At 37.7% G+C, this 72,089-nt stretch overlaps 3 protein-coding genes and 1 pseudogene across 9 annotated transcripts in view; 2 read left to right on the forward strand and 2 right to left on the reverse strand.

The window, feature by feature from the left end:
* The first annotated feature begins 24,144 nt into the window (after positions 1-24,144).
* LOC141697403 (inositol diphosphatase DSP1-like) lies at positions 24,145-45,262 on the forward strand. 6 transcript variants are annotated; one of them, XM_074501765.1, is made up of 8 exons: positions 24,145-24,562; positions 24,748-24,841; positions 26,456-26,513; positions 26,625-26,668; positions 26,761-26,942; positions 29,451-29,500; positions 32,865-33,205; positions 33,289-33,901. In XM_074501765.1, the coding sequence occupies exons 1-8, from the start codon at positions 24,342-24,344 to the stop codon at positions 33,802-33,804; spliced, it is 1,506 nt and encodes a 501-aa protein (XP_074357866.1). In that variant the 5' UTR covers positions 24,145-24,341; the 3' UTR covers positions 33,805-33,901. The 6 variants fall into 6 exon arrangements, 4 of the variants coding, with proteins under 4 accessions (XP_074357866.1, XP_074357869.1, XP_074357868.1 ...); XR_012564694.1 differs by lacking the exons at positions 32,865-33,205; positions 33,289-33,901 and adding exons at positions 43,731-43,812; positions 44,987-45,262 and having other exon boundaries at positions 24,151-24,562; XR_012564695.1 differs by lacking the exons at positions 32,865-33,205; positions 33,289-33,901 and adding exons at positions 43,731-43,812; positions 44,347-44,979 and having other exon boundaries at positions 24,151-24,562.
* LOC141696940 (1-aminocyclopropane-1-carboxylate oxidase 1-like) lies at positions 40,853-42,831 on the reverse strand (annotated as a pseudogene).
* Positions 45,263-46,356: 1,094 nt separating the features above from the next.
* Positions 46,357-49,560, forward strand: LOC141697402 (uncharacterized). Of its 2 annotated transcripts, none has more exons than XM_074501764.1 (2): positions 46,357-48,549; positions 49,196-49,560. In XM_074501764.1, exon 1 carries the CDS (start codon positions 46,825-46,827, stop codon positions 48,529-48,531), a length of 1,707 nt encoding a protein of 568 aa, XP_074357865.1. In that variant the 5' UTR covers positions 46,357-46,824; the 3' UTR covers positions 48,532-48,549; positions 49,196-49,560. The 2 variants fall into 2 exon arrangements, with proteins under 2 accessions (XP_074357865.1, XP_074357864.1); XM_074501763.1 differs by having other exon boundaries at positions 46,371-48,549; positions 49,166-49,560.
* Positions 49,561-71,185: 21,625 nt separating this feature from the next.
* The window catches only part of LOC141696680 (uncharacterized), a 6,266-nt gene continuing 5,362 nt past the window's right edge, over positions 71,186-72,089 (reverse strand). The window contains exons 9-10 of the mRNA XM_074500793.1: positions 71,845-71,962; positions 71,186-71,713 (exon numbers count right to left, since the gene is read on the reverse strand). Coding sequence (XP_074356894.1) covers positions 71,660-71,713; positions 71,845-71,962 — 172 coding nt within the window. The 3' untranslated portion in view covers positions 71,186-71,659. The remainder of the gene's footprint in view (positions 71,714-71,844; positions 71,963-72,089) is intronic.

The raw sequence follows: 72,089 nt of genomic DNA on the forward strand, positions 1-72,089 counted from the left end.
TAAAATTATAGAGAAATGAAATCTTACAGACAATATCGAACGACCAAAGAAGAAGATGTGAAATGAGAGCTTACAAGCGGCGGGCGGGAGCGACTACGTTTCAAATATATATAAAGCATAAATGAAAAAGGCCTAGGTTAAATATGTTAACCGAATCGAAAGTTGGACCAAAAATTATGGACTGGGCTAAATATGTAATGAGCCCATAATAATATGTCAAATAGCCGCTTGATTTGAGTTGGGCGAGGGTCAAAATTTGTTAAATTTAGACCCCTGCAATTTATATGGGCTTGTAAAAAACTAAACCAAGAAACTTTAATATTAGATGGTTCAATTCTTTCGACGAAAATAAAGGGTAGGCATCGTCGATTTTTATGGGAGGTCGAATTATGTTCATTCATAACATCAGGGTAAAGTTAAAATACGTCATTCATTCGAATTATCACAAAATTTAGAGGTGTAGTTAACTTACGTAATCATTCCAACAAATAGTCTATTTTAAAAAAATGTTGAATATTAATCATTAATCTATTAGTTAAATACAAATTTTATAATTTTTTAGCAAAAGTAACTTCTTTTATTTATCATTTTTAAAATTGACATTCTTCATGTGTATATTATAGTATACGATAATTATGAATAAAAATCGAAATAAAATAGCATTTAATATTATTTAATATGCATAAAAACTGAAAGATATTTAGGAATTACGATGTACTAATTGAGTATTATTTATTTTAGTCATAACTGAAATGGCCAGTTTATCTAGGAAAACTTATTTTCTAGAAAAATATTTTTGGTGATGTTTACATACCATGAAAATTATTGATAAAGATGATCGCTATCTAATTCAAACTGTCATGACCCGGCCCATAAATATAATCAAATAGTTAGTTAGTTACAGAAGGCGGGAAAGGGAGCTAGTATATGAGAGGATGGGGGTTGTCATTTAGGGTATATTTTGGAACAATTCAGTTGTAAGTTTGTATTTCTTCCCATTCTGTTATCTTGTCAAACTAGTATTCAGTTCATTAAACCATTTCTTTTAGTACAATTCTTGACAATTTGTATCAGAGCTCTCGATATCTCGAAATCAATTCTGTTGCAATGGCGAATAATACTAGATCGAAGCATTCTGAAGATTTATGGAGAGAATTAGAGAATCGAATTCAAGAAGTAAGTAATTATTGTAATAAGAAGATTACAGAGAGTACTTCGATGATGGAAAATCGTTTAATCGATAAGATGGAGTAATTGATGTCGTTGGTGTCTGGGTGTGATGCAAAGATTGAAGCTTACAATGTTTTAATAGAGCACATAATCAAGACTAAGATTTCTGGGGTTCTCAAAAACTCTAATTGGGAGAAGACGGTAGGGAGAGATGGTGAAATATTGGTTGAGAAAACACCTGTGTTGCAAACTCCAGATTCTGGAAGATTCAAGATTGGGGTAGAAGAAAATGCTGGAAGTAGCAAAGATAGGGCTCCAAAGACTCTCTGGGTTCATCAACCGAGGTTAGAATTACCGTATTTTCTGGGAGATGATCCAAGATCTTGGATCTGGAAGTGCAATAAGTTTTTCTTGCTTCATCAGGTTAGTGATTCTTGTAAAGTTGAAATGATTGAACTGTATCTTGATGGTAAGGCAGACACATGGTATCAAAGTTTTAAGATGGTTAGTGGTAAGGTTTCTTGGGAATTCTTTTGTGAATCTTTAATGAAACGTTTCAATAAAAATGGGGGGTTAGATGTTTAGGAGGAATTGAACAAACTAGTTCAATCTCATACTGTGTTGGAATATGTAGAAAAGTTTGAAGAACTTAAGGCCTTTGTATTGTGCAAAAATGGCAAGTTGGGAGAAGATTACTTTGTCTCTAGTTTTATTTCAGGATTAAAAACAGAACTGAAACCGATGGTGAGGTTAATGAAACCTAAATCCTTGTTAGATGCTATTGAGATAGCTCAATTCCAGGAGCAAACTATTGAGGTTTTGTTTAAGAAACAAGAGATTAAGAAGACAGGTAGTATTAATTTTAGGAAATTTGGAAATGAAAAGAATAGTGATGGTAGTAATCATATGAAAGGTAAAAAGACATATGTTAGTGGTAATTTCAAGAAAATTTCTCTTGAAGAATTTCAATACAGAAAAAACAACCATTTATGCTATAAGTGTGGAGAGAAGTATGGGCAGGGGCACATTTGTAAGAATCAGCAATATACATTCATGTTGATTGATGATTCTAAAGAGAAAGAAATGAATAAATGGGTAGAAGAGTTAGAAGAGGAAGACACTATAGAGGGTACAATATCTGATGTGTCCCTCAGTGCTTTGTCTGACAATATGACGAGGAAGACCATCACATTGGATGGTACGTTAAAGGGTAAAAAACTGAGAATTCTGGTAGACACGGGCAGTTCTATCACTGTACTAGATAAAACGGTGGCTGAGGAATTGAGAATTGAAGGGAGGGTTAAAGAGAGAATTAGTTTGAAGTTGGCAGATGGTAGAACTATAACTAGTAATTTGGTGGCTTCTAGATTAACTTGAGGGGTACAGGATTATAAATTTTGTTGTGATATGAGAATAATGGCTATCGACGGCTGGGATATGATAGCCGGAGTAGATTGGATAGAACAGTATAGTCCAATTCTTTTTTATTTCAAGAAACTATATTTGAAATTAAATGTTGATAGTGCTTCTGGGGAACAGATGTTATTACAAGGAATTGTGAAGGATGGGGCATCAATTAGGTTGGTCAGAGGTAAAGAATTGAATAGTTTTAACCAGGGAAGTATTAAACAGAAGCTACAATGTGGAGGTGAGTTGTCTGCTAGCATGTTGGTTACTACTTCTGAAATCACAAAGACAAGGGAGACGGAGTTACAACTGGATAAAGACGAGCTACCTGGTAAGATTCTTGAGTTATTAGATCAATATGGAAAGGTATTTGAGATTCCTAAAATATTGCCTCCTATCAGAAATGTAGACCATGAAATTCCCTTAATAGAGGGTGCTAAACCTTTTAAGCTCAAACCTTATAGATATCCTCATTCTCAAAAGAATGAAATAGAGAATCGAGTTCAAGAAATGCTTACTTCTGGAATAATTAGGCCTAGCAACAACCCTTATGCTTCTCCGGTGATATTAGTTAAAAAGAAGGATAATACTTGGAGGTTTTGCGTGGATTATAGGCATCTAAATAATATCACAGTAAAGGATAGATTTCCTATCCCAAACATCGATGAGTTGTTGGATGAGTTGTTTGGCGCAAAAATATTTTCCAAGTTAGATTTACGAGTTGGTTATCATCAAATTATGGTTAAACCATAGGACACAACAAAGACTGCTTTTCAGACTCATCATGGATATTTCGAGTTTGTAGTTCTTCCTTTTGGTTTAACTAACGCACCTGCTACATTTCAATCTTTAATGAATCAGGTATTTAAACCATACCTAATGAAATTCGTTTTAGTCTTCTTTGATGATATTCTTGTGTATAGTCCTGATTTGAAGGCACATGAGCATCATCTGGAGTTAGTTTTATCCTTACTGCAAGATAATCAATTGTTTGCCAAGAGGTCCAAATACAGTTTTTCCAGCTCTTCTGTGGAGTATTTGGGCCATTTAATTTCTGAAAAAGGGGTCAGTATGGATCCTACTAAGGTGGACGGAGTACTTGCTTGGCCTACACCAAAGAATGTAAAGAAGTTGAGAGGATTTTTGGGGTTGTCGGGGTATTATAGGAGATTTATTAAGAATTATGGAATTATTTCCAGACCTCTAACCAATTTACTTAAGAAGGATAATTTTCTATGTGGGGAAGAAGCTGAGATATCTTTTAAACAATTTAAGCAAGCTTTGTGTTCAGCCCCAGTGTTAGCTATTCCGGATTTCTCTCAACCACTTGTGTTGGAAACCGATGCTTGTTTAAAAGGTATGGGAGCTGTACTAATGTAAAATTCTAGGCCATTTGCTTATTTGAGTATGTTATTTAATAATAAGAATATGGGGTTTTCTGTGTATGAGAAGGAACTATTAGCTCTGGTAGGCTGTAACCAAATGGAAGAATTATTTGGTTGGGAACCATTTCATTATTAAAATAGACCATCAATCTCTCAAGTATTGTTGGAACAACAGCTACACACTTCGTTACAGTACAAGTGGATGTCCAGGTTATTGGGTTTGGACTATGAAATTCATTATAAGAAAGGTTCTGAAAATATTGCTGCGGATGCATTGTCGAGGCGTATGGAGCAAAGTTCTAGTGGTAGTCAGGAACCTGTCAATGGGGTAATGGCTGACATATCAGTGATTCAGCTAGTATGGATTCAACAAGTTATAAAGAGCTATGAAGGAGATGTAGACTGTCAAGATATCATTAGCAAAGCTCTAATTGATTCTGCTGATACTGATGAGTTTTAGTTTGTTCAAGAATTGATTAAAAAAGGTGGGAAGGTGTATATAGGCAGTAATGGAAGGGTGAGGACTCAGATTATATCCACACTTCACTGCTCAGCTTTGGGGGGTCACTCTGGGCAAACTGCATGCTTGCAGAGAATTAAATTGGCATTTTATTGGCCACAAATGAAAATTGATGTTGTTAATTTTATTAGATAGTGTGAAGTATGTCAGAAGAATAAGAATGAACATGTACAATATCCAGGGTTATTACAGCCTTTGAATATTCCTTCGGAACCATGGAGGCACATTTCCATGGATTTTGTAGAGCAATTACCAGAATCTGAAGGCATGACTGTGGTATTGGTAGTAGTAGATTGATTATCTAAGTATGGTCATGTTATCGCTCTTAAATATCCTTTTAATGCTTCTGATATTGCTGACATATTCTTGGATAACATTTTTAAACTACATGGCTTGCCTTCATCAAATGTGAGTGACAAAGACAAAGTTTTTACAAGCATATTTTGGACGACTATTTTTGAGAAACTTGGAGTGGAATTGCATTTCAGTTCGGCTTACCATCCACAATCAGATTTCCAGACTGAAAGAATTAATCAATGTATGGAATCGTATTTGAGATGTTTCTCTAGTGAAAGACCACATAGCTGGAGGAAGTGGCTTTCTATGGAGGAATACTGGTATAACACTTCTTTTCATACCAGTTTAGGACTAACTCCATATGAAGCACTCTATGGTGTTAAACCTGTACCTTTGAATTTTGGTTCCCTTCATGATATGATCATTACAGCAGCTCAAGATATGATTCAGCAAAGAGTACAAGTATTACAAGCTTTAAAGGAAAATCCAGTTAAGGCTCAACAGAGAATAAAATATTTTGCTGATTTAAAAAGAACAGATCGCGTATTGAGTGAAGGAGATTGGGTGTATCTAAAGTTACAGCCATACAAATAACAGTCAGTGGCTATCAGGAGCTCTTTGAAATTGTCTGCTAGGTTATTTGGATCTTTTCAGATTTTGCAAAGAATTGGAAATGTGGCTTATAAGTTGAAGTTGTCAGATCATTCGAAGGTGCATCCGGTATTTCATGTTTCTCTCCTTAAGAAACATGTGGGAAATATATCTATTTCTCCAGGAGACTTGCCAGAGTATAACCAAGAAGATGTCATATCATTAGAGCCAGTTGCGGTGCTGTAGAGAAGACAGATTGTAAGGAACTCAAGGAATGTGGTGCAATGGTTAATTTACTGGAAAGGAATGGAAGCAATTGAAGCTTCATGGGAAGATGCCAAATTCATTCAACAACAGTTTCCATAGTTCAAAGCTTGAGGTCAAGCTTGTTTTTTTAGTAAGGGGTATTGTCATGACCCGACCCATAAATAGAATCAAATAGTTAGTTGGTTACAAAAGGCGGGAAAGAGAGCTAGTATATGAGAGGAGGGGGGTTGCCATTTAGGGTATGTTTTGGAAAAATTCAGTTATAAGTCTATATTTGTTCCCTATCTGTTATCTTGTCAAACTAGTATTCAGTTCATTAAACCATTTATTTTAGTACAATTCTTGACAATGGTTAAGGCTCAACAGAGAATGAAATACTTTGTTGATTTGAAAAGAACAGATCGCGTATTGAGTGAAGAAGATTGGGTGTATCTAAAGTTGCGGCCATACAAACAACAGTCAGTGGCTATCAGGAGGTCTTTGAAATTGTTTGCTTGGTTCTTTGGACCTTTTCAGATTTTGCAAAGAATTGGAAATGTGGCTTATAAGTTGAAGTTCCAGATCATTCGAAGGTGCATCCGGTTTTAATGTTTCTCTCCTTAGAAAACATGTGGGAAATATACCTATTTCTCCAGGAGACTTTCCAAAGTATAACCAAGAAGATGTCATAGCATTAGAGCCAGTTGCGGTGCTGCAGAGAAGACAGATTGTAAGGAACTTAAGGAATGTGGTGCAATGGTTAATTCACTGGAAAGGAATGGAAGCAATTGAAGCTTCATGCGAAGATGCCACATTCATTCAACAACAGTTTCCACAGTCCAAAACTTGAGGTCAAGCTTGTTTTTTTAGTAAGGGGGATTGTCATGACCCGACCCATAAATAAAATCAAATAGTTAGTTAGTTAGTTAGTTAGTTATTTTTTTGTTAAAATTTATTATGGATTACATCTTTCTGGCACACTGATTCATCTTCTTTCCGAATCTCGGTGTCTGGTAATTGCAATTGCTCGTGAATAAATTTGGGCTTGTTTGAATTTTGACCTCATCACTTTAATTTATCATCTCAATCTTAAAATGGACAGTTCAAATCTTAAACAACAATGAGAAAAACCAATGACTATAGCAGGAGGCGGCTAGTATCTAATAAGATAAAATCCGGAAAAATATACCTCTTGCCTCGAAATTAAATTACATGAATTTACGAACTATTTTGGACATAATCTGCGCTCAAGAACATCACCGCCCATTCCCCCGGCTCACCGTAGCTAACGGTCGGTAGTGGAATTGAACAGAGGTAACCAAAAATAAATCTTCAATCACGTTCTTACCTAATTAAAAGTTTAAAATATAAAATCCATTCAAATTTGTGTTTAATTTATTAAGACAAAATGAATTTTTCAAAAACTGAACCCACTCGAAAATAGGTTTGATAAATTCGAACCAATACACACATGCTAGCACAAATAGCTGTAAAAGAAGCAAAATGGAGCACAAGCCCAGACTCAAATCGAAAATGATCAAGAAACGAGTTAGATATCAACAGAGAGGGAGGGATTACCGAGAGAGAGGGAGAGAGAGAGAGAGAGAGAGAGAGAGAGGAGAAGACCGAGTCAAAGAAAAAGAGAGGAAATGGAACATGGGATGAGATGATAGGTTTAATAGGGGCAGGGGTAAGTTAGAGATTTTTTTTACAATTCCCCTTTTTCCATTTTCTCAAAATATTGTTAATTCATTTGTAAATTGTAAAAGAAAACATATAAATAAATTTTATCAAAATATCTATTTCTTTATATTTTTAAAGTGACATATAGATTATTTTATACGAATTTCTCAGATAATGCTAATAAATTTGAATAAATATAATAAAATTATTTTAAAATACCAATTCAATCAAATAAATCCAGTTATTATTTTTAAAAGTCTCTCGTAGAAGGCCCACGGGTCGTGAACAAAAATTCTTATTGACCACATAATCGTATTTTCACATACATTTTCATCAAGTCATATCTCAAACACTTTTACCTTTCCATTATCACATTTAACTATTTTTCGAATATAACGATACGAACACGAGAAAATTATTAATCAACTTTCTGATTCGTTTAATGATCAATCACCATATCATATGTCGTTTAGTGACTCATCAAAGTAGAATAAATTATATTTTTTTCTCTAATTCACATAAATTACATAAAAGTAACATAATTTCACATTTATTCATAAAATATAATACACAAAATTTCCGGTATTACAAACATGCCCGCTTGTTATTCCCTAAACATCAAATTATTGAATTTGTAAAAGGAGGGGGTTGAATAAAAATTTAAATCTTTTTCTTGATGAAATAACATAAAGATACAAGTAAAAATAAATAACACACAATTAAAATTTCAGGTGTTTTATTTCGAGCTCACCACATGAGACATATATTTGAAGAAAATTCGATGTAAATTAAAATATAGTTTCACAGCTACTTTCATAGTATTTGTGATTTCAAGATTTTCTCACTACAATACTTTAAATACACTCTTGTAAACTATTTTCATGAAAATCCTAACATTGTTACACTTGGTTTATATACTACCAAGGTATATTTTACTAGACAAAAAAAAACAATACATTAATCTAGGTCCAATAATGTTGTGGAATAAAAACTAGGGTGCATTAATAATTAATGCTAGAGTTTGTGAGTTTTGAGTTTTAATGGTTGTTCTCGCGGAGGGGACTAGTTGTCCTCGCAAGATGCCTACGTATCTCCGTACTGTAGAGAATCAAGCCAAAAACGTTGTTCTAGGTTGAGGGATAGAGCCCTTTATATAAAGATGAGTCTAGGGTTAGACTTGTGTTGGGAGACTTAGTGGACAAGTCTCTTACTTACATGGAAATTGGGACTCCTGTAAGGGAAGTAATCCAGATCCTTCCTTGTAGAAATTTATGTCCATTTTGGACACAAGTCTTTGCTCTTCTAACCGTATTGGGCCTAGTCCGTGAACATCTCATGTTTGTGGACCTTGACGACCCTTATTAGTGGGCCTTGACCGCTTGGGCCGTCTCTAGTCTGTTACGAGCCTAGACCAGCCTGGTCTGTGTTGGGCTTTGCACAAGAATTCCAAGTGTAATTAATGTGACATTTAATGTGTTTTTAGTATATATTTTCTATCCATATCATTTGTCCCCAACTTTCGGGGAAAATACTCAAGTTTTCGTGGAATTTATAATAGTCTATTAGCGACTCAGGGTACTTTTCGGTCGACCCTTCATGGGTATCGGCCCTTAATGGGTATCATCGCTTTATCGTAAAGTGTGGAGCAACCTACATATTTACAACCACTTATATAGTGTGAGTTCTCACACTTAAGGCCCTTGCGCATGCTAACTGAATAATGTTCGACACTAAATGGTCCTAATCAGGACTAAAAAGAAAGCGTTTATCACCCTTTAACCTTCGTCAAGGTTAATTATGGGGCGAAAGCTGCTATCCGGCCCTAATCGGGGCTAATTGGCCTTAATCGAGGCTAATTTCCATGTATAAGCTGCTAATTAGGCTTAAAATAGCCTAATTTTGAGCTAAAATACGCTAATCGGCCTTAATCGAGGCTAACCTGCCCTAATCGGGGCTAATTCGTCTTAATCAGGATTAATTAGCATGCACGAGATACTAATTATCCCAAATCCACACTAATCATGCACGTAAATAAGTTAAACGGCCCTAATCGGGGCTAATTATATTACATGAATGACTAATTACCCTTGATTTAGGTTAATTACATGTTATATACACTAACTGGCCCTAATCGGGGCTAAATCTAACTAATCGGCCCTAATCGGCTAAGTTTAAAATCCTAAAAATTTTAAAAAAAATTGAAATTTTCCCAATTTTTGCAAAACTTTTTAAAACTTTTCGGAGAGGGTCACCGGAAAACCTACAGGACCCCCTGGACCATCCTCCCAGGAGGTCATGGTCGGCCTCACCTCCCTATATAGCCTGCTCGGCTCCTCCTGGTCAGCTGGAGTTGAGCCTCCTACTGGCTGAGAGGTGAACGTCCTGATTTTTTTGCAGAGGCTTCTACTCGGCCATATGTCCTTCATGTGGCTTGCTAGGCTTTTTGTGCTCTTGGTCGGCCATGGAGCCACCTTCATGGTTGACCTAGAGCCTCTCGTATCTTCCCTGTTTTTGTTTTCATGAACATTCTACACTCGTTCTAGTGAACGTTCTGTAATCGTTCTAGTGAATGTTTTGTACTTCACGAAACTTATTTTCGTGAACGTTCTATTCTTCACGGATCTTGTTCTCGTGGATGTTCTAACCTTCATAATATTTTTTCTCGTCGACGTTCTAGTCTTCACGAAACTTATTCTTGTTAGGCACTCAATTTTGCAAGAGTTTTCAAAAAAAATTCTAGGAGGGCCACCGAAAAACCTTCAGGAGGCCCCGGATCAACCTTATAGGAGGTCCTGGTCGGCCCTAATGCCTTCTTGTGGCCTACTCGGCCAAGCTTGCTCTTGGTCGGCCATGAAGCCAACTCCATGGTGGTCCAGGTCCGCCGGGAGGTGAACTTTCTTTGAACTTTTTTGTACTCGTTTCCATGAACGTTCTGAACTTGTTGTGGTGAACGTCCTACTCTTTTCGGGTGAACGTTCTATTCTTTTTCTAGTGAACGTTTTGCTCCTGTTCTCGTGAATGCTCTACTCTTCACGAAACTTGTTTCTCAAAACGTTCCTGTAGTCGAACCGTGGCTATAGATGGCCATTTATATTGGGTTAAGAGCTTGATCTTACTTTAACCTTCATGATTTTCACTGATCTTAGTGATTAGTGTAATTAATCACCGAGTTAAGACTAACGACTTGTACTTAGCCTCGGTCAGGCTTTTCTTAGAGGCCTGATATGATAAGCGGCGCTCTGCGTCACTTTGTTCGTTTATTATGTCATTTATTATTATTTCTTGATCGATTTTCCTACCATTCTTCGGTCTTTTTTCTAGGGTTACCTGCTAACGCGAAGCAGGTAGAGTTATGACTTGCTGTAGCAGGTATCTCTTCTCCTATAAAAGAAGATGGGAAGTGTTCATTTTCATTCACACTTTCATTTCTCAACTTCTCAAATTCTCTCAAGTTTTTAGAAGCTCTCAACTTCTTAAGTTTTTCAAGATGTCTCAAGGTCCTAGCAAACCCTACATCTCAGCCATGGAAGCCATGCACAAGAGAGCTACAATCCGATCATTGAAAGGTATAGCCTTCGTTTCTCCTTATTACCTTAATCGTTGTTCTAGCAGCTTAAAAAGTATGTTAGACGAGCGGTATGATGAGTTCCCAAGCACCATTCACTTTGATGCATTTAAGCATAAGAACATTTTTGATGAAGAGGATGTCGACGAGATTCAGTCGAGCTACCCCTGGCCTGAATGTGTAGAGGTTTGTAAGGCCAAGCCCAACGAGAGGACCTGCAATCTGAGCACCAACAGGTTGTATGTGTACAAGGCAGCTCTGAAATCCGGGCTAAGGTTTGCATTACAACCTTTCATCCCGAGACTCCTTGCCGACTTGAATGTTCACCCGTGCCAGCTCCATCCCCATGGGTGGGCTTTTATCATCATTTTTATAGTGAGGTGTAACGACTTGGGTATTCCATTCAGCGTCCTAATATTTTGAAGTATATTCATGGTGAAGGCATCTCCTTCCAATAAGCTCGGTTCGGTTCTTTGACAACACATGCCCTGTGTTCCTCACATCATGAACACGTATTCTCTTCATGACTCTATTCACCATTGGAATAAGAAGTTTGTATTCTTGGAATGGAAGGAGGGTGACTAGGGGGTACACTTCAGATACGATTTCAGTTTTCCTGTAGACATCGCTCATAACATTCTCCATCTTACAGATGCTGAGCTTTATGACCGTGATCGCCTTATTGATGATGATGGAAAACCCCCTTATTTGGAGTTCGTCACGGAGATCAAGCTCGTCGAGGCTGGAATTAGTAGCCTCTCTAGAGAGGGTATTTGTTTTTATTCTATCTTAACTTTGTTCAAAATTGGCCTTTATATTCACTTTTGTTTTGTTTTAGCTGCTGAGGCTCTGGACGCAATGACTGACAAGAGGGACAAGACTACGAGAAGGATGGCTAGGGAAGCAGCCAAGCAAGTCAACCGCATTCCAAAGGTTCCGGCGTTCCTTGAGGACTCTGGCTCTGGCAAAAAAAGGGTTAAAGACTTTGATGGAAATGTGAAGATCCCCTACGAACCTTCATGGGGCATATCTACTAACGACTCGGTGTTCGGGAGTCCGATCCTTGCCCTTAAGTGGTCCAAGAACTATAGTTCTCCCCCTGACCTTCTTCACGTCTCCTCGGGTGAGAAGTTACTAGAGGCAGAGATGTTAGGGGTGCATGCCTTGTACGAGGTACATCTTAACTCGTAAAAACTTTCATTTAAGTATACGTTTTTTAGGATTTTCACATAATTTTCACACGTGAGCCACATGATATCCTCCAGGGGGATTCGCAACAATCTTCCAGAAGGTCCTGGTCGGCGTTAGGCCCTCCATGTGGCCTACTCGGCCCTTCCTGGTCTTGGTCATCCAGGATCATTCTTTCGAGAAGGTCCTGGTTGGCCGGAACTCTATGTGTTGGTTTTGAGTCTTAGTCGATCTTAGTATCTTAGCCCTTACCTTTCATGGAGTTAGCCCTTTTATGATTTCTCTTTCTATTTTCTTTGTCAGGCCAATGCCTACTTCGCAGCCTGCTCTACCCAGAGTATCAAGATGAGGAGCGACTATGCTGCATTGCAGATCTCAATGAACAAGATGCAGATCTCCTCAAATGAATGAGAGGTCAAGGCACACCAGGCAGAAGAGAAGGTTGTTGTCTTAGAGAAAAAACACTCCAAGGAGATGAAGATGAGGAAGATGGACTGGAGAAAACTTGTGGATGTGTATCACAGATCCCGTCCAAGGGACTAACTCGTTGTAGCGTCTGGAATTTTTGTGATGTATTTAAGTGAATAAATTATAGTTTTATGCTATAATTATGAATTTATGTGAATAAATAAAAGGTTAAATGATTTTGTGGTTTGCTTGTCATTGTTGTATAATAGTAAGTGGAAATGTAAAATTACTCGTTCCAGTTTGATGAGTCAGCTAAGGGTTTAAGCTGTGTTGTCGGGCCGTCAAATTGAACGGAACCCGTTTTGTAAAAAGGATTAAGGTGTTTAAGAGTACGAATATGAAATATATTTGATGATCTTGTGTATTTGCATGTTATTTGATGTATGCGTGTTCAAATATGAGATATGTGGAATTTTAAATGTTTTTAAAAGGAATTATAAGGATTTTATTAATCTTTGAATATTTTTATAAATGATAGAAATGTGATCAAGGTGTGAGATTTGTTTTATTATTCTTAAAATAGTCCAAAGGACGCGATGATGTAGCGCCTCTCATATTGTTTCAATCTATTTTTAAGTTTTTCTTAAATTTTTATATAGTAACATACAAAAAATATTACATTAATTATTGACTAATAAATGATATAATTTTATGATATTAAATTTTTGAATAATAAGAGAGCGGCGAGAAAATGAATTTATTATATTAAATAGAAAATATTACATTAATTATTGATTAATAAATAATATATTTTATGATATTAGATTTATGAATAATGAAAGACCACCAAATTAGAGTAAACATGTTTAACGAGAGAACGGATTTATTATATTAATTTATTATTTATAATTTTAGAATGACCTAGATCTGATAAGAAATAAAAAAATAGCATATTATAACCCCTAAAATAGTATTTGAGGAGGTTATAACGTATGCAACCTTACCCTCATTCAAAAGAATGAAGAGGATGTTTACACAGAGACCCCCGACTTGTGTATGCACATATATGTTCTAGGTAAAAATTAATAGATATAATGTTACATAAAATTACTTAAAAACTTAATATAAAATAATTGGTCATATAATGTGTAAATCAAGTGAGATAATATCTTGACCCATGATTTTCATCACATGGGACTTACCTATGTTATTAAAATCTTCGTTTATTATTAGATGAGTTAAGCCCTTCTTGTCCGATTAATTTGTCGTTAAAGTCTATAAACACGCATGGCATGCTTCGTAGCCCCAAGACGATAATTAAAGATTCCGACAACAATCCTTGATCGAATCGATCAAGGTGAAATTATCGCTTTAAAATATAAATATGTATATTTTATAAAATACGTCTTGACGAAGTTAAGTGCCCCAACTAATGAATATCTTTTATAATTCTTTTACTCTGAAACTTATAAAACTGCTATATATTTAACACTTCCCTTTCTAAAATCAATAACATATTATTTTAATACTAGCATCTAACTCGTGCGATGCACGAAATATTATAATATTTTTAATTTTATTATTTATTATTATATAAAAGTAAATTATAAAAGATAATAAACAAAATATAATAAAAACATATTATTAAAATTAATGAAGTTAATATTTTATATATTATGTTATTTATGAATTCTAATTTTAGATACTTAAAATGTTAAAAAATTTCTCTACCGTTATAGGTCGCTTGACAGGGTATATTGGTGTATATGGATGATTTGATATAGATTTTTCTTAATTTGTAATTAATTTTGTTATAATAAAATTTAAATTACTAAAATTTAGTTAAATAATTAGAATAGTACATTGACTTCAAAATAAACATGCCCTTCGGTAAAGATAGTATAGAGTCCCAATAAATCTATTATATGACTAAGTAGGATACTCAATTTTTAATAGAGTTTATGTACATATTGAGTATATAATTAGTTTTTTCAATAAATAATTGTTATGGATTAAAACTACTATATATAATTGTTGTATTTAATACTAAGGAACGTGAGCTTCGAGGCTCGATTTGACTGCTCTTGTGTTTCGTGACTCAATCTGCCTTAACAAGATGCCTACGTACCTTGCTGATTGCCAAGGATCAAGTCAAAAAACGTAGTTCTGATTGGTGGGGGTGAGACCCCTTATATAGATGTGGGAGTCCTTGATTTGGACTTGGTATAGGAGACTTGGTGGACAAGCCTCTGAATTAGGATAGACTTAGGAGTCCTAGGAAGTAGGAAGCTGATCCCTTATCCTTTTAGGTCCCCTTGAGGCTAATCTATAAGGATTTATATCCTTATCGGGACTCTTCTCAATAGCTGATTTTTCCCTTATTAATTAATTACGAAATTAATTAATAATCAGGGCTTTTGGGCCTTTTTTATTCCACCAGGCCTGATCTGGTCCATCAGGCTTAACCTTTCTGGTCTGAGTTTCATATATCTTTTTATTGGGCCTAGCAGCCCACAACTTGTACAATTAATGCAGTATTTAATTATACAATCATAATTTATTTATCCCTATCATTTGCCCCCCAACTTTTGGGAAACATTGAATAGGTTTCGCAGAAGTTAAGTCTATTTGTTCCCTTACAGGGTTTCGTTTTTCCGTAAAGTGTGGAGCGACCTACACGTTTACAACGAATTTTTCCTTTTATTTAGGAATTATTTTGATTTCCAGGAATTTTTCCCTTATTTCCGGGATTTTTCCCTAATTTCTGGATTTTTCCCTAATTTTTCTGGGATTTTCCCTAATTTTTCTGGGATTTTTCCTTAATTTCTGGATTTTTCCCTTAATTTCTGGATTTTTCCCTTAATTTCTGGGATTTATCCTTAATTTCTGGAATTTTCCCTTAATTTCTGGGATTTATCCTTAATTTCTGGATTTTATTCCTTAATTTCCGGATTTTTCCCTTAATTTCTGGGATTTATCCCTAATTTTCTGGGATTTATCCTTAATTTCTGGATTTTTCCCTTAATTTCTGGGATTTATCCCTAATTTTCTAGGATTTTCCCTTAACTTCTGGGATTTATCCGTAATTTTCTGGATTTATCCGCAATTTTCTGGATTTATCCGCAATTTTCTGGATTTATCCGTAATTTCTGGTTTAAAATGCATACAAAATTGATTAGGATGCAGAAGAAATTGATCAGGATTCAGCCAAATCGATCAGAATTCCTGCTCGATTTCGATCAGGATCCTGATCGAATTAACTCAGGATCTTACACTCTGGTCGACAGGATTCCTGATCGATTTCGATCAGGGCTCTGATCGAATTGATCTTCAAAGTGACACCCTAGTCGACTGTTACACGTGCTTAATCGATCAGGATTCCTGATCGATTTCGATCAGGACTCTAATCGAATTAAGTGATTTTCTATCATTCTGATCGAATGGAATATCGATCAGGATTTTCTTCTGTGTCGATCAGGACTCTGATCGATCTTAGGGGATTTCTTCCCTCCTGTTCGAATAATATATCGACCAGGATTCTCTTTGGTATCGATCAGGACTCTGATCGATCTTAGGGGATTTCTTCCCTTCTGTTCGAATAATATATCGACCAGGATTCTCTTTTGTATCGATCAGGACTCTGATCGGATTTAGGGGATTTCTTCCCTTCTGTTCGAATAATATATCGACCAGGATTCTCTTTTGTATCGATCAGGACTCTGATCGGATTTAGGGGATTTCTTCCCTTCTGTTCGAATAATATATCGACCAGGATTCTCTTTTGTATCGATCAGGACTCTGATCGGATTTAGGGGATTTCTTCCCTTCTCTTTAATCGCACTTTTTCTTTTTTTTTTTCTGGATTTTAATGTTCCTTCTACTTTTCCTTTCAGCTTGCGAGGCCATCAATAATGTTAACAGGCCTAAGGAGGGGGAGTCAGGCCGTCAGAAAAGGGCCAAGCTAAACAGGGACCCTAGGAGCAAACCTGACGGTCCTTCTTTTCTTAAGCCCCACGTCCCGGTGGTCGAGCTGGGGGACGATGTGGATCCTCCACTTAAGGCACATTCCTTCAGGCCTAACTGGGGCTTCAGGAGGAGCGATACGGTGGTTGGATCCACCAAACACGCTAAAGATTGGTCTTATCACTCCGTCACTCCCCATGACTTTACTGACATTGTTACGGGGAGTGATATTGAGACTATTGAGCTTCTGGGTTCTCAAGCCCAAGCTGCGGTAATTTTCTTTCTCTCCTTCTTTGAATCCCAACTTTCTTGTATTCCAACGAACTTGTGCTAACTCATACATATTTCTTTGCAGAGTAATACCTACTTCCAGGCGGCCCTCCATCAGGCTAGGTCCTGGAAGGGTAACTCAGATGGGTTTGAGAAAGAGATGAAGAAATGGGAGGAGAGAGCCAAGGTCCTGGAGAAGAAGCTGGACACGAAGAAAGAGGAGCTGGCTCAGGCTCATTCCGAGCTGGTGAAACTTAGGAGCGATAAGGATAAGCTCATCGATGACTACATGGATTCTGACAAGTTTAAGAATCTCATGGAGATTCATGATGAGGGTCTTTATTCCCTACAGTTTACTCAGGGATGGGACGCGGCCGTGAAGGCGGTTTCTGAGAAGTACCCGGGCTTAGTCGACCCTAAGGACTTTATAAGTCCTGAGCAGGCTGAGTCGGAGGACAGCATAGATGCCCTCTTTAACTCCCCTCAGCCAGATGATCGCATCTTGGATCCTAACACTGCTTCTCCTCCCGCTTCTCCTGCGAAGGACGCTGAAGGCGCTGATAAGGAGAAAGAGAATGAAGGCTCCCACATGGAGGAGTAGTTTTTCTATTCTGTAATTTGATCCTTAATTTATGTCTGGACTTTTGTTTGTATCAGATCTTATTACCCTCCGGGGTTATTTTATATGCTTCTTTCCTTATTCGCATTTTTCTCCTTTATCTTTCTGATACTTTAATATGCATTCAAGCTTGAACTAATTGGCCACACCAGTGTTATCACAACTCAAACATCCATAGGTTGAAATAATTTCGATTTCTTCAGTTTGAAGTCTGGTTTTTCAAAACCTTACATAGCATGGGTTCGACCCTAATCAATAATAACTAGACAATGTAAATTCTACTGGAATATAAAATCCTATGCAAGCAAAGCTTCCAGGTGCTTTTAAGCCTACTTGTCACAATGACAAGTGAGAATCGTACTTCGCCTATCTTACACGTAGTAAACCTTCAGGTTTTGTGCGTGCCAGGTCCTCGGGACTTCAAAACCATCCATAGTCTCGAGCTTGTAAGTTCCTCTACCTTGAACACTCTTGACTCTGTACGGCCCTTCCCAATTTGGGGCAAACTTCCCTTTTTTTCCTACACCAGATGCTTCTATCTTCCTCAAGACTAGATCGCCTTGTTTAAAAAACCTTTCTTTAACCCTTAAGTTGTAGTAGAATGAAGCTTTTTTCTGATATTCTACTATCTTTGCATGTGCTTTATCTCGCACTTCATCAATTAAATCCAGGGCTAATCTCTGCCCTTCCTCATTTTCTTTCTCATCGAAAGCCTGAATCCTTGGAGAGGAATGTGATATCTCCACAGGAACTACTGCTTCCGCCCCATATGCCAACATGAAAGGACTTGCATCTGTCGTGACTCTACAGGTAGTCCTATAAGCCCATAATATGGGAAGTATCTCATCTACCCAATTATTTCTCGACTTTTCGATCCTCTTCTTTAGTCCATCCAGGATTATCCGATTTGCTACTTCCGCTTGCCCATTGGCTTGCGGGTGAGCCACAGAGGTGAATCGTAACTCAATTTCATTTTCTTCACAATACTTCTTGAATTCCTCATTGTTGAATTGCGTCCCATTGTCAGTGACGAGGATACGGGGAATTCCATATCGGCACATAATGTTTTCCCACAGGAATTGTGCAACCTGCTTAGTTGTGATTTTGGCCAAAGGTTTGGCTTCGATCCACTTGGTGAAATAATCAATGGCTACAATCAGAAACTTCCTTTGTGCTGTGGCCATAGGAAAAGGCCCTAGAATATCCATCCCCCACATAGCAAAGGGAATAGGTGAGTTGATAGAGGTCAGCATCTCGGGGGGTTGTCTGGCGACTGGTGCATGCTTCTGACAACGATCACACTTCTTTACATATTCTTTGGCATCAGCCATCATTTCTGGCCAATAGAAGCCTAAACGAGTTATCTTATGAGCCAAGGCCCTGCCCCCCAAGTGTTGCCCGCAAATGCCTTCATGCACTTCCTCAAGAGCCAAGCGTGCCTCATCGGGCCTGAGACACCTCAAGTAAGGAACCACGAAAGATCTTTTATATAGAATCCCATCTATCAAAGAGTACCTTAGTGCTCGAACAGTTAACTTCCGTGCCTCAATTGTATCGCTTGGCAACCAACCGGTCTGAATGTGAGCCTTGATGGGATCAATCCATGACGTCCCCAAGCCTACGGGAGCCACAAGCTTAACATCTATGCTTCGTGTCTTCAAAACACGGAAGTACACACTTCCTGAACTTTCTTCAATCTCAGATGAAGCAAACTTTGATAGCGCATCTGCTTTAGCATTTTCTTCCCTTGGAATGTGTTCAACATGGCATTCATTAAATTGGGTCATCACAGCCCTTACTAGGCGAACATACTTTGTCATCGTATCATCCCTTGCTTCAAATTCTCCCTTTACCTGGGATATGATCAACTTCGAGTCTCCACGGACCTTTAAGTTTTTGACTCTAAGTGTCCCAGCTAGACCAAGGCCAGCAATCAGGGCTTCATACTCTGCCTCATTGTTTGTGGTTGGGAAGTCTAGCTTCATGGCATACTCAATTAAGAATCCATCAGGGCTTTGCAAAACCAACCCTGCTCCACTGGAATTTGTTTTTGATGCTCCATCAAAATAGAGAACCCAATATTCTTTCTCCTTGTCCCCATTGTCGACTCCCTTGTCTTGAGGTGTGGTATCTTCCTGCCCCCCGACTTCTTGGTTGGGTATGGTACATTCCACCACGAAGTCAGCTAGTGCCTGGGCTTTTATGGCCATACGTGGCTTATACTTGAGATCGAACTCTCCCAACTCTATTGCCCACTTAATTAGTCTCCCACTTGCCTTGAGACTGTGAATGATATTTCTCAGTGGCTGATTTGTTAGCACTTCAATTCGGTGAGCTTGAAAATAAGGACGCAGCTTTCTTGAAGCCATCACCAAGGCTAAAGCGAATTTCTCAATGGCTGAATAATTCAACTCAGCACCATGCAAAATTTTGCTGACATAGTATACGGGTTTCTGGACTTTCAGTTCCTCCTTAACCAACACCGCGCTCAAGGCGCTTTCTGAAACAGCCAAGTACAAGAATAAAACTTCACCCAGAACTGGCTTGGCCAACAACGGGGCCTGGCCCATATACTTCTTTAACTCTTCAAATGCCTTCTGATTTTCCTCACTCCATACAAAGTCTTTAATGTTCTTTAATGACTTGAAGAATGACAAGCACTTGTCTCCTGACTTGGAGATGAATCGTCCTAGCGCAGCAACCCTTCCTGTGAGTTTCTGAACATCCTTGACAGTTTTTGGGGGTTCCATGTCCAGGATCGCCTTTATTTTATCGGGGTTAGCCTCAATTCCCCTCTTTGAGACCATCAATCCCAAGAATTTTCCAGATCCTACTCCGAAAGCACACTTCGTGGGATTCAACATCATCTTGTGGTACCTCAGGACCTCAAAAGCTTCCCTCAAATGGGTTATATGATCAGTCTTTACTAGACTCTTGACTAGCATGTCATCAACATAGACTTCCATAGTCTTCCCAATAAGATCCTTAAAAATTTTATTCACCAACCTTTGATAGGTGGCTCCTGCATTCTTGAGACCAAACGCCATAACAAGATAACAATAAACACCAAAGTCAGTGATAAATGATACCTTTGGAATGTCATCCTTATGCATTTTGATCTGGTTGTATCCACTAAACCCATCCATGAAACTCAGCATCTCATGTCCAGCGGTGGCATCAATCAAAGTATCAATTCTAGGCAGCGGAAAACAGTCTTTGGGGCATGCATCATTCAGATCGGTGAAGTCTATACACATCCTCCACTTTCCATTAGCCTTCTTCACCATTACAGGGTTTGCTAACCACTCCGGAAATTGAATCTCCTCAATGAAACCAGCCTCTAAGAGCTTTTCCACTTCCTGCTTTATAGCCTCTTGTCTTTCCGGGGCAAAATTTCTTTTCTTTTGTTTCACTGTCTTCCGACTTGGATTCACGTTTAGCTTGTGAGTAATTAACTCCGGGTCTATGCCTGGCATATCAGCTGCTGACCATGCAAACACATCACTATTTTCTTGCAAAAATTTCACTAACTTCCCTTTAAGGGGCTCCTCTAATGTGGCTCCAATGAAAGTCATCCTCTCAGGATTCTTGGGATCTAAAGGAACCGAAACCAATTCTTCTGCTGGCCTTCCTCTATTCTCATCATTTTCTCGAACATCCATATCTTCAATAGGGAGAACCTGCTCCCCGACTCCATCTGCCCTCAAAGAGGCCACATAACAGCTTCTAGCCATTTTTTGATCTCCTCTCTCTTCTCCAATCCCGTTTCGGGTGGGAAACTTCATGACTGAATGGTAGGAAGAGGGGGCTACCTTGAAGGCATGTATCCCTGTTCTCCCCATGATAGCATTATAAGTTGAACTAGCCTTTACCACTACGAAATCCAGCATCTGCGTTGCTTGCCTTGGCTCCGTACCTATGGTGGTTGGCAACTTGATTATCCCTTCCACAGGACATTCTACTCCAGCAAATCCATATATCGGCATGTCGGTTGGTGTTAACTGGGAGTCGTTATACCCCATCCTTAGAAAGGTATCGTGGAGCAAGATATCCACAGAAGCACCATTATCCACAAGGACCCTCTTAACCGGGCTATTTCCCATTATTGGTGTTATGACCAGCGGGTCGTCATGGGGAAACTTCACACCCTCTAGGTCGGAATCATCAAAAGCCAATGTTACTTCTGTCCTGGCCCTCTTCGGGGCTTCTCCAACAATATGCATAACCTCTCTAGTATATGCCTTTCTGGAATTTTTGGACAATCCAGCAGCAGTTGGACCTCCAAAGATCGTGTTTATCACAGGCCCTTGAGGTCTCGGCCCTCCATAAATGGTGTTTATAACTGGTCCTCTAGGTTGGGGATTCCGCCCCTGATCATCTTGGTCCCTCCTACGATCTTCAAAGTTCTTCCTTCCATTATTATTTCTGTCTCCTCCATCTCCAGTATACTTGTTCAATCTTCCTTTTCGAATCAAAAACTCAATTTCATCTTTCAACTGCCTACACTCATCGGTGTCATGGCCAACATCTTTGTGAAACCTGCAATACTTGCCCTTATCTAGCTTGGCGGGATCAGCCTTCAAGGGCTTAGGCCAGCGAATATCTCTGTCTTTCTCAATCTCCATCAAAATCTGACTTCTGGGAGCATTCAGCTTAGCGTATTCAGTGAACTTTTGCCCAGGTCCTCCCTTCTTGGGGGTTGAATCAGGGTTTTGTTCAGTTCTAGGATATTTATCCTTAGCGATATACTCCAAATCAGTTTTTCGTTTCTTGCCTCCAGTGGGCTCATTACTTACTACAGTCTTCCTCATACTTTCTTCAACCTTGATATACTTCCCTGCCCTCTCTTGGAGCTGCAACATGCTCTCAGGGGGTCGTTTGGCCAAAGACATCTTGAAAAACTCATCCCTAGTTCCTTGTTGCAGTGCTATCATGGCTACCTTATCATCAAGGTCTGGGACTTTTAAAGCCTCCTTTGTAAAACGATTCAGGTAATCTCTTAAGGATTCCTTAGCTCCCTGCACAAGACTCATAAGAGATGCTGAACTTTTCTCATGGACTCTTCCACTGATGAATTGCTTAATAAAAGCCTGACTTAATTCTCTGAATGATCCAATAGAATTTGGGGGTAGGCGACTGTACCATCTTTGAGCCATACCCGACAGGGTTTGAGGAAAGGCCCGACATTTTATAGCATCGTTCACGGGTTGCAGCAGCAGTGCATTAGAGAATGTCCTAACATGATTAGCGGGGTCTCCCGTGCCATCATAGGCTTTGATAGTGGGCATCTTGAATTTCCTTGAGATATGGGCATTCATTATCTCTTCTGTGAAGGGTGGAGTTGGATCATCAGGATCTCCAAGGGGAAGGAGATTGCTTGGATCAGTTCTTGGGACAGCAGCCCTTCTTCTTACCGGACCATCCAGGTCTATGATAGGAGGAGGATTTCTCCCCCTAGGAGGTATGTGGGATCTGGTGGCTTGGTGAGCCTCCAAATCACGTCTCAGCCTTTGGATTTCAGCCTCATGAGCCCTGATCTTTTCCTGCACTTCTTGGGGATTCGCCCCTGGGGTGCTTTGGGGGCGTTGCCTTCCATCGGCCATTGGCTCTTTTCCAGGACGCCTCCTTCTCGGGGCCACTTCATCATCCGAAGATTCGGAGTCTCTCTCAGTGTATGGACCAGAAAATTCCCGATCCTCAGGGATAGGATCCAAACCTCGTATATAGGGGGGCGACCGCCCTCGTGCTTCGCTTCGCCCCGCATATCCACTTCCTCCAACCTCAGGGTGAAGGGGCATCCCATAAGGGGGGTTAGTAGTAACAATAGTTGAATATTCATACCCGACGGGTCGAGAATTCACAGGTATATGTATTTGTTGAACTTGAGGATTCGTACCTTGAATAATCGGGGGAGTTGTCCCTTGTGGCTGAGGATGAGTTGCCCCTGTCTAGGCTTCCCCCTGAGTAGATGCATAAGTTGAATGGGGAGGAACCTCCACGGTTGATGAAATCACCTGGGTTGTCCCTGATGGTGTTCCCTCCTCCAGAGTGCTGGTTGTTCTCCGTGTTCTCGCCATGGTTGTTGTTACGTTTTTCCCACAGACGGCGCCAAATGTTATGGATTAAAACTACTATATATAATTGCTGTATTTAATACTAAGGAACGTGAGCTTCGAGGCTCGATTTGACTGCTCTTGTGTTTCGTGACTCAATCTGCCTTAACAAGATGCCTACGTACCTTGCTGATTGCCAAGGATCAAGTCAAAAAACGTAGTTCTGATTGGTGGGGGTGAGACCCCTTATATAGATGTGGGAGTCCTTGATTTGGACTTGGTATAGGAGACTTGGTGGACAAGCCTCTGAATTAGGATAGACTTAGGAGTCCTAGGAAGTAGGAAGCTGATCCCTTATCCTTTTAGGTCCCCTTGAGGCTAATCTATAAGGATTTATATCCTTATCGGGACTCTTCTCAATAGCTGATTTTTCCCTTATTAATTAATTACGAAATTAATTAATAATCAGGGCTTTTGGGCCTTTTTTATTCCACCAGGCCTGATCTGGTCCATCAGGCTTAACCTTTCTGGTCTGAGTTTCATATATCTTTTTATTGGCCCTAGCAGCCCACAACTTGTACAATTAATGCAGTATTTAATTATACAATCATAATTTATTTATCCCTATCAATAATATAAATAATAAATTTAGTATTTTGGAAAATATCAACAAATTTTTTTGGAAAATATTAATTAACCATACATATTTTGCCTGTAACAATATATAGTACAGATCTGCCTTCAAATTTCGAACAACATTTAATCAAGTTATATATATATATATATATTTTTGTACAGCTTTCCCCTCTCCCTGCATCACACCCGCATGTACACGCAACACAACTGGTGTCACCAATTCCAACGCGCCCGCGCAATTTTAACCACCAGCACCACTCCCTCATCTATATAAACAACTAATTTCCCTCTCCTCCCTTAATTCTACACACACAAATATTAATATATCAGCACTGAACACATGAAAGCAGTTGATATTTCAAGCAGAGACGATGACACGTGTCGAACTATCGGCGTCGCCGCCGTATCCAAATCACCTCCGGCCACCGGAGATTACGACGATGATGTACAGTACACACCTCCATTCAACTTCGCAATGGTGGATAATGGAATTTATAGGTCTGGTTTTCCTGACTCTACTAACTTCTCCTTCATACAAACCCTTGGCCTTCGCTCTATCGTGTAAGTCTATCGATCTCCTACTTTATGTATGTAAATTGTAATCTCTCGTGTAGTAGTCTAGTAATTATGCTGCAATCTCCGGAGACACATGTGTACGTGAGTATTTTCGCAATTGATCTTATCGAAAACAGAAGGAAATAATTTCTGTGTAGTGGAGAAACTTAGGGTTTTGTGAATGTTGGCAGATATTTGTGCCCGGAGCTGTATCCAGAGGCAAACGTCGAGTTTTTGAGGTCCAACGGAATACGTTTGTTTCAGTTTGGAGTTGATGGCAGTAAGGTATGATTTCATTTTTTTTTCGTACTTGTACTGTTTCTATTTCAATTATAAAGCAAGCTTAGTTAATTTGCATTACTGTATTGATTTTATGATTAAATAGTGAGTTTAATTGCTATATTTATAGATGATCAACTATGTCATATTTTAGATACTCAAGTTTATTAGAGCAATTGAATTGTTTTTAAGTTGCTACTAGTTGTTTGCCTTTTTAGTGTATATACTCAATAGCTTGAAGTGATATCAAACATACTTTAATGCAACAATCTGTAAATCCTATTCATTCCAGGTATACTAGATGAATATGAAGTATATACAAATAAATATAAACAAAGGGGCAAGTTATAATGGGGAAGGGGACCATTATTTATTGAGAAAGAGCATTTATATAGCGGTATTAAGCATTATTTTGGTGGGGCAAGTGAATTGATATACATTAGATGGGGGGGGACTATTATACCTGGGTGGAGATGAAATATTTGCTATTATTTTTATGGCAAGAGAAATAAAATACATAGAGAAATAGTGAATAGTGGTACACTGTAATATTTGCAGAAACTCCTGTGAACCATATGCTCTTTATTTCTCTCTCTATTGTCTACGGTTTTTTATAGTATTATTGGTTGTATTCTTATATTCATTTTTAATTACAACCGATATAATGGTTTTCAGTTCATAATCACCGTTGCAAATAATATTTAATGAAGGTCATAGATGTTGTGCCTATAAATTATATTATCCAAACTTGATGTACCACAATGGAAAATTAGCCTTTTCCTTTTGTAATTCCAGCTCTTGTTCCCTTTTAATCCTTTTAGTGATATATAGTTGTACTTTATAATAGCAAAAGAATTTAACAAAGAAAAACTGACGAATTTTGTTTGATAACATTATTCCAGATTTACATGACTTTTGTACTTCATTGTACATATCTCACATACAGTCATGATGCTTTCTACTAAATTTCTCCAAGTACTTACCGAATATAATTCTTGGACGACAGTGAAAGCATTCAACGAGGATTAAGAATGTAACAGAGCTGAGTTAGTGGTTGAGTCAAGTGCTTGATTAACTTAGGATTGTACAAAGATAATATGTACTTTCTTTTTTTCCCCCGGGTGCCTCATTTACTTTAGTTTTTCCCAGTCAATTTCCCAACTAAAACGGAAACTTGTAATGTAAAATAATATGTGATTAACCTTAGGTGTGAACATCTATCAATTTGTGATCTTTACCACTTTCCCAATCGCAATTGATAAAACGTTGCCTTGCCCTTAATTTCTTATAAAGAGGCTGTTTTTAGGGTTCGAACAGTTGATGAATACCAGGTGAACAACTAAACTTTTGTAAAGCACGACCTTCCCAGACCATAAAATATTGAATAACTCTAAAAATGTGTATATTTGACCAACTGGACTCCACAAATATCCCAGGTGTTTATGGTAATGTAGTGTATTGAGATATCCTGTACTCTGAAGTATTGGGCATCACTTCTATTTTATAGGGTAATGTAAAAGCTGAAACATGTATCACAAAATCATGTAGTTTAGAAGGTTAAGAACTTTTTATTGGACTGAGTTTGAAATTTTGCTATTTGCTTTTGGTCATTGTTTGTAGGAACCTTTTGTCAATATTCCAGAGGATACAATTCGTGAAGCACTTAAAGCCGTCATCGGTACTGTACTCTCAAGTTTTCACTTTTTGTAGACTAACTAAAAGATGAATTGAAGTAAAATGTGCAAGCGTTTTGCATAAATACTCATACCTCGACATGTTAACATTTCAGATATCAGGAATCACCCGCTGTTAATTCATTGCAAACGAGGCAAGGTTTGTGTAGTCTGGTATTTGCATCGCTTTACCATGAATATTATACACAGTTCCCAATTTGAAGTTGTGTTTCCTGTGACTTCCTTCTTCAGCACCGAACAGGTTGTGTAGTGGGGTGCCTGCGAAAATTGCAGAGATGGTGCCTGACCTCAATCTTCGATGAGTATCAGCGCTTCGCAGCTGTCAAAGCTAGAGTTTCTGATCAGAGGTTTATGGAGCTCTTCGATGTGTCAACTTTCAAGCATATACCAAAAGAGTTTTCATGTTTAAAGAGGTAAAGAACTATCTATTTTGAAAGACTCCTTTTCTTGTAATTACCAGAAACCATATCCTTTTCATTATATTGGAATAGAATAAATGGGAAACTTGATATTCTGGAATAAATTTTAGCTGTGAAGGGACTCTGTTTTCTTTCTACCCTAAAAACAATGATGTTTTCGTTTACTTCGATGGACAATAGGTAGCAGGTTGCTTAAAGTACCTGACTCTTCCTTGCTTTCTCTTAATCAAGTTGACAAAGACAGTATCAAAATCATAGGGGAATGTTTTGTTTTGTATTGTTACAGTTTAGTCAATGCTGACACAGCCTGACTAGCAGATCTGTTACCAGTATATTTTAGTCTTGGATTCTACTCTACACTCGGTCGTTCCCAGAATATAATGAAGTAACATTATCATAAATTGAAAATTTGAAGCAGACTAATATTAACATAAGAGCAAGTTTATATATCTGTTTACTTCAGTCATACAGGATCAAGCCTCGGTTTATTAAAGCTACACAGCATATCAGTGTATGTGTTGATAGGTACAGTTAAGTTGATGAAAGAAGTCAAGCTTACATACATAAATACATAAATACAGTAACGTTGTGAAACTCTGACAGAGTAACTGTTGGAAAATGTGGGTATTGAGCCCCACATTGTCAAGTCATTTTGAGCCGTTCTTGAGTGGGTGACGCTTGGAGTATGTTCTCCTCCGTGAGAGCTTTCCGAGGCACTTCGAAACACTCAAAATGGTTAAGGGATGAATGATATGTGATCATCTAAAGTTGGTCCCTTGAAGTTGGAAATGTTGTAAATAAACTTGTATCCCACATTGAAATTGAAAAGGGGTTTCCATTGCTTTATATAGCATAACACTCTAGTAGTGTCTAAAAGTGTTACTAAGGTGTTGATCCATCTCCTACGTGCGCGCGCAGGGGGTGCAAATTGCCCGCGCGTGCGACGTGCGGACACGAATGTAACATAAAATGGGGGAATACGTTGGGGCTTGGGCTCAAATAATTATTCAAGTTTTGATACGGATAATTATTATAATTTGATTTGACGAAATAATAAATTTGATTTATTAATCGACAATTAATTAATGCGTTTAATTAATTGTAAAGAGTAGCGCACAAGTCATCCGGGTTGGGGCTTGGGCTCAAATAATTATTCCAGTTTTGATACGGATAATTATTATAATTTGATTTGACGAAATAATAAATTTGATTTATTAATCGACAATTAATTAACGCGTTTAATTAATTGTAAAGAGTAGCGCACAAGTCATCCAGAGTCTGTATATAATATCGTTATAGGGATTAGGGTTAATCATAATCATCTCATACGATACCACACACAGCCGTCTCTAAACACAAACCCTATCTCTCTCTCTCTCAATTTCTTGCTCTGTTCTCGCTCGCCGAAGGTGCTGTTTATATAACGACACCGTCTTCTCGTTTTATCGGCCCGTACATACGGTGAGAGGCGAAATAGCTTTAAGGAGACAGTTCTTTTCAACTGGACTCAGGAACTCTCTCATATCCTTATCTCTTTCGTTTATTTTCTGTTTTTTACAGTTATACTCGCGCACTGTTATTCGCACACACTGTTTTAATTGCATTTATTAATCGCAGATTGTATTAACAGTAACAAGCTAAAAATAATAGCTTGACCTTAGGGAACTGTATCCATCAAATGGGAACACATAAATTTTGTGATATTTTAATTTCTGTTCCAGCGTTTTTGTGAAAATTAGGCCATCTATGTTTAAAAGTATTACGGGCATGAAAATTTGGTGGAAATCATGTATGACTTAATTCTTAACAATTATATATAATGTTTTGTTTAAATTGCTTTTGTTGATTGGGAAATGTGTTCTCTGAGTTACCTATAATAAAGAAAATTTTGAATTTGTTTGTGAAGCCTTTTAGGGGGAAAATGTATAGAATCTATGGAGACATTAGTTGATGGAATAATGACGATGTTTAATTAAAAGAAGGAAGTTGGAACATTATTAAATCCTTTTGTTTTTTATCCATTTCTAACACATGAGCCTTATAAGTTGAAGTGATGCCATTATATTCAATATTTTACCTCCAAAATCCAAGCGTGAATGCGCTTCGTGGATGATTTTTAAGCTGTTTATTTCACTGAATCTGCACTTCTTTTATAAGCCAACCTGAAAAAAGGGCTTTGAATAAAAACATGAAAGATACTATTTACTTGTAGCATCTATCTTCTACAATATAGTATATAACTATAGTATATAACTGGACCAGTGTTGTACACTAGTATGTTCATGAATGTTTCCAGTTTTTATTGTTTGTATTTGGTTCTTATTCTTTAAATGATTACAGAATAAAGTTCATAATTTATTGTCAGAGCATTGAACTTGTAACAGTGAATCTCGACTATGCAATTTTTTCTCTCTTTTTCTGCACGAATGCAGAAGTCCTTGATGTTCTCTAGAAAACAATTACTCGGGCTAATTAGACTTCTTTTTTCTGGCTTTCTTACAGCGATGAAATTTTTGAACGGAATCCAGTCTCACCTGTAACCGAGGAAAAAGGTTTGATTTTTGTTTAGTATATTGTTTTTCCCAAGTGAGTTTTGTTTGTTTGATATTTATCTTTAATGTTATAATTTCAAGTATTTATTTACCTTCACACATCAGGAGCTAAGTAAAGTGATACTTCATAGGTTAAATGTATCATGTATATGAAAACAAATTTAAAGATGCCATCTAATGATTCTTGAAACATTCTTTTATTTCTGGCTAACTGACTAGGTAGACTAGTATATAGAGGTGGACCACTAGTTGGGCAAAAATAGTTTGCAACTTAGACTATTTCATTCCTCTTTAGGAAAGCTTGGACATTGCATATTTCGATTAATCTACCGCTAATGTTTTTGCATTTGCAATGATAACTAGAATTGTAGCAGAATCTTAACCTCCTTCTTGATTTAATAATAGCAATATACAGTGCTTGTATCTTTATTTTCAAAGTTGTATAAAATGAGGACTGATTTATGCTTGCAGAGAGACATGGCTAATTTATGCTTGCACAGAGACATGGCTAGCTTTATGTTATTCTTACAAAGTTATGACATCTGTTATGGATTAAAAACTAATATATATAATTGCTTATTACTAAGGAACGTGAGCTTCGAGGCTCGATTTGACTGCTCTTGTGTTTCGTGACTCAATTTGCCTTAACAAGATGCCTACGTACCTTGCTGATTGCCAAGGATCAAGTCAAAAAACGTAGTTCTGATCTGTGGGGTGAGGCCCCTTATATAGATGCGGGAGTCCTTGAATTGGACTTGGTATAGGAGACTTGGTGGTAAAGTCTCTGAATTAGGATAGACTTAGGAGTCCTAGGAAGTAGGAAGCTGATCCCTTATCATATGAGGTTCCTTGGAGGCCAATCTACAAAGATTTACATCTCCATTAGGACTTATCTTAATAGCTGTTTTTCTCCCTTATTAATTAATTACAAAATTAATTAATAATCAGGGTTTTGGGCCTTCTTTGTTCCATCAGGCTTGATCTGGTCCATCAGGCCTGATCAATGTGGTAACCTTTCTCGTCTGAATATCATACATCTTCTTATTGGGCCTAGCAGCCCACACCTTATACAATCAATGTAATATTTTAATTATACAATGAGGATTTATTTATCCCTATCATTTGCCCCCCAACTTTTGGGAAACATTGATTAGGTTTCGCAGAAGTTAAGTCTATTCATTCCCTTACAGGGTTTCGTTTTTGCGTAAAGTGTGGAGCGACCTACACGTTTACAACGATTTTTCCTTTATTCCTTTTATTCAGGAATTATCTTAATTTCCAGGAATTTTTCCCTTAATTCTGGGATTTTTCCCTAATTTTCCGGATTTTTCCCTTAATTTCTGGGATTTATCCATAATTTTCTGGATTTTCCCCTTATTTCTGAAAACACCAACATTTTTCAGAAAATATTTTAAGGAATTTCCTTATTTTTCTGTAATTTTCCTCAATTTTCTGGCTTAAAATCGATCAGGATGTATACCAAATCGATCAGGATTCCTAATCGATTTCGATCAGGATCCTGATCGAACTAGCTCAGAAAGTAACACTCTGATCGATTGAATCTTCGACCAGGATCTATGCAGAATCGATCAAGATTCCTGATCGATTTCGGTCAGGAATCTGATCGAACAAGCCCTCAAAGTAACACTCTAGTCGATGGTATCTTCGACCAGGATCCATGCAGAATCGATCAGGATTCTTGATCGATTTCGATCAGGATTATGATCGAACTAGCCTTCAAAGTGACACTCTAGTCGATGGTATCTTCGACCAGGATCCATGCCGAATCGATCAGGATTCCTGATCGATTACGATCAGGATTCTGATCGAACTAAATGAACTTCTACCCTCCTGATCGAATAAAATATCGATCAGGATTTTCTCTTTTGTCGATTAGGACTCTGATCGAACTGAGTGAATTTCTACCCTTTTGATCGAATGAAATATCGATCAGGATTTTCTCTTTTGTCGATCAAGAGTCTGATCGAACTAAGTGGATTTCTACCCTTTTGATCGAATGACATATCGATCAGGATTTTCTCCTTTGTCGATCAGGACTCTGATCGAACTAAGTGGATTTCTACCCTTTTGATCGAATGAGATATCGATCAGGATCCTTTTTTGTGTCGATCAGGACTCTGGTCGAATCATTTTAAGATTCTGGTCGATTTTCGACCCTTCATTTTCCATTGGAGCTTCTAGATTATTCCCGGCACTTCTTGTAAATGGGCTTTTTAAGTTGGGCCTGGCTACATGGGCCTAAAAACGCCTCGTATTCCGAGCTTTTCGCTTATATAAGTGAAGTGTCCTCACTTCACTCCTCATTTCTTGAACTTCCTCTCAAAATAATCTCTAGAGTTCTCTCTTTAAGATGGCGATTTCCGGCGACTTCAGCCACCGCAGTTCCACCTTTCTCAAATTTTTTCTAGGTTTCAAGCATTCAACCGAAGCATATCAATGGCGGATCGTGACTTGGCTCGTTTGGGGAAGATGAATGTTTCTAAGAGAGGTACAAACATTCAAATTCAATCTTCGTATACTTCCTTAATTGATATGATTAACTCTAGAGGTGATGAATATCCCTCTCTATCTGAGTTAGATTCGTATAACCATGGTAACACCTTTCATGAGTTAGATGGTAGAATCGAGTCCATGAACACCATGTATAGACTTCCACCCTACCTTAGGATTACTCCAGCCGCCCCTGGGGATAGGACATGTAACTAGGAGGGGAATACCCTGTTTATTTATCGAGGAGCCCTGACCGCGGGTCTTAGTTTCCCATTCCATGAATTTATTCCTCGTTTACTTGCTGATGTACAAATCAACCCTTGTCAACTCCCTCCTAATGCCTGGAGGAACATTATTTGTTTTATGGTCCTTTGTCTTAGAAACAATTTTCCTCTTTCCGTAGCTGTCTTTAGGAAAGTTTTTCAATTCTATAATAGCTCCATGAGTCAACCGGGCTGGGTTTTAACTCGCCAACGGCCCAAAATCCCCCATATCTTTGATAGTAATTCTATAGTTGAGAACAACCCCAAATGGAGGGATGAGTTTGTTAGGCTGACCTGGGCTGGGGGTGATTGGGCCACACTCTTTCGTAGGCCCTTTTGCAAAGTGTCAGATGGGAGTCCAGGTAGCATCAGGTTAACTGATGAAGAGGAGGTGGCCTATCAAGCCTTAATTTCAGATGATGGGAAAACAGACACCTGGACCCTTTTAGAGGAGTTTTCCTTGAAGAAAGTTGGTCTCTCTCAGGCCAGTGATAAGGGTAAATTTATAACTGCGTAGCTATTTTTCCTTCCCTTTAATTATAACTTTTTTATCTTTTGCAATTTAATATTCCTTCTATTTTTTCTTTCAGCTTGTGAGGCTATTAATAACGTCAACAGGCCCAAGGAAGGGGAATCTGGCCGCCAGAAGAGGGCCAAGCTAAACAGGGACCCCAGGAGCAAGCCTGATGCTCCTGCTTTCCTTAAGCCCCATGTCCCGGTGGTCGAGCTGGGGGACGATGTGGATCCTCCACTTAAGGCACATTCCTTCAGGCCTAACTGGGGCTTCAGGAGGAGCGATACGGTGGTTGGATCCACCAAACATGCTAAGGATTGGTCGTACCATTCCATCACTCCCCATGATTTCACTGACATTGTTACAGGGAGTGATATCGAGACTATTGAGCTTCTGGGTTCTCAGGCCCAAGCTGCGGTAACTTTCTATTTTCTTTTTTCTTTGAATTCCAACTTTCTCGTATTTCAATGAACTTGTGTTTAACTCATATTTCTTTGCAGAGTAACACCTATTTCCTGGCGGCCCTCCATCAGGCTAGGTCCTGGAAGGGTAACTCTGATGAGTTTGAGAAGGAGATGAAAAAATGGGAGGAGAGAGCCAAGGTACTGGAGAAGAAGCTGGACACGAAGAAGGAGGAGCTGGCTAAGGCTCATTCCGAGCTGGTGAAACTTAGGAGCGATAAGGAAAAGCTCATCGATGACTACATGGATTCTGACAAGTTTAAGAATCTCATGGAGATTCATGATAAGGGTCTTTATTCCCTACAGTTTACTCAGGGATGGGATGCGGCCGTAAAGGCGGTTTCTGAGAGGCATCCGGGCTTAGTCGACCCTAAGGACTTTATAAGTCCTGAGCAGGCTGAGACGGAGGACAGCATAGATGCCCTCTTCAACTCCCCTCAGCCAGATGATCGCATCTTGGATCCTAACACTGCTTCTCCTCCCGCTTCTCCTGCGAAGGATGCCGAGGGTGTTGATAAGGAGCAAGGGAATGAAGGCTCCCGCATGGAGGAGTAGTTTTTTATTTTGTATTTTTATCCTTAACTTATGTTTGAACTTCATTTGTATCAGAACTTGTTACCCTTCGAGGTTATTTTATATGTTGCTTTTCTTATTCGCATCTTTCTCCTTTATCTATGCATTTAACCTTGAACTAATTGAACCTTTGAATTGTGCAACGTGCACTCTTATGAAAGAATCCTTGAAGTCTTCCTTTTTTCAATGATCAAAGCATGATTTTTTGTTAAAACCACACAAGGTATTATCACAACTTAAACATCCATAGGTTGAAATAATTTCAAACTTATTAATATGAAGTCTAATTTTCCAAAACTTTACATAGTATGGGTTCGACCCTTATCAATAATGACTCGACAATGTAAATTCTACTGGAATATAAAATCCTACGCAAGCAAAGCTTCAAGGTGCTTTTCAACCTACTCGTCATCCTGACAAGTGAGAATCGTATTCAGTTGCCCTACACATAGTAAACCTTCAGGTTTTGTGCATGCCAAGTTCTTGGGACTTCAAAACCATCCATTGTCTCCAGCTTGTAGGTTCCTCTACCTTGAACATTCTTGACTTTGTATGGCCCTTCCCAATTCGGGGAAAGCTTCCCTTTCTGTCCTACACCAGAAGCTTCTATCTTCCTCAAGACCAGGTCACCTTGTTTGAAAAACCTTTCTTTAACCCTTAGGTTGTAGTAGAATGAAGCCTTTTTCTGATATTCTACTATCTTTGCATGTGCCTCATCTCGCACTTCATCAATTAAGTCCAGATCCAACCTTTGTCCTTCCTCATTTTCCTCAGCATTGAAAGCTTGAATCCTTGGAGAGGAATGTGATATCTCCACGGGAACAACTGCTTCTGCCCCATATGCCAACATGAAGGGAGTTGCTCCAGTCGTGACTCTACAGGTAGTCCTATAGGCCCATAATATTGGAAGTATCTTATCCACCCAATTATTTCTTGATTTCTCGATCCTCTTCTTTAGTCCATCCAGGATTATTCGATTTGCTACCTCTGCTTGCCCATTGGCTTGCGGGTGAGCCACAGAGGTGAACCGTAACTCAATTTCATTTTCTTCACAATACTTCTTGAATTCTTTGTTATTGAATTGTGTTCCGTTGTCGGTGACTAGGATACGGGGAATTCCATACTGGCACATAATATTTTCCCACAGAAATTGTGCAACCTGCTTAGTTGTGATCTTGGCCAAGGGTTTGGCTTCAATCCATTTGGTGAAATAATTAATGGCTACAATCAGAAACTTCCTTTGTGCCGTGGCCATGGGGAAAGGCCCCAGAATGTCCATTCCCCACATAGCAAAGGGAATGGGCGAGTTGATAGAGGTCAGCATCTCGGGGGTTGTCTAACAACAGGTGCATGCTTCTGACAGCGATCACACTTTTTCACATATTCTTTGGCATCAGCCATCATTTCTGGCCAATAGAAGCCTAAACGAGTTATCTTATGAGCCAAGACCCTGCCCCCCAAGTGTTGCCCACAAATACCTTCATGCACTTCTTCAAGAGCCAAGCGTGCCTCATCGGGCCTGAGACACCTTAAGTAAGGAACCACGAAAGATCTTTTGTACAGAATCTCATCTATCAAAGAGTACCTTAGTGCCCGAACAGCTAACTTCCGTGCTTCAGTCGCATCGTTTGGCAACCAACCGGTTTGAATGTGGGCCTTAATGGGATCTATCCAAGACGTCCCCAGGCCTATAGGAGCTACAAGCTTAACATCTATGCTTCGTGTCTTCAAAACACGGAAGTACACACTTCCTGAACTTTCTTCTATCTCGGACGAAGCAAACTTCGATAATGCATCTGCCTTAGCATTTTCCTCCCTTGGAATGTGCTCAACATGGCACTCATCGAATTGGGTCATCACAGCCCTTACTAGACGGACATACTTAGCCATTGTATCATCCCTTGCCTCAAATTCTCCCTTTACCTGGGATATGATCAGCTTCGAGTCTCCACGGACCTTTAAGTTTTTGACTCTAAGCGTTCCAGCTAGGCCGAGACCAGCTATCAGAGCTTCATATTCTACCTCATTGTTTGTGGTTGGGAAGTCTAGCTTCATTGCGTACTCAATTAAGAACCCATCAGGGCTTTGTAAAACCAATCCTGCTCCACTGGAGTTTGTTTTTGATGCTCCATCAAAATAGAGAACCCAATATTCTTTCTCCTTATCATCCTTCTCTTTGTTCCCATTATCGACTTCCTTGTCTTGAGGTACGGTATCTTCCTGCCCCCCGACTTCCTGGTTGGCTATGGTACATTCCACCACGAAGTCAGCTAATGCCTGGGCTTTTTTCGCTGTCCGTGGCTTGTACTTAATGTCGAATTCTCCCAGCTCTATTGCCCACTTAATCAATCTCCCACTTGCCTTGGGACTGTGAATGATATTTCTCAGGGGCTGATTTGTTAGCACCTCAATCTGATGAGCCTGAAAGTAAGGACGCAGCTTTCTCGAAGCCATTACCAAGGCTAGAGCAAATTTCTCAATAGTTGAATAATTCAACTCAGCACCATGCAGAATTTTGCTGACATAGTATACGGGTTTCTGGATTTTCAATTCCTCCTTAACCAACACAGCGCTCAAAGCACTTTCTGAAACGGCTAAGTACAAGAATAAAACTTCATTCAAAGCTGGCTTGGCCAACAACGGGGCCTGGGCCATATACTTCTTTAACTCTTCGAATGCCTTCTAGTTTTCCTCATTCCATACAAAGTCCTTAATGTTCTTTAGTGACTTGAAGAATGACAAGCACCTGTCTCCTGACTTGGAGATGAATCGTCCTAGCGCAGCAACCCTTCCTGTGAGCTTCTGAACATCCTTGACGGTTTTTGGTGGTTCCATGTCCAGGATTGCCTTTATTTTATCGGGGTTAGCCTCTATCCCTCTCTTGGAGACCATCAATCCTAAAAATTTTCCAGATCCTACTCCGAAAGCACATTTTGTAGGATTTAACATCATCTTGTGGTACCTCAGGACCTCAAAAGCTTCCCTCAAATGGGTTATATGATCAGTCTTTACCAGACTCTTGACTAACATGTCATCAACATAGACTTCCATAGTCTTGCCAATAAGATCCTTAAAAATTTTATTTACCAACCTTTGATAGGTAGCTCCTGCATTCTTGAGACCAAATGCTATAACAAGATAACAATAAACACCAAAGTCAGTGATGAATGATACCTTTGGAATGTCATCCTTGTGCATCTTAATCTGATTGTATCCACTAAATCCATCCATGAAGCTCAGCATCTCATGTCCAGCAGTGGCATCAATCAAAGTATCAATTCTTGGCAACGGAAAACAGTCTTTAGGGTACGCATCATTCAGATCAGTGAAGTCTATACACATCCTCCATTTTCCATTGGCCTTCTTCACCATTACAGGGTTTGCTAACCATTCCGGAAATTGAATCTCCTCAATGAACCCAGCCTCTAAGAGCTTTTCTACTTCTTGTTTTATAGCCTTTTGTCTTTCCGGGGCAAAGTTTCTTTTCTTTTGTTTCACTGTCTTCCGGCTTGGGTCCACGTTTAACTTGTGAGTAATCAGCTCCAGGTCTATGCCTGGCATATCAGCTGCTGACCATGCAAACACGTCACTATTTTCTTGCAAAAATCTCACCAACTTCCCTCTAAGGGGCTCCTCTAATGTGGCTCCAATGAATGTCATCCTCTCAGGATTCTCGGGGTCTAAAGGAGTCGAAACCAAGTCTTCTGCTGGCTTTCCTCTCTTCTCATCATTTTCTCGGACATTCATATCTTCAATAGGAAGAACCTGCCCCCAACTCCATCTGCCCTCAAAGAGGCCACATAACAGCTTCTAGCCATTTTTTGATCTCCTCTCTCTTCTCCAATCCCGTTCCGGGTGGGAAACTTCATGACTGAATGGTAGGAAGAAGGGACTTCCTTGAAGGCATGTATCCCTGTTCTTCCCATGATAGCATTATAGGTTGAACTAGCTTTTACCACCACAAAGTCCAACATCTGCGTTGCTTGCCTTGGTTCCGTACCTATGGTGGTTGGCAACTTGATTATCCCTTCCACAGGACATTCTACTCCTGCAAATCCATATATCGGCATGTCGGTTGGTGTCAACTGGGAGTCGTTATACCCCATCCTTAGAAAGGCGTCATGGAGCAAGATATCCACTGAAGCACCATTATCCACAAGGACCCTCTTGACCGGGCTATTTCCTATTACCGGTGTTATGACCAGCGGGTCGTCATGAGGAAACTTCACACCCTCTAGGTCAGAATCATCAAAAGCCAATGTTACTTCTGTCCTGGCCCTCTTCGGGGCTTCTCTAACAATATGCATAACCTCTCTAGTATATGCTTTTCTGGAGTTTTTGGATAATTCAGCAGCAGTTGGACCCCCAAAGATCGTGTTTATCATAGGCACTCGAGGTCGCGACCCTCCATAAATTGTGTTTATAACTGGTCCTCTAGGCTGGGGGTTTCGCCCCTGATCGTCTTGGTCCCTCCTACGATCTTCAAAGTTCATCCTTCCATTATTATTCCTGTCCCCTCCTTCTCCAGTGTATTTATTCAATCTTCCTTTTCGAATGAGGAACTCAATTTCATCTTTCAGCTGCCTACACTCATCGGTGTCGTGACCAACATCTTTGTGAAATCTGCAATACTTGCTCTTGTCTAGCTTGGCAGGATCAGCCTTCAGGGGCTTAGGCCAACGAATATCTCGATCTTTCTCGATTTCCATCAAGATCTGGCTTCTAGGAGCATTCAGCTTAGCGTATTCGGTGAACTTTTGCCCAGGTCCTCCCTTCTTGGGGGTTGAATCAGGGTTTTGCTCGGTTCTAGGATATTTGTTCTTAGCGATATACTCCAGATCAGTCTTCCGCTTCTTGCCTACAGCGGGCTCATTACTCACTACGGTCTTCCTCATGCTTTCTTCGACTTTGATATACTTCCCTGCCCTCTCCTGGAGCTGCAACATGCTTTCAGGGGGGCGTTTGGCCAAGGACATCTTAAAGAACTCATCCCTAGTTCCTTGTTGCAGTGCTATCATGGCTACCTTATCATCAAGGTCTGGGACTTTTAAAGCCTCCTTTGTGAAACGATTCAGGTAATCTCTCAAGGATTCCTTTGTTCCCTGCACAATGCTCATAAAGATGCGGAACTTTTCTCATGAACTCTCCACTGATGAATTGCTTGATAAAAGCCTGACTTAACTCTCTGAACGACCCAATAGAGTTTGGGGGCAAGCGACTATACCACCTTTGAGCCATACCCGACAGGGTTTGAGGGAAGGTCCGACACTTTATAGCATCATTCACGGGCTGCAATAGCAGGCATTAGAGAATGTTCTAACATGATTAGCGGGATCTCCCGTGCCATCATAAGATTTGATAGTTGGCATCTTGAACTTCCTTGAGATATGGGTATTCATTATTCCTTCAGTGAAGGGTGGAGTAGGATCATCAGGATCTCCAAGGGGAAGAAGATTGCTTGGATCAGCCCTTGGGACAATAGCCCTTCTCTGCACCGGACCGTCCAGGTCAATGATGGGAGGAGGATTTCTCCCTCTAGGAGGTGCTTGGGGTCTGCTGGCCTGGTGCGCCTCCAAGTCGCGCCTCAGCCTTCGAATCTCATCCTCATGAGCCCTGATCCTTTCCTGCACTTCTTGGGGATTCGCCCCTTGGGTGCTTTGAGGGTGTTGGCTTCCATCAGCCATCGGCTCTTTGCCAGCACGCCTCCTTCTTGGGGCTACTTCATCATCCGAAGATTTGGAGTCTCTCTCAGTGTAAGGACCAGAAAATTCCCGATCCTCGGGGATAGGAGCCAAACTCGTATGTAGGGGGGCGATTGCCCTCGTGCTTCTCTTCGCCCAGCATGTCCGCTTCCTCCAACCTCGGGGTAAAGGGGCATCCCATAAGGGGGGTTAGTAGTAACAACAGTTGAATATTCATATTCTACGGGTCGAGAATTCACAGGTACAAGTACTTGTTGAACTTGAGGATTCGTACCTTGAATAGTCGGGGGAATCGTCCCTTGTAGTTGAGTTGCCCCTATCTGGGCTTCCCCTTGAGCAGATGCATAAGTTGAGTGAGGGGGTATCTCCACGGTTGACGAAATCACCTGGGTTGTTCCTGATGGTGTTCCTTCCTCCAGAGCTCTAATTGTTCTCCGTGTTCTTGCCATGGTTGTTGTTGTGCTTTCCCACAGACGGTGCCAAATGTTATGGATTAAAAACTAATATATATAATTGCTATATTTATTACTAAGGAACGTGAGCTTTGAGGCTCGATTTGACTGCTCTTGTGTTTCGTGACTCAATTTGTCTTAACAAGATGCCTACGTACATTGCTGATTGCTAAGGATCAAGTCAAAAAACGTAGTTCTGATCTGTGGGGTGAGGCCCCTTATATAGATGTGGGAGTCCTTGAATTGGACTTGGTATAGGAGACTTGGTGGTTAGGTCTCTGAATTAGGATAGACTTAGGAGTGCTAGGAAGTAGGAAACTGATCCCTTATCCTATGAGGTTTCTTGGAGGCCAATCTACAAAGATTTACATCCCCACTAGGACTTATCTTAATAGCTGTTTTTCTCCCTTATTAATTAATTACGCAATTAATTAATAATCAGGGTTTTGGGCCTTCTTTGTTCTATCAGGCCTGATCTGGTCCATCAGGCCTGATCAATGTGGTAACCTTTCTAGTCTGAATATCATACATCTTCTTATTGGGCCTAGCAGCCCACACCTTATACAATCAATGTATTATTTTAATTATACAATTAGGATTTATTTATCCCTATCAACATCTATTGCTTGTAAGAAGCATGCTGGATATACATCGACCTGTTCTACATAAGACCGGTATGCATGATCATGTCCGTTCAGTTGAGTTAGTAACTTCGTGTGATTCAAAATTGTCTTCATTTTCCTTTCTGAAATTTGGCTATAAGCCTTTCCAACCTTCTCTTTTCTGCTCTTTGAGGCCATCGATTTTTAGGGGTTTAGCTCCTAAATTTCATTTTCTTTTGCAAAGTTATTTACCAGCTGGACGTAAATAGTTTCACATTTCAAACAGTCATCCTGCCTGCTTGATAGTAGATAAATCTATATTTCACTTGTTAGATAAATGCTTTACATACAAGAGGCGATGATATGTGTTTTTTATAACTGAAGGAATCATAAAAAGGTGGTTTAATGTACTCTTTGCAGTTTTCTAATGTCATAGAATTATGACCGAGTACCGTTTTCTTTTGGGCTTTTTCGCGATGTAGAAATCAGGGAATAGCTCTTAATAACATTGGGCCTGAGAATATAGTTGAATTGAATTGCTTGATGATTATATAAAGGAGTAAGTTTCAAGTCATTTTATTTCACTCAGAAAGCAGAGCCCTGTATAGTACTAATAAGTATTCATAGCTTTAGTGAACTCATGTCACAATTATAAACATTCAAAATGGTCCAGACATCTATGATGTGATCTGTCCCAAATTTGCATCCACTTCCATGACTTTCATGGCTTGAAGTCATGGTTCCTTGGCCTGAAATTTTAAGCCCGCATATAGCTTCGTGCAGTCGTCAAATAAGAACTTTGGGTATACTTGCTTTTCATCTGTTTCTTTTTTCACCAGTGTCGGGTCTGGACAGATAACTGCATCATTTCCAGGGTTGTAAAATGAAGCCAGAGACATGCGATTTCCAACTGATTGAGTACAACTTGGTGAAGCACACTCTTGTATTTTCCGTTGGTGATAACCTATAATTTAGATAGATAATTAGTGTTTCATTTGCAAATTGGTAAGTTAGTTAGGTAAACTTGATGAAGCAGTTGTGTACCTCTAATTGATCACCAAGGTTGATCATGATAGAATGGCGCATTGGCGGCACATCAATTTACTTGCCTTCCTTAAGGAGCTGTATACCACTGACCTTGTCATCTTGGAATTGTAAGATAATGCCACCAGCATCTATGTGAGCTCTCAGTCCCTTGATCAACTCTGGATTGGAACATGGGAGGTAGGTTGCTGACCTCGGTGCCGAAGTTAGGACCCTTGCTTCCATAAAAGGCTTTCGTTAAGTAACCTTTCTCTAGTCCAAGATTTTCGTACAGCAAGTCCAGAAGCTCCTCTCCTAGTTTCTCAAGGCTTCATCACTTTCCTTTCACATATAAATACACTACATGAATATATCAAAGAGATGTCATGATATCAGGACAAATCAGACCCTTATAATCTACATATATATTTCATACATAGTATCATGTCTAAACTATTATTGCATAACTAAATATATTTTTTTTGTCGGTACCTGTACTCCAGGTCATGGATCTTTGAAATATTTAAATAGGGAGATGGCGCAAGAAGAAGTTACTCTCCCAGTCCATATCAGTAACTTTTACTTAAACACAGAGCTTTGCTTGCAACCATCTCCTTAAACCCTGTTCCATACACTTCTTGTAATGCTCCTTTGTTAATCTTTCCACTTGTCTATAAGATCATGTGAGTTCCCATGGTTCACAAGCTACAATGATATAAGTTAACATTATCAGTTCAATCTACACAATAAATCTGGGGGACTGGTAGGTAAAATAATATCTTGAAGGTGGTAAAGAACAATTATAGTAATATTACCTTAAAAAACCCACAGTTCTCACAAGCATCTTTAATGAGCTCCATTGTGGAGGCTCTGGACACACCAGTCAGCTTCTCCAAATTGACGACCGGAAGGTTCTTCCTCTCTCTGTTTTATGTCTCCTCTTAAAGTCTTTTCTACTTGACTGTGTGTGTGTAAGTTGAAGCTTATAAGTTTGATCTTTTTGCGGAGGATGTGCTCGGTTTGGATCCTATTTATAAGGAATTGAAGTAGTTGGGACTCCCAACTTGGAGCAATTAGCCTAGAGTTAAATAAATATATATTTAAAAATCTAATTTGAGACCTTTGTGGGCTTAGCATTCTTTGTATATTTAGTCCAAGCTTCATTGTTGAAAATTTGATCCTCAAAGTTTGACAAGACCCTGCTTTGGCAGATAATGTAGACAATGACATCTGATTTGATTGGCACTACCCGTGCGCAACTCAGAGGCCAATCTAGTATCATTTAATTAGCTGCTTTTTTTTTTGCCAAGTTAATTAGCAGCTATTTGTCTTGGCAGTTAACTTGGAAAAAAAGTAACCATTCTTCAGGAAAACCACGGTTGTAGGGCTTCAACGCTGATCTTTAGAAGTAAGGGAAAAAGGTAGTAGTTTTATTATGTCACGTGGATCCGATGTTGCTACGAACTTCATTTAGTACTATTTGGGCACTTGAAGAAAGTTGTCCATGTATGTCGAAACAGGAAAATTTTGGCTGCATATAGTAGAGGACATAAAAAACAATAATTGGGATATGATCACTCTTTATCATGTTATAACTTGAAAGGGAAAGCGGAAGGGAGGATGCTGAGTCAGTTTTCATTTGATGGTCCTCTATAAGTAGTTTGTATATAGTAACAGTTCAATATGTTGTTTTTGATGAAATCTTGAAGTTCTGGGAGAGTAGGAAACCTTACGTTTTACTGACAATATATCATAAAGTCGATGAAATATAGGTAAAATTTATGCAGGGATGAAAGATTTCTGAATCTAAATTCAGATAAGATTGATATTAGCAACATTGCAGTAAACAAATGTCCCCATGAATTATGTAGATCATAAATGAGTGGTTTCAGGACTCCCGCATGTAGTTTCAGGACTCCCGCATGCACGGTTCCCTCGTGTTATGGTAGAAACATCTAAAATCATTGCAACTTATGAATTGCTCTTCATTAATACATCATATATAATAAGAGATATTTAAATATTGATCAAACTATGACATCCCCTTCTAATCTAAATGTTTGAAATTCACGATTAAATATTGCAATTTGGTATCTAAATATTTTTGTTTTCCTGGCTATAATCTGCAGGGTCAGCGAAAGCAGCCATTTAATCGAGTTCATAAAGTTGTACTGATTCTTTATAGGAAACAGACTGGAATAAGGAATCATGGTAAGTTTATTGCATAAATTTGTTTTAGATACTGCCCCTATAAATACTGCAACTAAGTTGGAGGAAGGTAGTTGGTCCTACTAAGTTGAAAAAGAAACGGCCACACAAGTTCAAGAAGGCAGACTATGGTCGGTGCTAATGCACGTTAGCTTTAGTTATAGGAAAAGAGATTAATATTTCAATCTATACAGTAGAGTGAAGAATGAATATTATAGGGACGATTGAGAGTTCTTTCCTAAGGTCAGGTGAACGGTCAAATGTGTATTTGCTATTCAGTTGTCCCTTTATGATAAATAAATAAGAGTGAGATTAGTGAAGAGTTCTGGTAATGATCTTATTTCTTTTAAAGAGTTCTCTCTCATCATGTCTCTAGTTTTCTACTTCGGTAGTTGGATCAGTTAGAAATATCTCCATTGCTAAGAAATAGTAACATTTAAGTATGTTCTTTGTTTTCGTTAATTTTTGGGTTATGTTGTTTAATCTTTCTCTAACTTATGTGATGTCAATAACATTGATTTTTATATTATAAGCCAGCAAAAGAATGTTGACCTGACTGTCTTATCATGGTCTAGTCAAGCGGGATACTGCTTACTCTTTGTAGTCAAACAATGACATCTTGTTCAATATATAGTACTTCATGGAAAACAATCAAAACGTGAACGGAACCAAAATGTGAGGTGAGGGGCTAGCCTACGAGAAGAAATTATATGTTAGCCCCAATTGATTTTGAGAAGTTCATGAATACCTTCTCCATGATTCTTTTTTTTAAGAATTCATGTTTCTAACCAACAAGCAATTGTAGGATCATTTCATCTCAATTATTTTGATGACTTCCATATATTGGAAAAGTCCTGGTATGGCTAGAGTACTGTTTTTTGTAGTACTGAAACAGTTCTTAATTCTATATTCAGAATTATTGGCTTATAATTTGTGCGCTATGCACTAATAAACAAAAATGTAAAATATTATGTAGTTCTTTTTTTTTTCAAGGTTTAGGATGCTGTGCAAATGCACTCTTTGCACATACATGTTTTTAGTTGTTAGCTTATTCTATACTCCGGTGAATACTTTTCATGTTACTGGCGGAGCACTGTCATTTCTTACTTTAGTTTCTGCATGTTAATTGTTCAATGGTGAACTGGCTTATAAGCTAATTTGGGATACTCACTATCAGGTAATGGCAACCCCAGATATCTGGCCGCCTGGGGACTAGTAGCCCTGCTATTTAGAATTCAGATATAGTAGTACTATGTCCCTATCTCTATCTCTATCTCTATCGTTACAAGTATAGGTGGGCTGTAACTAAGGGAGTTGGAAAATTGTATGTAAAGGTTTATAAACGTGGGTTGGGTCATATTATTCGTGACCGCCTCAAATTTTTTAATAACACGCCCATTTCTTTTAAGTGTTTTTTTTGACGAGAAGTGTTTGTTTTTACAAATTTTCTAGAGTGTGTTCAATAGCACCTATTAAGAATTCACAGTTGTCAAAATTTTATTGTGAAGAACTTATTAATAATGATGAACCTCTTAATGTACAAAAATCTTTATATTACGTAACTTTAACCATCGATATTGTTTGTCACCACTCACCAGTGTCTGGACAATCATAAATTATATAACAAGAGAAGATATATGTAAAAGAAAATTTAATATATTAAAGATCGTCCGGTTTTTACCGATAACTAATGATTTTACTGGGCTTTTACTTTTTGTACCCGCTGGAATTGAGTGGAAGAAAACCCCAATGGGATGAAGTTTTGATAGTCCAAGTAAAGGCCCATAAAATTGTTTATTAGGCCGTGCCGCCGTGCACATCAATCAAATTCAAGTACTTCAAAATTTGAATATTGGGATAATTTTGCTTGCGGTCAATAGAATCATAAACTTCCCGAGAAGCATTCTCAATGGACTTGTTCCGGACGAAAATTGCTAGTCGTTGCATAAATTACATATTGTCTTAAATTGCTCTCTTTTTCCTGCGCTAATTGCTAATTGACAGGTCACAGGTTCATGTCATTAAAATAAGCAGGTACAAGATTGAAATGAACCTACATGAGTATGTGCGAGTATAAACTATTTGGACTGATCTTGTTAAGGTGATCGCATTTTTGAAACGGTTTCCAAAACCGTTCCTCAATACTTTGTTAATAAATTATTGGTAATTTTCTCATTACTAATATGTGATAGCTCGTGCATACAAATTAAGATACAGCATGTGTAATTTTAAAAAAAAATTGAGATTTTTTTTTGGGGCAAGTAGTATTGTTTTTTTATTATAATAAATTAGGATGCATGTAAGATGCTACAAATATTTAAAAAAATATTTTAATATCTGCTAAATTTTCCTTAAATTTATTTGAGCCTTACATTTTAATTTTAAGTAAAATATATCAGACCAAGTCAATCAAATAATAAATTTCATGGTCAACTATTTTTTTAATTGTACTACAATACTATTATATTCAAACGTTGACTTGAAGTAACCGTCTCAAACCGTAACGAACGAGTCTAAATTCCAAACAAAAAGAAAAATAAAAGAACAGAAAAAATAAAAATACTAGAAGAAGAAGACCTAGACTGCCAGACCTAGTAATCAATACCCGACCCGTATTGACCCGAACCGGTCAGACCCACGTGCCAACTGCCTTCGAAGCTTCAGCTTAGATGCCACACTTACATACACATTCTCACCGCCCATATTTCCCACACGCACTCTCTTCTCCTACGCGCAAAAACAGAAAAAAACATATACATCTCTCTCCCTCGCTCTCTCTCTCTTTCTCTCTCTCTCTCTCTCTCTCTCACGCGCAAAAACAAAAAAAAAACATATACATCTCTCTCCCCCGCGCTCTATCTCTCTCTCTCGCGCACACTAACTCTCATTTTTTAGTTCTCGCGGATAAATGGAAATTCCCCAAACCTGAAAACTCTCACCTCTATCCCTAGCCATAAACACACAAATCTGTATATATAATTCCTAATCCTACACTTGCTGTGAGCACATTTCCCAATGCATTCCACCGTGGCACAACCGTCTGAAACCCTAGACCAAATCAACACTCTCTTAGCTCACCTCCTCCCCTCATCTCTCTCAATCAGATCATTCACCGGCCGCTGGCAAATTCTCCGGTCAAAACTCGCCGTCCTCAAATCCTCCATCTCCGAAATCTCCGACTCACCTCACTGGTCGGAGAATCAACTCCTCTTAACTCTCCTCCCTAATCTCCTCTCCACTCTTCGCCGTGTCGAAACGCTTGCGGTCCAATGCTCCGACCCGAATTGTGTCACCGGTAAGCTTCTTATGCAGAGTGATCTCGATATGGCTGCTAATTGGATCTCTAAACAGATTCATGATGTTGATCTTCTGCTTAGATCCGGTGTTTTGAAGCAATCGAATGCTATCGTTTTGTCGCGGCCAGGTCCTGATTCTGAAGAGGAGGATTTAGGTTTTTTTGTTCGGGATCTTTTCACGAGATTGCAGATTGGAGGAATTGAGTTTAAGAAGAAGGCGATGGAGTCGTTGCTTGAGCTTCTCGAGAACGATGAGGTTTCGTCTAATTTGGTAGCGGAGGAAGGGAATGTAGGTTATTTGATTCATTTGCTTGATCTTAATATGCATCCTTCGCTCCGTGAACAGGCGGTTTTGGTGATATCGATTTTGGCTTCGTCTAGTGATAAAGCGAGGAAATGTGTGTTTGAGGAAGGGGCTTTGGGTCCGTTGTTGAGGATAATTGAATCGAGTTCTTTGGCTTGTAAGGAGAAGGCGGTAATGGCAGTGGAATCGATTACAGCTGATCCTGATAATGCTTGGGCTATTTCAGCATATGGTGGTGTGTCGGTTCTGGTTGATGTTTGTAAATCCGGATCCGTTGTAGCTCAGTCACACGCTATTGGGGCTATTACAAATATGGCATCTATTGAAGAGATTAGAGTTTGTTTAGGCGAAGATGGAGCTGTGCCTGTTATAGTTCAGTTGTTGAGTTCTGGACACGAGAAAACGCAAGAAAAGGCAGCACAGTGTGTATCAATTTTAGCAGCTTCTGGTGACGATTTTCGCGATTTGATACTGAAAGAGAGAGGTTTGCAGAAGTTGTTATGTTTATTACATGAGTCATCTAATAGTTCCACACTAGAACATGTATTACGTGCAATTTATTCGCTTTCTGCTTTAGATTCAACTGCTCAATTGTTATCGACATGTAGTAGTTTTGTAATCCAGTTGTCGGAGTTGATAAAGCATGGGACTTTAGTCCTGCAGCAATTATCAGTTTCTTTATTGGCCAATTTGTCGACTATGAACGAAGGAACTAAGAGAGCTATAGGTGGATGTATGGGTTCTTTGGTGAAGCTAATGGAGTTGATAAAGCCAGTTGGAATTCAAGAAAAGGCGACACAGGCACTGGTATTGCTGTTGACAGTTAAATCAAATCGAAAAGATTTTGTTAGGGATGAGAAGAGTGTGATGAGGTTGGTTCAGATGTTGGATCCTAAAAATGAGATAGTTTCCAAAAAGTTTCCGGTGGCAGTGGTGGCAGCAATCATGGGGGGAGGGAGTCAGGGTTGTCGGAGGAGGTTGGTGGATGCCGGAGCGTATGTTAATTTACAAAGGTTGACTGAAATGGAAGTTGCTGGAGCTAAGAAGGCTTTGCAGAAATTCTCAGGCAACAGGCTGAAGACTATCTTCACTAGAACATGGAGGGAATTAACAGAAAAGTAACTAACCCCGCCAAGAAAGGTAATTTTTTTAATTATATATGATCAAAAGTAGAATAGAATGCTGATTTGTAATTAAGATAGAATAGAATGCTGATTTCTCTGTCATTATCCCTAGATGTCAATTTAATGGCCTGAGTAAGAAATTAAGTGGCCAGTGTATCTATCAGCAATGAATTTATCAGACAACCCTGCTATATGTCATGTGTTATGTTCAGTCTTGACCTAATTGTATGTAAAGACAATGAAATTAGTTTTCCATCACATTGTGACCAGTTTGATACAGAACCTCCACCTAATTTTTTTTTGCTATTAATTCTTAAATGTAGTTGGCAATTCTTTACTGTTGGTGCCTAACTGTCTAGATATGTTTCCTAACTAAACCATATATAAAAGTGACTTCTTCCCAACAAACTGAATAAATTTATTCCAGCATAATTCATATTGGTCATTTTGTAGCTCCTTTATTTTAATAATTCTAACTGTCTTCTTGTTGAATAAGGCTTGTCGCTTCCGAACTTGATTACTAGTACTTGTTAGTTTGGTGTACGAAAAGCAATTTATACTTAAAGCAAGTGATAATCTGTTAAAATTTGGTGTTTGTCCTAAGACCACTGTCATTATTGTTTCTTTTGCAGAAGTTGATTGGGACTTCTCTAACTGTGCAGGAAACTGTTTTTCCTTGCCAAGCAGCAAACAAACTCCCACACATGGTATCACCCAGGTTTTTTACATTCATAGTTTATACTAATATAAAAATATATATCGTCACAAGAAAGGTTTGAGGATTATCATAAATATTCTAGAGATTAGTAGCATGGATGCAATTTTAGGAAGTATCCTTGTTCTATTTTCTTCTGTTAACCTTTAGTTGGTTGACTCTGTGAAGTTGTAAGCAAGTCTGAAGCTCTGTTCTTTTTATTTTATTAATTTTTTCAGCTGTCCCAGATAACATATATTTGGGGGCTGTTTGTTCTTTTGTAATGGCTAATTAAGCTGTAGTTGGAAAGGATGCCAACAGTTTCTTGTTGTTTGCCCTCGTCTTCCTGTGTTCATACTTGATCTTTTTGAATATATCTATTGCCTGCCTTTTTTTCAATGCATTCTGAAAATTGAAGGCATTTTTACATTTTGATAATGACTGTGAGCATGATACTGACATCATTAGTCTACTGGTAATATAGGAGGTTATTTATTTCACTTTACCTTTACTTTTCCTTTATTTATGGAAATGGGTAGTAGACAGTTGGTGGTAGTGGGAATTGATTCCTAATATTTTTACACTAGTGTTTAATAAAGAATTGGCTCTTTTGAGTATTGGAGTGGTGAGTGGTCCCTTTACTCCCCCTCTTCCAGACTATTTTATTTAATGAATTCACAGGAGCTCTTGAAGTGTTTTTACAGTATATTATTTGTGGGTTCTTATGTTTGGAAAACTGGACCTGGAGTTGTACTAGAAATTAGGAAAATAAATAAGAAGGCCCGGGAAGCCGTAAGTTAATAATAATGTTAATGGCGGGGGAAACCAAAAATGAGGAAAGTTAAAGATGGGAGGTCCATGTTTGCGTAGATGTAGGGAGCGATTCAATTGGTTGGACTAGAGTAAAAAGATGAGGGCAATATTTAGTTTAAGAGTGGAAGAAGGGTTTTGAGGTCCTACTATATGAACTACTCTTGAAGCCAGCAAATGTTGTGATGATACAAGTGTATATAATTATCATGTGTAATGATGGTCGTACAACACATAAGTTTGTACACACACATGTTAGAGCAAATCTAATGCTAATGCCTAAGATCATAGTTTGTGGTGCTATAGTTAAAATATGGTTGGAAATAATGATGAATTTGCATTTTACAATGAAAACATGTTTTTATACTTGGAACCAATCATAATTATGACTTTCATGGAAAACCAATGCAAGGAAGATATATTTTATGATCTAAATAATAGATAAATCACTATCATGGAATCAAATATATGAAGAAATGTGTTTTTTTTGTGCTGAACTCATTTTATCACTATTAAAATGGTTACAGCGAAAAGCAATTTATAGCAGTAGCATTTCATGGCTATTAAAATGGTTATAGCTACATTTTATAACAACGGTCTTTCTAACGGCACTTGGGCACACATTAATCGCTAACTTCAATAAAAATGGACTCTTTTTATTGGTGGAATTGATTTGAAATGGTTATAGCTTATAGGTAGTTAGCTTTTGTTGTACTTTGGCACTAGGAAGTGATTTCTGTTAAAAATACTTGGGACTCCCGGATAAACTAAATTCAAGTTGTTTTCTATTGGTGAAGTCCTACTTGAATGGTATACTGTATAATTTTCTCTTCCCTTGGTATGAATAATTGAATACCTTCATAATATTCTTAAAAAATAATAAAAATAGAGCGCGATGAGATAGCTCAAGTGGTTAAGAGTTTATCTCTTGTCATTCCAGGTTCTGGATTTGATTTTCGCTCACCCCCGATATTTATTAGAATAGATACTCAATTGTAAGGTATAAAAGCCAAATTAGTCAAAACAAAAAATAATAATAAAAATATGTTCTAGTTGGCATGGAGAAATTTCATTTCAATGAAAGCGGAAGTAATCGAAGGGGTGCTCAAATAATTTTCTATGCAGGATAGAAATTCACAGTTACGAAACAGACGTATTTTCCTTATTTATCAACCAAACAATTTTATTTATTGATTACTTTGGACATTTTGGTATCATATTGCGGGGAGGGACTAAGTAATGGTTTATGGTTGAGACTTTCTTTTATCAAGTAAACTCACGCACACCTGAAGTCGAACCTTTGATCTCCGCCGAAAACGATACGAGCTCAACTATTACAACAACCCATTTTATTGGCTGGCTGAAACTTGAGATACAATGTATATACTGGGATGGGGTTGGGGTTGTTGGCGGGCTGAGACTTGAGATAGTACAATGTATATATAGGGATGGGGTTGTTGGCTGGCTGAGACTTGAGATAGTACAATGTATGGCTAGACTTGAGATAGTACAATGTATATACAGGGATGGGGTTGTTGACTTGAGATAGTACAATATATATACAGGGATGGGGTTGTTGACTGGCTGAGACTTGAGATAGTACAATGTATATACAGGGATGGTGCAGTAGAGGTAGGGCTGCTGCTCATGGATTAAGTAACCTGCAAATAATTATCATAATTTTATTTTTTTCTCCTACAAAAATAAAGTGTTTGATGTATTGCTAAATTTCTTAGTTGTGTTTACAATACGTGCTTATACTTGTATTTATCGCGAAAATGAAAGTCATTCCCCTGTTGGTAGAAAAACGCGAAAAAGACGCTTGTAACACGATCAACCCAACCATAACCAACCCAACCCATAATACAATTAGTAGGGTTAGGTTTTAATTTTTTTTGATATTAATAGTTTGGTACTTTTGTAACCCGTACTAAATAGATTGGGTCGTTAAAATGATCAAATGTACCCAACGCAACTCATGTGCCCCTCTAAGTTGAGGGGCTAGTGGTGGGGTTTGTATGATATATCCGAAATGTGGTCCATATAGTGCTCCATACGACGCCATCTCTTCTCTGCTTGGGAATTACACTAGTAACTAGTACCAGAAAGAAGGCATCTGATACTGCTAAAGAACAAGTATATGCTTCCATGGTTTGATACACACACATTGATACATTTAGCATACATGACATGGTATGATAAAATTGATGAGTGTCCCTTAAAAGTAAACCTGCAGAGAAGCTGTAAAGGCTTCAAGCCCCTCTCATCTGTCACTATTTCTCTCAGAAATGGTTTCATCCCCACTTTAATTATCCCTCCTAACTTGACACTTCTCAGTTACTTCTCGTAATTTACGGTCAAACTTTATTTCTTTAAGGCCTCTCTTTTTCTAAAAGAAAAACATGCTTGTGAAGTTTTGATATCTAGTAAAAGATGATAATTCTGATCTCGTGAAAATGAAGTTAAAATACAGTAAAATCTCTATGAATTAATACTTGTTAAAAAAATAACCTCTCTAAGATTAAAAAAATTCCGATCCAGACTAATCATTCAAAAAATGATCAATTTTAATAAAATAATAAGATAATAATTCTATGAAAATTTCAGTATAAAAATATAGACCCAATAATATCATAAATTAATAATTCATATTAATTATAAAAATATATTTATTATAATTATATTAAATATAATTTTTTTGTTATTTATTTTTCCTTAAAACTTAAATCTACTTTAACCTTAATACTTTAACCTTAGTCTTCAAAAATATGTTTATTTTTTTACGGCGTATCCTCACTCCTTCGTTTCTTTTTTGTCTCAGCTGAACGATGATTTTTTCCGCTTTTTCACTTGTTTTGCAGAGTTCAACCTTCGGTAGAGAATTTCCATCCTTTCACTTTTGTTATCATCTCCTCTATTATCAGCGTTGTTTCATCTTTTCGAGTCTTTTTTAGAGAAATTTCGTTGAGGGGAGTTCACTATGTCTCATGACTTTGGAGCATCCAATTCCGATGTTTTTTCTGATGTATCGAGGAGACGGTTGGACGAAGCTATAAATTGAGCACACTTTCAGATTCATCAATCTTAAGTGGAGGATTGGTCCGATGATAATGTTTCGGACTTGAGAGCGAAAACAAGGAAGGGTTGCGCCATTATCTCCGATTGGATGAATAGATCCCCTTCATATGAGTATTCTCTCTAGACACTTATGTTAGTCCATAACAATGCAACAAAAATTACAGAAGGGGGTTGAATGAAATTTTTGAACATTTTTCAGAAATATAAAATGTTCTAACTTAAGATATATATGACAGTATTTTGATTTGCAAAGTGCGGAATAACAAGTTAAATATGAATCAAAACACAAAATAATAAAAACACAAGTTTTAAAACTTTTTGGTGGATTAGAAAGTATCCACCAGATATATATATATATATATATATATATATATATATATATATATATATATATATCGAGAGAACTCTGTGAAGCTTGAATAGCTCACAGCTGCTTACACAATAAGAACAACTAAACTTACAGAGAAATGCTAAGAATACAGCTTATAAATGTTTCTCTGAGAATTTACTTGCTTAGTCTTCTTGTTGTTCTAATTGCTACTCTTGGTTTATATATCACCAAGATTACACAGTAATAAGACAAGATAATAAAACAAAACCTATCAAGTTTAATATTATGCTGCTTCATTACTCTATTCCCGCATCTTTGAATATCTTCATAATACCATGAAAATGGCAATGCTTCTTTGTTCTCAAAAACCCAGTTGAATAGGCTCCCACATTCCTTTTGCATACACTCGACGCATGTGACTGTGTTGTCACTGTCAACAGATGTTTGAATTGATTATCCGTCGGGTAAATGATCATCCGTCGGGTTGCCTTGTTGATCATCCGTCGATTAGCATTGTTGATCATCCGTCGGGTAGCTTTCTGGTACTTGACTTTATTTCATTTATGCAGAATTACAAGACATCATCTATGTACAATTAATCAACCTAATCTGCATATCTAATTAAAGTCAACATGACTTATATGCTACTACAGAATCTAAACAAAGGTGTTTGCAGAAATGTGCTGCATAACTTATTGTTACATAAGCTACTCACTCGATGGATAATAAATCATCATCCGTCGGGACTATATTGAGTCATCCGTCGGGACTATATTCCTTATCTGTCGAGAGCTACATTTTTCACTAAGTTAAATCTACTAAGGTGTTTTGTTAATGAAATCATCAAGTTCACAACATATTCACAACAATCTCCCCCAATTTATGTCTGCTAGAATTGTAGCCATAAATTAAGAGAAACTTGATGATAACAAAACACCCTAAAAATACAAATTTAAATGGAAGTAGATAGAACTATTAAGTGCTTCAATTAACTAAATGTACAAAGATTTGCTCACAGTTATTTTCAAGGTGCTCCTCTAGCCTGAGCAGATTAATCTATTTCCTTGAAGATCTGGATCTCTTTCCAAGCTTTCTGTTATTTTCTTCTATCTGATTTTGGAGCTGTCTGTGGAATTCCAGTTCATCAGATTCTGAGAGATTTAGCATTTCTTGCATTTCCAAATGAGTCTCATTGCTAGAGATGCTCAATTGGTCTTCTAATCTGAAGAATCTTCTAACTCCTTTATCATCCATGAATTCCATCAGCTAGTAAGGCCTTAGATTCACTCTACTCCCTGTGTAAGGAATAGTTAGAGTCTTTGGGAGTGCATCTTTGGCTCTAATACTCCTCAGTTCTTCAATTTTCTTCAGAACAAGTCTTCTAGCTATCACATTGAATCCAAAGTTCTTCTTGAAGGATGAATAAACCTTTATCAGCACAGATTGGCTTTCTTGAAGGATCCTGTGAAGTGGCCACTGTGTCTCTTTTCCTCCCTTGTACTTGAATACTAACCTTTCAGGTAGATTCCTGTAAGCATCAATCCCTCTAACTTCTTCCAGTTCATCTAGATAGAGGTTTAAATCTGAGAATTTCTTGATGTCACAGATGTACATTATGTCTCCCTTGTTGACTTTGGTTTGGGCTTTGGTTAGGGATTTGGATCTGAGAGTTAAGGGCTTCACTTTATTTATTGATCTGGTCTTTATCTTCTTTGGCTTCATGAATTGAGGTAGATTGAGTTCAGTTATCATCCTTTGGAATGATAGGTTCACCATGAAAGTTCTTGGATGGATCTATCTTGAATTCTCCATGTGCCACCGAGGGCATGGATGTTTGAGTTGTTGCAGATGTAGACTCTTTGGGAAAGTACCCTTCCATCTCCTCATCACTGAAGTCCAATTTTCTCTTGATTCTTTGCTTGTACCTTGGCTTTTTTGTCTGTGGAGGTGCATTTTTTATTTCTTGATCTTGAGATTCAACTGTTTTAGATGGTTGTGCAGAAACTTGTTGTGTAGGTTTCACAGCTTGTAGCTTGGCCAAGATAGCAGCTTGCTCCTTCTTTTGTTTTACATTTTTAGCATCTAGAGCAACTTGCTTCTTTTCTTCTCTCTTTGCTTCAGCAAATTAAGGGTGTCCAACCACCACACAAATTTCCTTATCATTCCTGATAACTTTAGTAATTCTTCTTTTCAATGCTGAATCAGTTGGATCCTTGTAGAATGCTATAGACCTGGCCAACAGCTTCTTTTCATCAGGCTTTGGTGTCTCATACACTGTGTCCAAGGGGTTCTTTAGTGAAGATTTTGGATAGTTCACCCTTGGCTTCAAAATTTGCTTAGCCTTTGGAGATTTGATGCAGGATGGTTGTCCTATTTCCAGATTTTTCATGCTCATTTCATTCACAGATATTTGCCTGATTTTAGAGTGATGAATGGCTGATTTTTCTGGCTCCTTTACTAACCCAAATCTCTTTTGTATATCCTCATCAATTTTCTCCCAGTTGATTGGACTCAACTGCTTCTTTTCAGCTACTCTCAATGTGGCTGTTGCTTCATTTATTAGATCAATACTGTTTATTATTGGTGGTTTGGTGAAAGTAATTGTAGGCACAATTACTTTTATGACTTGAATGTTAAGCTGTTTCTCCCCCTCACTTGATCCTTTCTCCCCCTTTTTGTTATCATCAAGTTGCGTGGGAGGGAGTTGAGCTGCCACCAATTGTTAGAGTAATGCATTCTGAGCTTCTTGATTGTTTAGTATCTTGGCCATTGACTTCTCTACAGCAGATAGTCTTGAGTCCATGGCCTCAAATTTTCTGTTTAGATCAGCTTCCTTCCTTAGTTTGTGAGCAATTTCAGTCATTGTGGTTGCAGGGAGTCTAGCATCCATCCTTTCTATAACATCCTGCTTGACTTCAGAAATTTCCTGATTGATGGCATCCACACTCTGACTGTGTTGGAGGGCTTGAATCTTATGCAGCTGGAGTGCTTCAAGATGTGCTTTGAGTAGTTGCTTTGTGCTAGCATTGGAAGATGCCTGAATGGCTGCTTGGGTGTCATGAATCAGCTTGAAAAGTGTTGATTGGAGATGTGAGTAGGAGTATTCTTTTGTGAGCATCCAGGCAGGAGTATCTGCATCACCCCCTATGTCCATGCTAACTTCCTCACCATCACCACCATCATCCCCAAACGAAGTCTCATCCAGTTCCAAATCATTGCCAATGTTGGAAGACATAGCAATGATTGCATCATTTGCTCTTTGTAAAGATTGTGTTGTATGCACCAAATTCAGCAATCTTTCAGCCTCCTCATTGCCCTGTACAGCTAGAGTGTGGTAAGCTGTCACAGGGTGAGTAAATGTCTCAACATCTAAGGAAATGGAATCTATAACAGCTTGATATTCTTGCTGAAATAGCCTTTTTCTTTCTGCATCATTGACATTCATTGACTCACTTGCAATGGTTTCCACCCTTATCACTCATGTACCTGCATTTCTCTCTTGATCTCTCTTTTGTTGCATCAAGGTCTCACCTTGGCTCCCCACCCTCATACCCTCACCTTTACCATCTAAGGTGGGACTCCTCACACTCACTTTTGTCAATCCTGAAGAAATGGATTGCACTTGTTCACTCTTTTCCTCTCCTTTTTCCTGGGAGCAACCCAGACTCTCACTCATTTCACTCCCTTCCCTTAATCCTAGGAGTGATTTCACTACCACTAAGTCTTCTGCACTTGTGATAATTGATGAAATTTAAAGCTGTGTAGAGACACTCGACGGATAAAGGATATCCGTCGGGTTAGCAGTTTGACTATCCGACGGATAACTGCTGTTAAGCTTATCCGTCGGGATACAATCACTACTCGACGGATGAACAATATCCATCGAGAGAGTAGAAATAAATGAGTTTGGAGTGAAGACTATTGTAGACTCTGTGCAGATTGATGAAAATTTTGGCACAGATGTCTCAACAGTCTTAGAAAGAAATGGCAAGTGAGCCAACAAATCATCTAAAAGATGATGCTCACTTGCTTGGATTTTTGACTTCTCCAAGAAAGTTAAAGATGGAGAATTTGGAAGTGATGTGTTTATCATGTCAACGTCCAAGGAGTGTATAGGAGAGTTTGGTGTTTCAGGGGCTTCAATTGTTAGAGATTTTGGTTGTGACTCCGTATTTGTTGGAGCCACATCAAACTGAATTTGAGAAGGTGCAGTGACTGTGTCTTTAGCACCAGTTTGCACAGTGTATGAGCCCTGTGTATCCCCAAGGGTCTTTGGTTTCTTCTTTCTAGTATAGATTTGGGGTGAGCTTGTGTCCCTTACCCTTTTGGCATGTGCTCTTGGTTGAGAGCTTTGTTCAATAGTCACATCATTTTGGGAGGATGCAACTAGCAATGAGCTTATATCCTTATTAAGCACTGCAGTTTGTTGGGAAACTGCAGTGTGGCTAGGCTGGGAAACACTCACCTCTCCAACCTTATCCTTAGAGTTTCTTTGATGTTCACCCTGTCCCTCACCTTTCTTGCCCACCTTTACACTCCCCTTTTTTGATTTGGTGGATTTTACAACTGGCATCTTTTGAGAGACACCAGAGGGGGCTTTCTTTGTCTTGGTTTTTGAAATTTTGGGTTTGGCAACTTGGGTAGGCAACTGCTGGGTCAATGACACAGTTGTCATAGCTGCACTAGAATGCAAAGAAGTGTGTGAGACTGGAAGAATAGAGACAGATGAACTTACCTCACTTACCTGAGGTGCCTCCATAACAGGAAAATAGAAGAGTGGCACCTCTTTGTGATGGTTTGCTCTGTTCAAATCTGCAATGATTCTCCTTTCTTGAACCAATAATCTAACTACATCACATAAATAATTCCATTCCTTCCTAAGACCCAACCTCCTAATTTCACTTAATTTAGAAGTAGAGAGTGCATAGCCCATGGAGTTAAGCATATTAACGATGTCAGTGTCTGTGTGTGGTGAAGTTACAGTATTAACACAGAATTCCTTACCTTTAATAGTGAAAGTGATAGTCTTATAAGTTGAGTTGTATGTTGCAGTCGTCCACATCTCTTCAACAACTTCACAGTATATGGTGGGTGATTCCAACATGGCATAGTTGAGTTTGCAGTTCTTCACAAAATCCATCATCTTGTGGTAGTCGCCAGACTATTGAATCCCCTTGTTCACAAGAGCAGTGAAGTTGTTCTTCTCATAGATAAATCCAGTTTAAGACATTATCTTGATGACTGGTGCCATTGTTAGAGAGTAAGAACTTGCAGAGAGAGAGAGTAAGTGCTTTTGAGAAAGAGAGAAGTTAGAGCAGATGATTTGAGAATGGTAAAAAGAAAAGCAATGGAAATGAATTATGCTTTTATACTCTCTCAAAAAAATAACTGTCAAAAATAATAAAGGAAAATAAAGTGACCAATATGAATTGCCCAAAATAGCCGTTAAAAAAAATTAACTGTAAAAATTCCATCAATTATCCGTCGTGTTATGCTTACAAACTGTAAGTATACTCGATGGATAATGTTCAGAGAATCAACGGCTAAAAATAAGACAATTCGACGGATGAGGATAAATAAGTTATTCGTCGAGTCATAAAATATTCCAGAAAAATAATTGATTTTATTAACAAATGGTATACCGACGGACGATCAAACTCGATGGATAATGATCATCCGTCGAGATGTAAATTTTTACTTAGCTAAAATTTCATCCAAGACTGAAAAATCTATTAGATTTTTGGCTTCATTACAACTTGCATATTATCTGTAAAGATTCAAGAGTAATTAAGCATACCTAACTCACTTACCAACCTTGAAAAGGTGGATTCATCCAGTGGCTTGGTAAATATATCTGCAAGCTGCTTTTCACTTGGACAAAATGTAGTTCCACAGTACCATTCATTACATGTTCCCTTATGAAGTGGTACTTGATGTCTATGTGCTTTGTTCTTGAATGTTGTACTGGATTTTCAGTGATGGCAATTGCACTTGTGTTATCACAGAAAATAAGAATCCTTTCAACTTGCAGACCATAGTCTAGCAATTGGTTTTTTATCCACAAAATCTGTGCACAGCAACTGCCAACAGCTATATATTTAGCTTCAGCTGTAGAAGTAGAAACTGAATTTTGCTTTTTACTGAACCAGGACACAAGCTTGTTTCCTAGAAATTGACAGGTTCCTGTTATACTTTTTCTATTAATTCTACAACCTGTATAGTCTGCATCTGAATAACCAGTTAGATCAAAGACAGAATCTTTAGGGTACCAAATGCCAAGTTTTGGTGTTCCCTTGAGATATCTGAAAATTCTCTTAATAGCTACTAAGTGAGATTCTCAAGGATCAGCCTGAAATCTAGCACAAAGACTTGTAGCAAATATTATATCTGGCCTACTAGCTGTTAAGTACAGAGTTGAGCCAACCATGCCCCTATAGCTTGAAATATCCACAGACTTTTTAGTAGTGTTTAATTCAAGCTTAGTTGCAGTGGCCATGGGAGTCTTTGCACATGTGCAATCCATTAGATCAAACTTTTTTAAAAGATCATAAATGTATTTAGTTTGACTAATGAATATTCCATCACTAACTTGCTTAACTTGCAAACCAAGAAAGTAAGTTAGTTCTCCCATCATGCTCATTTCATACTTATTTTGTATCAATTTGGCAAACTTTTTGCAAAGTTTTTCATCTGTAGAGCCAAAAATAATGTCATCTACATAAATTTGAACAAGTATACTAGAGCCATTAACATTTCTAAAGAATAAAGTTTTGTCTACAGTACCTCTAGTGAAGTGATTCTCTAAAAGGAACTTTGACAAAGTGTCATACCAGGCTCTAGGTGCTTGGTTCAGTTCATAAAGTGCTTTCAAAAGATAGTAAACATATTCTGGAAAGTTTGGATCCTCAAAACCATGAAGTTGACTGACATAGACTTCCTCCCCCAAATCTCCATTCAGAAAGGCACTTTTGACATCCATTTGATAGACCTTGAAATTGGCATGGGCTGCATAGGCTAAGAAGATTCTGATGGCTTCAAGTCTTGCAACAAGAGCAAAAGTTTCATCAAAATCTATTCCTTCTTGTTGACAGTATCCCTTAGCAACCAATATAGCTTTGTTCCTGACTACTATGCCATTTTCATCCATCTTATTTCTGAATACCCATTTGGTGTCTATTGAATTCTTCCCTTTAGGCTTGGACACCATCTTCCATACCTTATTTCTTTCAAATTGGTTTAGCTCCTCCTACATAGATAAAATCTAATCAGGATCCAACAAAGCTTCTTCTACCTTCTTTGGTTCTTCCTTAGAGAGGACGCTGCTATATAGACAATATTCTTGAGCTGCTCTCCTTGTTTGAACTCTAGAAGATACATCACCAATAATAAGCTCAAAGGGGTGAATGCAACAAGAAATACAGAAGGGGGGTTGAATGGAATTCTTGAACCTTTTTCAGAAATATAAAATATTCTAACTTAAGATATATATGACAGTGTTTTGATTTGCAAAGTGCGGAATAACAAGTTAAATATGAATCAAAATACAAAGTAATAAAAATACAAGTTTTTAAAAATTTATGGTGGATTAGAAAGTATCCACCAGATATATATATATATATATATATATATATATATATATATATATATCGAGAGAACTCTGTGAAGCTTGAATAGCTCACAGCTGCTTACACAATAAGAACAACTAAACTTACAGAGAAATGCTAAGAATACAGCTTACAAATGTTTCTCTGAGAATTTACTTGCTTAGTCTTCTTGTTGTTCTAATTGCTACTTTTGCATTATATATCACCAAGATTACACAGTAATAAGACAAGATAATAAAACAAAACCTATCAAGTCTAATACTATGCTTCTTCATTACTCTATTCCAGCATCTTTGAATATCTTCATAATAGCGTGAAAATGGCAATGCTTCTTTGTTCTAAAAAACCTAGTTGAATAGGCTTCCACATTCCTTTTGCATACACTCGATGCATGTGACTGTGTTGTCACTGTCAACAGATGTTTGAATTGATTATCCGTCGGGTACATGATCATCCGTCGGGTTGCCTTGTTGATCATCCGTCGAGTAGCATTGTTGATCATCCGTCGGGTAGCTTTCTGGCACTTGACTTTATTTCATTTATGCAGAATTATAAGACATCATCTATGTACAATTAATCAACATATTCTGCATATCTAATTAAAGTCAACATGACTTATATGCTATTACAGAATCTAAACAAAGGTGTTTGCAGAAATGTGCTACATGACTTATTATTACATAAGCTACTCACTCGATGAATAATAAATCATCATCCGTCGGGACTATATTGAGCCACCCGTCGGGACTATATTCCTTATCCGCCGAGAGCTACATTTTTCACTAAGTTATATCTACTAAGGTATTTTGTTAATGAAATCATCAAGTTCACAACATATTCACAACAACTTAGAGATGAGACGGAGTTCTTCTTTCCGTCGAAGATTAAGTTTGTTGTTACTTCTACACAATCTACAAGGCTTCGGAAAGAGAATAAGAGACTGACTTGTGTTGGTATAACATCGTCGAGCATCAGATGATCAGATTTTTCACATTATGAAGTATTACATAATGGAAGACGTATGGGCTCATCCACTTTCTTTCAGGAGATGCCATCTTTTAAACTACAGTGAGACTTTCAAGCTTCCTCGGATGGTCAATTTTTTGAGTTTGGTCGAGCTTTGGTGTATCTCTTCATCCTTTTTTTATGTTTATCTTGGATTGGTTCAACTTAGCACTTCTTCAGTCTTCTCTGGGGTGTTAGAGGTTTTTTCTACATCATTGCTCGACTTCATCACAAAGTTGACTGGATTTTCGGATGGGAGGAAGAGTCATGATAAGAAATACAAGGATATTATCTTTTACTTGTAAGATGTTGAGAGGGTTCCCCAAGTTCAACTCGGATGTTTGTAAGTCTTTTTAACTTTCTTTCATTTGCATCCATGTGCTATGCATCTACTCTTATCCCATATTTTCGTCATTTGCATCAATACACATGCATCTTTACATTGTGTGCATTATTTCATGTCTTACATGCAATGTACAACTTGATCTTGCTTCCTGTATTCCATTTTCAGAGATGGCTCCTCGGATTTCAAAGTGCATCAAACTCGATCTTGCTCCTGGGAAATAAGATTGATCTTAGCTTGAGCACCTTCGATGTAGGCATTATGGAGAATTGTAAGCTTCAAACTTAGATTATCAAGGGAATTCTTGACAAACGATCCCAACTATGACTTCAGTTACTTTGATGTGGAGATATTATAAAACGTCAACGACTTCAAAATGGACAATACCAATGTTATCGCTGCTAGGAGGATCGTCTTAGGACTTGGCCACCGCCATGTTCAGATCTCGAGCACGCCTGTTGTAACAGAAAGCATGGTAGGAGTCGTAGCCAATGCATCTGGTGCTTTTGCTACTGACATTTCTATTCCCGTGGATGTTGTTCCCTCCACCGTGGATTCTCTTCTCCCATACTATCTTCTCTCCACACTCCGAGCATAGGGGTGTGCTTGCTAGACCCTACATCTTGTATTTTTTTAATATGCTTTGTTATGACTTCCACTTCCACTTCCACTTTTGCTTTAGATTATTTTTATTTTGCAAAAATCAACCAACAAATGGATTTGTAAACAAAATGAGGTAACTCCAAATTTCCTCCCCTTAGGAGAAACCTTCTCTGGGCGCGCCCTGGGTGGTGTATGGCTTCTTCGGGAGGCTCTGCACTTTCTTGTGTGTCATAGTGTTATTCTTGATAATTTTGAAATTAAAGCGAGAAGACAGGTGAACTCGCAAATCAAATAACTTGAATTACATATCCTCGTTAAACCTTTTAAAAATCAATAATGAAACAACAAGTAAACTCGTGTCCAAAATTAAATGACGGAAAAATTTTCATATTGGGATAGCACCCCCCTTGGGCGTGCCCTAATGGGTGTAAGGTTCGTCTGGAAGTCTTCGTGTTTCCTTACATGTTTGGACACTCATTTCTTGACTTTTATAATCTTTTAAAGATTAAAAACATATTCGCAACTGAACTTGTAAGTAAAGTAATTTTTCGGAAAATCTTTCCCTTGGGAGGAGAACCCCCTCGGGGGCACCCTAAGACTCCTTCGGGAGTCTTCACTTCTTCTTCCTTGCTTCAAAGTTATTTTTTTGAATATTTTCAATCCTTTGAAGACTAAGACAAAAGAAACAAATGAAATTATAATCTTCAAAATTTCTTTCTTTTGAAGAAGCACCCCATGGGTGCGCCCTAGGGGTTGTAGGACCCTTTAGGGAGTTTTTGTCTTCTTACTTGCTTGAAGGATGTTCTTATTCTTTGCGTGTTCGGAAACTTCTTCCACTTTCATGCGACTTATCATTTGTATTTCAAGTCTTGAAATGAACGTAATGACGAAGATTGATCTTCATGTCTTGAAATAGAAAATTTCAAAATTTCATCAATGATGCGCAATGCACTTTAGGATAGCATGCTCTAGCACATGCACTGTTCCCTAGGTTAGGAGGAATTTGTTGCTGCTAGTCTACTAGTTAGGCTAAGCCCTACCATAATCAACTATAAATAAGCGAGTAAGGGGCCGATACCACGCCTTCGTTTAAGAATCTCTATTTATTATTCATGGAGCTAGCCTCGTAGAATCCGAACGACATACCCAAACTGGTATTAAATTCCCACTCCAACTTCTCGCCCTCGGGCTCTTGAGTTGATTCTTCCATTTTTTTGTCATACTAATTTATTCCCTTGAGAAGATTTAGAGTACGGATGAAGTGGTCTTCGTAAAAAATCTCCTCACTTCCTCTAGCAAGCTCCAGGGCGTGCCCTAGGGAGTACCATGCTAGGGGACGCGCCCTCGGGGGCGTGGACCCCCTCGGAAAAGCATCGTTCTTCTTGTATACTTTATGGTAGAGGATGTTGATGAAACTTTCGTTGTTGATGGACACTCGATGGATATTCATCGCTCTGATGCCGGTTTTTAGTACAAAAGCGTCATCTCTTACTTACTTCGCCACTCCATGGCGCTCCCAGCGCCTTCCCTGATTACGGGAGCGGCTGATTTGGGCCTTCTTGACTTCTTTGTCTATTTCAAACATCTTCATGATCAACATTCTGACATTGTCATCCTTTTTCTTCACACTTGGAACTTTTTGATCTTGTTATGATTTCATATTTAGAGTGTACATCCTTTGTAGAGGGAGCGTCTACTATGACAAGGTCTTCTTCCGTGTTCTTGGACATCAGCATCCTCGGATCTTCGTCAACCAAACGCTTTCCCAAGTGAGTCTTCACACGAGAAAATCGTTCTTGCTTCTTTCGGATCTTAAAGCTGCTAAGTTGAATTTTCTTTCGAGGGCTCATTCGCGCTTTGAGAGATTGCCTTAAGGACGATAAATAGCTCCCAGTGATAACGCCAGACTTGCCCTTGGTAAGTCTTCTAAATTGAATAGAATTATTATATTTGACAAAGCAACTAGGAATCTCCGATCTTCCAAAGTGAATAGAATTCTCCTACCAAATAGGTTTCTTCAATCTTCTAAATCAAGTAGGTTTCTTCGTCAAAAATTTGTAGCAGGTGCTTTTCTCTTAAAATCAACTTAGCATATTGATATTATCATAAAATTCATTTTTAATACTAATTATCATCCTTATCCTCTAATCAACTTACTATGTTATGTTTTGCTAAAAATTTTCTTTTAAATTTTAGCCAGTGAAATATTATAGAGACAATTATATATAAATATGTTTTCTCGATATTTTTTAAACTTATTATATCATTATATCGTTATATTATAATTATGTAAAGGAGAAGACGAGCGCGGTGAGGTGGCACCTCTCATATCGTTTCAATTTTTTTTTTTGTAATTTTCTCAATTTTTTATCTTATTAAATAAAATATTTATTATATTTATTATTGACTAATAAATAATACTCCCCCGTCTTTTTCATTTGTTATCGTTTCTGAGAGAGTATCCGACACGCATTTTAATATGAATAGAAAGTATAGTTTTATAATTTTTTTAAATTTTTATTTTTCTGTACAAAAATTTAAACATTCTATTTTATTCAAAAAAAAATTAAAAAAAAGGTTATAGAACTATATATATATTTATCTTAAAATACATGTCGAACACTCTGTCAGGATCGAAAACAAATGAAAAGGACGGAGGGAGTATATTTTATGATATCAGATTTGTTGAATGATGAGAGAGCGAATCATTAAAATAAACATGTTTAACGAAAGAACGACTTTTTAAATTTCTTGATTTAGTATATTTATTTATTATTCATAATTTCAGAATGACCAAGATCAGATAAGAAATATTAAAAAAATAGAATATTATTGGGATTTTTTTAATAAATACCCATGTTTTATAATTTTTTATAAAAATACTATTACTTACTTTTAAAAATATTTGCAAAAATACTTCCGTAATTTTGAAATCATTTTACAATCTTGCAAATTGAACTTTAAAAAATATTTGCAAAAAAATATTCTGCAAATTTGTAACCATATTTGCAAACTTGCAACATACAATGTAACCGAAAATGCAACATACAATATAATCCGAAATGCAACATAAATCACTTGCGCAATTCAAAATAAATGCAACATTATGCAATATAAATCACTTGAGCCGTTCAAAATAAATGCAATATTATGCTTGCATATATTTTCAGAATAAAATTGTATTTTTTACAAATTTTTAAGGAGTTTTTAAAATTGCAAATAATTTCATAAAAAATGTAATTTTAATATTTTCAATATTATTTTAGGAAGGTAGTTGCGAATCGCGGGTTAGTAAATTAGTATTATTATAATTGTCAACTTAGCGTACTGGTCAAATGAATTAGTAAAGGAATAATAATAAATACAAGGATATTATCTTTTACTTGTAAGATGTTGAGAGGGTTCCCCAAGTTCAACTCGGATGTTTGTAAGTCTTTTTAACTTTCTTTCATTTGCATCCATGTGCTATGCATCTACTCTTATCCCATATTTTCGTCATTTGCATCAATACACATGCATCTTTATATTATGTGCATTATTTCATGTCTTACATGCAATGTACAACTTGATCTTGCTTCCTGTATTCCATTTTCAGAGATGGCTCCTCGGATTTCAAAGTGCATCAAACTCGATCTTGCTCCTGGGAAATAAGATTGATCTTAGCTTGAGCACCTTCGATGTAGGCATTATGGAGAATTGTAAGCTTCAATCTTAGATTATCAAGGGAATTCTTGACAAACGATCCCAACTATGACTTCAGTTACTTTGATGTGGAGACATTATAAAACGTCAACGACTTCAAAATGGACAATACCCCAATGTTATCGCTACTAGGAGGATCGTCTTAGGACTTGGCCACCGCCATGTTCAGATCTCGGGCACGCCTGTCGTAACAGAAAGCATGGTAGGAGTCGTAGCCAATGCATCTGGTGCTTTTGCTACTGACATTTCTATTCCCGTGGATGTTGTTCCCTCCACCGTGGATTCTCTTCTCCCATACTATCTTCTCTCCACACTCCGAGCATAGGGGTGTGCTTGCTAGACCCTACATCTTGTATTTTTTTAATATGCTTTGTTATGACTTCCACTTTTGCTTTAGATTATTTTTATTTTGCAAAAATCAACCAACAAATGGATTTGTAAACAAACTGAGGTAACTCCAAATTTCCTCCCCTTAGGAGAAACCTTCTCTGGGCGCGCCCTGGGTGGTGTATGGCTTCTTCGGGAGGCTCTGCACTTTCTTGTGTGTCATAGTATTATTCTTGATAATTTTTAAATTAAAGCGAGAAGACAGGTGAACTCGCAAATCAAATAACTTGAATTACATATCCTCGTTAACCCTTTTAAAAATCAATAATGAAACAACAAGTAAACTCGTGTCCAAAATTATATGACGGAAAAATCTTCATATTGGGAGAGCACCCCCCTTGGGCGTGCCCTAATGGGTGTAAGGCTCGTCTGGAAGTCTTCGTGTTTCCTTGCATGTTTGGACACTCATTTCTTGACTTTTATAATCTTTTAAAGATTAAAAACATATTCGCAACTGAACTTGTAAGTAAAGTAATTTTTCAGAAAATCTTTCCCTTGGGAGGAGAACCCCCTCGGGGGGCACCCTAAGACTCCTTCGGGAGTCTTCACTTCTTCTTCCTTGCTCCAAAGTTATTTTTTTGAATATTTTCAATCCTTTGAAGACTAAGACAAAAGAAACAAATGAAATTATAATCTTCAAAATTTCTTTCTTTTGAAGAAGCACCCCATGGGTGCGCCCTAGGGGTTGTAGGACCCTTTAGGGAGTTTTTGTCTTCTTACTTGCTTGAAGGATGTTCTTATTCTTTGCGTGTTCGGAAACTTCTTCCACTTTCATGCGACTTATCATTTGTATTTCAAGTCTTGGAATGAACGTAATGACGAAGATTGATCTTCATGTCTTGAAATAGAAAATTTCAAAATTTCATCAATGATGCGCAATGCACTTTAGGATAGCATGCTCTAGCACATGCACTGTTCCCTAGGTTAGGAGGAATTTGTTGCTGCTAGTCTACTAGTTAGGCTAAGCCCTACCATAATCAACTATAAATAAGCGAGTAAGGGGCCGATACCACGCCTTCGTTTAAGAATATCTATTTATTATTCATGGAGCTAGCCTCGTAGAATCTGAACGACATACCCAAACTGGTATTAAATTCACACTTCAGCTTCTCGCCCTCGGGCTCTTGAGTTGATTCTTCCATTTTTTTGTCATACTAGTTTATTCCCTTGAGAAGATTTAGAGTACGGATGAAGTGGTCTTCATAAAAAATCTCCTCACTTTCTCTAGCAAGCTCCAGGGCGTGCCCTAGGGAGTACCATGCTAGGGGACGCGCCCTCGGGGGCGTGGACCCCCTCGGAAAAGCATCATTCTTCTTGTATACTTTATGGTAGAGGATGTTGATGAAACTTTCGTTGTTGATGGACACTCGATGGATATTCATCGCTCTGATGCCGGTTTTTAGTACAAAAGCGTCATCTCTTACTTACTTCGCCACTCCATGGCGCTCCCAGCGCCTTACCTGATTACGGGAGCGGCTGATTTGGGCCTTCTTGACTTCTTTGTCTATTTCGAACATCTTCATGATCAACATTCTGACATTGTCATCCTTTTTCTTCACACTTGGAACTTTTTGATCTTGTTGTGATTTCATATTTAGAGTGTACATCCTTTGTAGAGGGAGCGTCTACTATGACAAGGTCTTCTTCCGTGTTCTTGGACATCAGCATCCTCGGATCTTCGTCAACCAAACGCTTTCCCAAGTGAGTCTTCACACGAGAAAATCGTTCTTACTTCTTTCGGATCTTAAAGCTGCTAAGTTGAATTTTCTTTCGAGGGCTCATTCGCGCTTTGAGAAATTGCCTTAAGGACGATAAATAGCTCCCAGTGATAACGCTTTCTTCTTAGAGCGTTCTTCTCCCGATCGTATTCAGACTTGCCCTTGGTAAGTCTTCTAAATTGAATAGAATTATTATATTTGACAAAGCAACTAGGAATCTCCGATCTTCCAAAGTGAATAGAATTCTCCTACCAAATAGGTTTCTTCAATCTTCTAAATCAAGTAGGTTTCTTCGTCAAAAATTTGTAGCATGTGCTTTTCTCTTAAAATCAACTTAGCATATTGATATTATCATAAAATTCATTTTTTTAATACTAATTCTCATCCTTATCCTCTAATCAACTTACTATGTTATGTTTTGCTAAAAATTTTCTTTTAACTTTTAGCCAGTGAAATATTATAGAGACAATTATATATAAATATGTTTTCTCGATATTTTTTAAAATTATTATATCATTATATCGTTATATTATACTTATGTAAAGGAGAAAACGAGCGCGGTGAGGTGGCACCTCTCATATCGTTTCAATCTTTTTTTTTTGTAATTTTCTCAATTTTTTATCTTATTAAATAAAATATTTATTATATTTATTATTGACTAATAAATAATACTCCCCGTCTTTTTCATTTGTTATCGTTTCCGAGAGAGTATCCGACACGCATTTTAATATGAATAGAAAGTATATTTTTATAATTTTTTTAAATTTTTATTTTTCTGTACAAAAATTTAAAAATTCTATTTTATTCAAAAAAAAAAATTTTAAAAAGGTTATAGAACTATATTTATATTTATCTTAAAATACATGTCGAACACTATGTCAGGATCGAAAACAAATGAAAAGGACGGAAGGAGTATATTTTATGATATCAGATTTGTTGAATGATGAGAGAGCGAATCATTAAAATAAACATGTTTAACGAAAGAACGATTTTTTAAATTTCTTGATTTAGTATATTTATTTATTATTCATAATTTCAGAATGACCAAGATCAGATAAGAAATATTAAAAAAAATAGAATATTATTGGGATTTTTTTTATAAATACCCATGTTTTATAATTTTTTATAAAAATACTATTACTTACTTTTTAAAAATATTTGCAAAAATACTTCCGTAATTTTGAAATCATTTTACAATCTTGCAAATTGAACTTTAAAAAATATTTGCAAAAAAATATTCTGCAAATTTGTAACCATATTTGCAAACAATGTAACCGAAAATGCAACATACAATATAATCCGAAATGCAACATAAATCACTTGCGCAATTCAAAATAAATGCAATATTATGCAATATAAATCACTTGAGCCGTTCAAAATAAATGCAATATTATGCTTGCATATATTTTCAGAATAAAATTGTATTTTTTACAAATTTTTAAGGAGTTTTTAAAATTGCAAATAATTTCATAAAAAATGTAATTTTAATATTTTCAATATTATTTTAGGAAGGCAGTTGCGAATCGCGGGTTAGTAAATTAGTATTATTATAATTGTCAACTTAGCGTACTGGTCAAATGAATTAGTAAAGGAATAATAATAAATATTGTAGTGCACTTTAAGTATCTCCTCCCAAATTCTGGTTTTAAATTATTTTATATTTGAAATCATTTTTCAATTAATTGTACAAACAAATTATTTTTAACTTGAAGTCAAAATAAGCCAAACACTGTTGAAACTTTGGATGATTAGAGCTGGAGGAATACGTTAATTTGACTTTGTACTGTGTGTACAACAACAAAGTAAGTAGGCTATTTCTTTATTCAACAAAGTGTTTTTTCGGGAAAGAAATTAAGGCGAAGACTTCCCCGTAGGAACTACTTTACTCCCCGTATTACAATAAAGTCACTCGCTTTTTCGCTTTATACAACAAAAACAAAGTCAATAAAGAAATAACTCATTAACCTGCAAATCTGCAATCCCTCGAGTCTTTAAATTATTTTGAAACAAATTCCAAAAAAAAAAAGAAAAGAAATCGAATTAATTTAATTTTCCCGTCCAAACTTATGATGCTAAAGAAACTGAATGATTGGGGTTGAGATATGTTTTCACAAAAATGTTTTCCTGGATTATAAAATTTTGAATATAATTCGTTCAAAAATTAATTTTTCAAAATTTAACTTTTTGTAAAATTTTATTCATACGAAATTCTTCTGAGGTAAGTAAACAATTCCTTCGTTTTACTATACTATCTTGAAAAAAATACGATTAATAATGATGAAATATTTAATTTGAAAACAGAATTTATTTCAAAGATTTTTTTCATTTCAAACATATTTCATATTTTATGTTTCTAATTCCTAAAACCAAATAAACACGCGGCAAAATCTTCATGTTATGATATAAACATGGGGAAAATTTACATGTTGTACAGTTTCTGCATTGTTAACAGAAACTATTCCCTGGGCGGTACTACTAGCATTGCAATTCATCACTATACTGCATTTTCCTACTGCATATCTTGTTGATTGGCTTCCCATGCTAAGTCTTCTTCTATTTTAACCAGAATACCAGATGCAGCAACTCTAATATATCGCGAAAGTGGCAACTATATTTGTATACTGTTCTACAATTACATCATTCATATCTTACACACCATCACCTACTATTTTACAGTTACATTCTGAGTATATCTGATAACATGAAAGCCTAAGGGGAACAGGGGATCTGGGCAAGAGTTATCTTGTGATCGTACAATTTCTTATGATTCACGTATATCGTTTTACATCTAATATCCGTAAATATGGACACGATTGCTCAAATTAACGAAGAGCCTTTCCATAATTCTACGTCATCTTTGCTTCTTGTCCTTCATTATGGGTGAGTTTTCTACTCTGTCCTTTAACTGTAAGAGAAAGAGGAGGGGAAGGGTGGATCATAAATTTGTGATTAGGCTGGGACTAGAGATATCTCTATGAAGCAATAGTGGAAACAGAAAAAAAAAACTTTTCACTTGTCTGCTGCAAGTAATTTTACCTTACTTGCCGCCTTTGGACTTTCCCGTAGTATTATTCTCGGACCTTGATCAGTACGTTGTATTCTCACCGAAGTTCGAGATAGTCGTTGAAATAGTTCGATGATATAATTATAAATGCTACAAATAAAATAGAGCAAAAGAAAATGTTAGAAAGACCTTTCATTATAGGAAGACATGTAAGGTGATGTTCTACCAGCACTTACATGCTGAATACAGAACCAGTAAGACTAATCGTTCATGACTA

This window comes from Apium graveolens, chromosome 11 (genome assembly GCF_009905375.1).
Source record: "Apium graveolens cultivar Ventura chromosome 11, ASM990537v1, whole genome shotgun sequence".
Lineage (NCBI taxonomy): Eukaryota > Viridiplantae > Streptophyta > Magnoliopsida > Apiales > Apiaceae > Apium > Apium graveolens.

Coding starts and splice junctions, on each gene's coding strand:
- LOC141697403 (XM_074501765.1), top strand. CDS start 24,342: ATGAAAGCAGTTGATATTTCAAGCAGAGACGATGACACGTGTCGAACT. Junction 24,563..24,747: donor CTTGGCCTTCGCTCTATCGT/GTAAGTCTATCG, acceptor GAATGTTGGCAG/ATATTTGTGCCCGGAGCTGT. Junction 29,501..32,864: donor ACCTGTAACCGAGGAAAAAG/GTTTGATTTTTG, acceptor TTTTTCTTTCAG/CTTGTGAGGCTATTAATAAC.
- LOC141697402 (XM_074501764.1), top strand. CDS start 46,825: ATGCATTCCACCGTGGCACAACCGTCTGAAACCCTAGACCAAATCAAC.